The 72,089-nt window shown below is 38.0% G+C and overlaps 1 protein-coding gene across 2 annotated transcripts; it reads left to right on the top strand.

Moving 5' to 3' along the window:
* The first annotated feature begins 2,258 nt into the window (after window positions 1–2,258).
* Window positions 2,259–59,122, top strand: OLFM1 (olfactomedin 1). 2 transcript variants are annotated; one of them, XM_051980304.1, is made up of 6 exons: window positions 2,259–2,684; window positions 21,426–21,575; window positions 30,573–30,728; window positions 32,749–32,968; window positions 45,883–45,989; window positions 57,435–59,122. In XM_051980304.1, exons 1-6 carry the CDS (start codon window positions 2,589–2,591, stop codon window positions 58,107–58,109), a joined length of 1,404 nt encoding a protein of 467 aa, XP_051836264.1. In that variant the 5' UTR covers window positions 2,259–2,588; the 3' UTR covers window positions 58,110–59,122. The 2 variants fall into 2 exon arrangements, with proteins under 2 accessions (XP_051836264.1, XP_051836263.1); XM_051980303.1 differs by lacking the exon at window positions 2,259–2,684 and adding an exon at window positions 17,817–18,858.
* The last annotated feature ends 12,967 nt before the right edge of the window (window positions 59,123–72,089 follow it).

The raw sequence follows: 72,089 nt of genomic DNA on the forward strand, positions 1-72,089 counted from the left end.
CAGTTTCCCATGTCCCTAAAAATGTTATAAGTGGGACCAAGACAGCTCTTGAAGTGGGTGAAGAAAGAGATAGCATTCCTAATGAAGGGCAATTATGCTAATGGATGGAAATAATGCATTACTAGATATTCAAAAAGGAGTTAAGAGACTCAGAACACTCCCTGGTCACTGGAGAGGACATATTTCAGCCCAGGCAAATGAATCCCAACTCAAGGAAGAACTATATTTTATGTGTTTTATAGAATCCTCAAGGACCCCTGCTGAAAAATATTTCAAGGTCATTGTAAGTGAACTTGCAATTTTTTTTGAAACATTATCAAGTTGAGCCTGGGTTCTTAGCCACAGGTATAAATAACTTCCAATGTGCATTATCCTTAATGCAACATCTTCAGAGCTCAGCTGCTACTCCTTAGAAAACAATTGCCCCAGTAGTTCCAGAATTGTCTCTGAGCTCTGATTTTGTTGGAAGAAGAATCCAATTCTTGAGTTGGAAGCATCACATTAAGTCCTCAAAGATGGGTAGGTATAGGAGTAAAGCTGGACCCACAAAGTCAAGTTCAATGAGTCATCCCTAGAGCTCTATATTCTGATATTTAATCCTTCACCAATCCATCAAATAATTATCATTATCATTCATCCATTGTGTATCACTAGATAGAACACTGGTATTGGATTCAGAAAGACTGAAGTTTAAAGCCTGCCCTGGACAATTACTAGCTGTGTAACTCTGGGAAAGACACTTAAATTCTTTCAATCTCAGTTGTACATCTCTAATGGGGATGGGGAGGAGAATGAAAATATTCAGAACATTTACCTTGTAATTATTGTGAAACTCAAATGAAAATATGGGAAAGATAGGTTACACAATGGATAAAGTATTGAATTTGGAGTCAGGAAGACCAAGTTCAAATCCAGTCTCAGATACTTACTTGCTATATGACCTTAGGCAAGTCACTTAATTAACTGTTTACCTCAATTTCCTTTTCTGTACCATTTCAGTTGTTATTGTTCAGTTGTGTCTAACTGTGACTCCATTTGGGATTTTCTTGGTAAGGATCCTGAAGTGGCTTACCATTCCCTTCTTTAGCTCATTTTATAGATGAGGAAACTGAGGCAAACTGGCTTAAATAATTTGTTCTGGGTCACACAGCTAATAAAATAAAAATAAATAAAAGCAAAAAAATAAAAGAGGTCAGATTAGAACTGAAGACATTAAGTCTTCCAATGTGCCACTTAGCTGCCCATGGTGATTATAATGGCATCTACCTTGTGGATTGTTGTGAGGATCAAATGAGATGATATTTATAAAAAATACTTGGCATATAATAGGTACTATGTAAAGATTAGATTTTATATGCAAACCTTTAGTTTTGCAAACTAAGTGCTTTGCAAACCTTAAAGTGCTATATAAATGCCAGACATTTTTACTACCATTCATCAGACATTTAGGAAACTCCTGCTAGTATTTTGTGGTTAAAAGATAATTTGCTGAACTGCGGAACAGGAAACCTGAGTGCTAGTCTCAATAACATAAGTAATTTCTTGTGTGGCTTTGGGCTGATGCTTTCCTCTCCAGCTGTCAGACAACTACCCTTTCTGTGGTTTTAAGATTACAAATTACTTTTTATATGTGATCTCATTTAATCCCCTTAGAATTATTAGCTGATTGGACAAGATGTTCTCTCAGGTCTCCTTGCAGTCCTGACATCCTTTTGATTTGACCTATTCTGTCCCAATCACTTTTAAGAGTATCGATGGTAAGTCGCCTGGGGAAATCTAAGTCTTGTTCCGTAAGTCACACCATCTGCAGAGCTCCAGCCCACACATCCCCAAGCTCCCCTGCCTCCAGGGGACCTCTCCCTTGTCCCTAAACTTCCTGATTTCAGGTAATGGGAGCCTGAAGCTATTTGCCCAGCCAAGAGTTGTCCCTTCTCGCCCTCGGAGTTTCCAGGTTTGGCCCGCAATATACCTGCTCCCCCCCCGCAGCGAAGACAATAATGATGCTGATTTTTCTCTTCCTTCAATGTCTTGCCTTGCTTCGCTGCCTGGATGAGTTGAGTTAAATTTCCCCCGCCTTTCTGATGTCACATCCTGTTTCAGCCTCCATCCCTTCCAGCTGCTACCTCCCGGGTGTATATGTGTATGTGTGTGCGTGTGTGTGGTGTGGTGTGGTGTGTGTGTGTTCGCGCGCGCGTGTGCGCGCGCGCTTTGTGTGTGCCCTCCCTGCGCCACCCCGCCCCCTCCCCCCTTTTCCGAGCAAACTTTTGGCATAGCAGACAGAGCCCATCATTTCGTGCTCCAGTGCATCCCTCTTCGCAAATGCCTCGCGATCAGGGGAGCCATTAGGAGAGGGAAGAAGGGGGAAAAAACCAGCCAGCCCTAGCTCAGGAGACTGGCGAGGGGAGAAACTGGGGATATAATAAATATGCAAAGTGGAGGCTTTGCAAAGCAGATTCCTAGTTCTGCCTTCTCCGGGTACTGAAAGGCACAGTACAGGGACTGAGGGAGGAAGAGAGGGAAAATCATAGGAAAGCCAGCAACGCCGAGAAGAGCTACTTCACGCAGCCGCCAAAGGACCGGGGATCCGTATGCCCGGAGGTTGGAGCTGGGAGCGAGAGATGCGACCGGCAAGCAAGCTTCTGAGTCTCTTCTTCCTCATCCTGATGGGCACTGAACTCACTCAAGTAGGTCTCTCCAACGCCATTTTCCTGATAGAGCCGCCCGGCCCCTCGGGAAGCCGGAGAAAGTCGGGGAGCAGGTGCCTGCTGGCTACCGATCCCCTGCGCCCCAGTCCATGTCCCCTCCCTTCCCCCTTCCCTGGATCCCGAGCCCGCTTTAGAGGTCAGCCAGCGTGCCGCTTCCTCCTCGAGCCCCAAGCAAGGAGCGAACAGCGGGCGGGGGCTGGGACCCAGGCATTTGAAGACTGAGGGCAGGTTGCCCAGGGCTGATGCCCTGCCCAGGTGGCTAACGGGATTCTCCATTATCCGCTGGGGAGAGCAGGGAGGGGATGTTCATAGCACCCACCTCCCCAATTAAAAGTTCTCATGCCAGGCATAAGGCAGGCAAAGCGAGGAAGAGGGCAGGGCTTTCGCCAACCCTAGCCTTAGCATTTCCGGAGACACGGAGAACTAACCCTCATCCCCAACACAGACACACACACCGCGGCTACCATCCCCTTCGCCAACACACTCTTATCCCCTATCATTTGCTATGGATTCCATTCCCCTTGTAGTGTATGAATGACTGTGAGGACAAAGGCTGTGGACAATTGTCTCTGCTTATTAAAACACAAGACTAGAAAGGGCTGCGGATAATGAAGAGAAGGTCTGCTATTGGCACAATGTTCAGGGCTTTGTGTGGATGGGCACACTTGCAATATTAAGTATGTGTGTATGCTGTGTAATTATCAGTGTGTGTCATTCCAAGTCAACCATTATAATTACTTGAAGATATCTAAATGTATATATCTCTAGTAAATATACTGTGTGCATTATCTGTTTTTATGTCTCCAATAGGTGCATGTAATAGATAAGAAAGGGAGTGTGTGTGTGTGTGTGTGTGTGAATATATACCAAGCACGTGTGTGTAAATAAAACAACCAAAGAATCTTTCATAGTTGTACTGATTTAGGGTGACATTTAAACGTCCTTTAATGCCTCCGTCTGTGCCATGCTGGGAGTCGAAGATTTTATGTCTTGGGCTGCCAAATAGCTCTATTTATGAGTTTTGGGTACAAGGTGAAATATTTTAAAGGGTTAATATGAAACGTGCAAACACCAGGGGTCATTTTATTTCTACACCATGGACAACTGACTCTCTCTCTGTCTCTGTTTCTGTCTCTCCATTTCTTCCCTTTTTCATTTCCTCTCTCACCCTTTTTTTAACACATACATAAACCCAGGTTACAAGCAGGGTCAGATTTACAAAGAACTGTCCCGAAAGGAAATGAGAGTAAGCATTAATTAAGTATTTTTGCTCCCTGCAGTCACTGAGCAGAGTTGTGCTGCTTCCTCCTTTAGTTTCAGCTTGTTCTGCTCCCAGGTGATGATTGGCTGTGACTTACCCTGAGGAACTAGTTGAGGAGAAACTAGCAGGATAAAATGTGCTGGACTCACTGGGGCCATACCCTGTCATGACTTTCTTATCATCATTATCCTCTTCCTCAATGACACTTCTAAATTCTTTTCAAAGATGTTCTCTTTCCTAGGAAAAACTTTAGACTCAACCTTAATTAAGGGCAATACCTCTGTGGTAGCAAATGTGCTTTCTCACCCTCTTGAGTCTCACTAAATTCATTGACACTTCTCCAACCCCACCCCACCACATTTTTCTTTTCCTCACCCTGATCCCAAAATGATTTCTATTGGAATCTGAATTTGAGGTTGCTTGGCTAGATGAACCGCTGGATAAGCGACTAAGAGTTCAGGACCATGGTCAGTTCCAGATCCAAAGAGTGGAGTGGTTTCCCTTTGCCCTGCAATTTCAAGTCTGGTACCCAGAACAGGGTTGCCATATACAACTGAATGCTTTACTTTCCTCCCTTTCTAAATTTTACTAAGAAGCTCCCTGGTATCCCAAAACCCTACCCCACAGAAATAAAAAAAATTGTGTTTTAGGAATTGATATTTAGAAGAAGTATTAGATTTATGATTGGCCCAAGGGGCATAAATGGGAGGGAGGGGGAGAGAGAGTGAATCAGGTGAAAGTTATAGAAAGATAGGTTTTTAATGAATGTAATTTCATAGCAATGACATATTTTCAAAGGAAATGGTCCTCATGTCTTTATAGTTTAGTTACAGAATGTTAACTCTGTCAGTCCCACAATCTCTCTATGCAGAAAAAAGTACTGATGGAGCAGTTGACTCTCTATCCTTAAATTCTCAGAAAATATCTCAGAAGCTTACTCCCTAGAGAAAGATAGACTCAGATATGCCTATCTCCAAGTTGGTTCAGGCAGGCTATATGCCCTTGATTGCCACCCCTGAATCTCTCACCTGTTCAAGCTCATTTAGAAGACCTACCTTTAATATTCTCCTAGGGGAAGCTTTTCTTTCTTTTCTCATTCCCAGTATGAGTTTCCCTTATGGACCTCATGCTGCATACAGAGAGAGAGAGAGATGGAGGGAGGGAGTGAGAAAAGAAGGAAGGGAGGGAGGGAGGGAGGGAGGGAGAAAAGAAGGAAAGGAGGGAGGGAGGAATAAAAAGAAAGAAAGATACTTGCTAGGATTTGGGAAGTGAAGACAAAGCACTACTAATGAGTGAAGGTTTGTCCTTTTATTTTCTATTCTGTTGTGCTCATTTTTTCCTTTTCCCTCTTCAAGGTAGATCTAAAATTGAGAGATAGCTTAGCATTATGTAGTAGATAAATAACTGACCTTGCAGTTAAAAAGACCTGTGTTAAAGAGTCCTTTGACACATACTGGCAGCATGGCCCTTTGCAGGACTCTTGTCTTATCAATACCCCTAGGCATATCTCAAAAACTATAAGGTATAGAAGAGTTGCTGATCTGTATCAATGAAGAGAATTTCCCTAACAGAAGTTCCCACATTAATAGAATTTCAAATTCAGACCAAAAGAATTTAATGTGCTTAACAGATAGTGGTCTATTTGTAAAAAAAAAAAAAAGCCATCATATTTAAGATTTTAACAAAGTATAAGATTTGATTATCATAAACTCCCCAAATTGAAAGATACTTCAGAGACCACTTAGTCCAATCGTCCAATCTGCACCTGAACAGGAATGACCTCCACAATATCTCTTCAAAATGATCATCCAGCCTTTGTTTGAAATTATACAATGATGAAGAATTCACTTCTTCCCAACTCAGTCTGTTCCATTTTAAAATACAAATAACTGTTAAGAAGCTTTTTCTTACATTGAACCAAAATGTAGCTTTCTGCAACTTTTACTCATTTGAATGAATTAATGAATAAAGCAAAGTATTGTGGTAAGCACTGAGGAGGCAAATAGAAAGATAATAGCATCCCTATTTTCAATGAACTCACATGCTAATGAGGAGGCTAGACATGTGGAGAGTTTTAGCTGAAAATCAGATGCAAAAGTTCTGTGGTCCTTAAGGTACAGCAGCTAAGCAGATGCCAGTGCCTCTGTTTTAATTTAATTTCCCCTCATAAAATCATTAGTTTCTGATGTTGACCCATTTGCCTATGCCAAGGACTTTGATGATAAGAACTTTCATTTCTAGTTCTTCATTAATTGTGGCTACCGCACCTGTGGAAGAAGTTTCTAGGCTGCATCTCCATAGGGATTTCTTTCCACTTTGATGGCTAATAATGCTGAAACCATTGTTATTTCTAAGATTCTTGGGCTCAGGATTCTAAGCTATCTCCATCAAGATCTGAGGGGAAGTGGTGATCAAGATAATGGTGGTACTTTTATTTGCCTAGTCTATTCTGCCTTCCATCTTTTCTTCAGGATTTTTTGCTGCTTCAGCCAAGGTGGTTTACTTGTCCTGTGAACAATTGCTGTTTGGCAATCTAGTAAGATTGCTGGCTTCTTCTCCACATGAGTTGCCTCCCCATTTCTTCTCGTTCTGCCTCCTGGGGCCAAGCAATACAAATTTAATCTCTTTTCCACAGGATAGTACTTCAGATATTTGAAGTAGTGGCCATTACTCCCACACCTCTCTGAACCCCCTGCACACAGGCACAAGTCTTCTTTTCTTTAGGGCATAAACTGCCTGGCCAATATAAAAACAATCTTTTGTTAACATACCAATTTTGTCTTTAATTGATAAATGCTTGCAGTATTCAAGCAATCTTACTGGCTTTATTATCTATTCTTTGGACAGTGGAAGTTACTCTGAAGAAATCCATTAGTTACTAAGTATTACAAATTACCCACTTTGTGCAATGTCCTGCATATTCCTATAACAGCAAAAATATTGACTTTGGAGTAAAAACAAATTCTGGGTTCAAATATTGTTCTGCTATTCAGAATAAGGAAACGAAGGATAAAATAATACTTCAAAAACCTACTCCCTGAGAAGCCATGAGAAAGTCACTTCCTCTATCAGATTCTCACTGTTCTCAATCATAAAATGGAAATAGTAATTCCACTACTTACCTCACAGAACTATTGTAAGGAGAGTGTTATAAAAATGTGAGCCATTATATTACCTTTTCCCCTTCCCTATGAAGTAGAACTAGATAACAGTATCCAGAAGAACAGGGACACTAATATTATACATTTTTGTGCTTCTTATAGAGGACCATAGTAAATATTCATTTCTCCCCTTGCCAGTTTATCTTTTGCATAAAATAGTCTCCTGAACAAAGCAAAAACATGCAAACAAAAAGTATAATTATGATGACTAAGTTTGTCTTAGATTGAGACAGGAAAAAGTCTTTTTTTTATTTCTTTGCTGAGCTGAGGGATTATCACATGCTGTCAGACTTGATTGATGGATTAGTTTTGTTGTTATACTCTATACCTCTTTTGAAAACTTTTGTTATCCCCCAAAAAACGACTTAGAGAAAGGGAGAAGGAAAGGATAGATTTGGAAGTGAAGGTGATATTTTTTTAAAATTCCAGAATTTGTACTGGAATAAAATGTATTCTCTTTAGCTTTTTGCATAAGAACCTTCATAAGCTGACTCCAATTTACATTTTTGACCTTATGTTAAATTACTACCTCTTTGCCTTCCAATTAAATCTGCTGTTTTTCTAACTCAACATGCTATCCCACATTTATGCCCGTTTACATTTGCTGTCTTTGCAGACTTGAAATGCACTTTATTTTTATTTTTGCCTTTAGGAATTTATCTTCTTTACTTGAGGTTCAATTTAGATGCCACCTCCTCCACAAAGTCTTCCATGATTCTCCCAATTAAAAAATATTCTTTCCTTCCTCAAAATTTTCTAGAGTTTTTGTTTTTTGGATCTCTCCTTTTCTTCTATCATACGCTACCTGTTATGGATATATACTGTACCTCTCTTTCCCAGTCCACCAAGTATAATGTAAACCCTTTGAATTTAGGACCTTCCACTTTTATCTTTTTATCTTAAGTTCTTAGCGTAGTTCCTTGTGCACAATAGAGTCAGTATCAGTAAGTATTGATTGAATTGAATTAAGTTGAATAAAATCAACTAAGCCAGAGAATTTCCTATGAACCATGCAGACCACAATCTAAGAGTGCTGCTGTGTGCAGTGGGTGCTCTGTAAATGTGATATCTGAAGGAGGACGTTCATGATGAAATGAGATATAAGTGAATATTTAGAACCAGGTAACTCATAGATCAATTTGAGGTGGGAAGATCTCCATAGCTTAGCCTTTCATAGTCATTTTGGTGTCTTTGAACTTAAGTAAGCTGTTAATTCTAAAGGTTTAAGAAAGTACTAGTGGCTGGACAGTACTAAGCAGCTGTAGATAGCCCTCATTGCAAAGCTACAATGACAGTGGGGTATTAAATTGTAAATCTGCAGCATGAGGCAGCTGCTTCATCTCATAAAGCAATTTGTGTCTCATTCCACTAACTTCAGCCTTCACCAATAAAAAGAAAGGTAATTTTCTGCCTTGGGTTGTATTTATTGCTAAAGTTATCAGGCCTTGTAATCAGTATTAACATCACCGTGTAAAGTAATACAAAACTAATTACTAGCTAAACTGAATTAGATCTGTGGCAAATGTAAGCTGCCTTGACAGTCAGAGAAGCCAATTTTCAGCCCTGAATGATGTTCACAACTTTGAAACCACTAACCATGAGGTCATAACAACTGGTGGATTTATTTCCCAACATGAATGTGATTTGGATTGTAGTGGGGGGGGAAATGGAGATCTAGAAAGAGAGAAGAGAAGATGAAAAATGAAAATGTTCCTTTTTCTATTTGTTATTTTGCCTTTGAGGAATACAGCCTGTGTTTGAAATGCTGTGGAATGAGCAGAAGAGGTCAGTGATAGCAAAAAGGGAGGCAAACAGCTTCAGCACACTTAGAAACCAGCCAAAATGAGGCAGCTGATATACACTGAATAAATCTAATCTTTTTAGAAATACTTTTGAGAGCTGTTTTCCTGGGATATCTTGCAGAATATCCAAATCCTTTCCTTGTGGTTGACCTTGAAATTTGATAATGACCCAGTAGCCTGTTGTGGTAGAAAGAAAATTGAGGTGGGAATCAGGACACCTGATTTCTTGCCTAACTCTACCACTTATTAGCTGGGTGACTCTGAAACCTTAGTTTCACAAATGGAGAAATAAAGTCACTTCAGCACTGGGAAAGACTTTAAAGATCTATACTAACCCTTCAGTTCAAAAGCAAATTCCTTGACCTTAAATATGAAATTTATATCTACAGGCCCTTCACTAGATTGGCCTCTTCTTAGGAGCTTGGGAATTTGGATAAAGCACAGCTTCCCATGACCCCAGGGTAAGAAGCAATAGTTTCTGTAATTAAATAGCGCTTTTGTCTCTGTGCCTGCAAACTTTCTGAAATACTCATAATTCCAATTATCTCATTTACTACATTTGGCATAACATTCAAAACATAACAGTGAAGATAATGAGTCCACTGTTAAAGAAAATTATTTGGCAATGGAATTGTTCTAATTGCCATTCTTAGTGCTTTGTAGATGAAAGACATATTTATTTAGTCTTGAAGAGCCATTTGAGGTATCAGAAAGAGAACTGAACTGGGAATCAGGAGAACTCAGTTCTATTCCCTTTTGACCTTAGGGAAGACAAGTTCCTCTCTGAGCCTTAATTGAATCTCATGTGCAAAATAGAAAACAATACTTGTTTTAGGTTTGGTCACAGGCTTGTTTTGAGGCTTTGATGAAAATATATTTTAGATAGATAGATATAGATAGCTAGGTATACTGGGCTATGTAAATTATAAAGTGATATTTAAATGTAAAGACTGTCAAGACCTAGCCTAAGTAAGAATTTCTTACAGAATCTATTGTTTGCTTATTATATGAATACATGAAAATGTCATGATGCGTAAGCTCCTGATGCATACTTCTAAGTGACAGTGAGATTTTGTATCAATAGTGTCTCAAAGATAGAACTCCATCAATATGCTTATCTAACAAAAAATATTCACTTGTAACATACTGAAGTGAACATTTGAGCTGTATATTCACAGTGGCCTTTTTGATCTTTGTACAAACTGGAAAGTAGGCTGAGAGATTAGAGAGTTAAGGAGAGATGAGGGAGAATAGAAAAGTCCTTATTGTTTCCAGGCTAAATGGGCTTTCTAGTTAAAAGTTCTGGGGAAAACTTGACCTTAGAGAATATCCTTTGGGTACCTGTTCTACTGGGACTGGATCTAAAAGCATGGGGAACAGGAAAGAATTGGATTCATAGTCCTTTTCCATCAAGTATAATCATAGAAGATTTATGTTGGAAGAGACTTTGTACTAGAAAATAGATTTTCAGAGCTAGAAGGGTCTTTAGAACAGAGAATATCAGAGTTAGAAGAATTTTTTGAACATAGAATTTAAGCATCAAAAGGGAACTTTTGAAAAGTTGTCTGAGTTGGAACATGGAACCTTAGATAAGGAAGGCACTTTAGAATATGGAATATCAATTGGAGGCTGCCTTTGGAGATCATCTAGACCAACCATTCACTTTACAGAAGGAAAAAATGTGATATGAATATGTCATAGAGAAGCAGAAGAAAGAAATAGAACACCTAGAAATATCTTCTGGAAGCAATTCTGGTGCCTGTGTGATATTCTAGCATGTTTAGAGAATCTAACATGACTCAGAGGACTCTCCTGGGCAAATGGTTTAGATTAAAGTATTCTGTTTCCAGGAGTTTAGTATTCCTGGAACTGGCTTCTGAGTATTTGACTACACTTGCCCTCTGAAATATAAGACTTGGGTTTTCTTTCTCAGAGAGTTGTGGCCAAATCTGGCTAAATACTTGGGATGGAGGGGAATGATGAAATTATAGCCTGGTGAAGCATCGATCAACCAATCAACCAAGAAACAATGATTGAGTGCCTACTAAAGCATTCTTAATGTTATAGGTGTTGTAAGAGATGTGAAGTTTGAATAGGATCCAATACCCTCTCTCACTCCCAGTTTAGCCTCATGAGGGAATGAAACACAAACACACAAAATATAAAAATAATGCATGGTGAGTACATAGGGAGTTTCCCTCCAACTCTTAGAATCTGTAGGTGTTCAAGGAGCCTTTCCTTTTCTAGGTCAATTGTTAGTTCTTCTCCCTCCTGAAATAATCACATATTAGTTTGTCTAATTTCTCTTTTGTATCCTGTAGTAGGATGGAAGCTCATGAAAGGGAAAAGCTGCTTTTTGGTTTTGTTTTGTTTTTCCTGTGTATCTCCAGCACTGAGCACAATGCTTTGCCCATAGTAGATGCTTAAAAAATATTTGTTCACTTGAATCCTCAACAGAGCTGATCATAAAAGACTTCATGGAGAAGGTGATATTTGAATTGGCCTCCAAACAGAGTATATTGGAATGAGTTCTAAATAGGTTTGAGGGAAGCAGATTGTTAAATTTTCAGAGTGAACATTTACACTTCAGAAATTAGAAATTGCTATAAATCAGAGCTTGATTTATTATCTTGTTGATTTCTAAACTAAATAAATGCTAAAATAAAGAAAGTATATATGAATATATCTTGTAGGGGAGAGTCCATTTATTAAGCATTTGCCAGCACAACCCTGTATTATTCTGTAAACAAAGCTTAAACTCAAAAAGAGTTCAATAGAAGGTTTTGGGAATGAAGGCCTTGTGACCACAGGCTAATAATAACACTAATAACTTTCACTTAAGTAGCTTTAAGATTTGTAAAGTGCTTTAAATTCATTATCTCATTTGAACCTCAAAACACCCCTGCCTCTAAAGTACAGGTATCAAACACATAGTCCACAGTGATTTTGAGTGGTATTGAAACCAAATTAATATGTAAATGGAAAATATTAAACAAAAAAATTAAAATATAATAGAACATAAATAGTGTTAATATGTGATTTTCTAAGTCACTCTCCTCCCCACAGGGATCCTTATGCAGTTTAGTGACCCTTCTTTTTAAGTTTGACACCCTTGCTTTAAAGAATGGTTAGGACTTCAACAGATGAGTAGGGAAAGGTCCAGACTTAGCTATCTGTGTGAGTCAAGGCAGGAAGGCTATTTGTTGCAGCTCTTCTTAAAGCAGCAGAGTATCTGAGGAGAGAAGGTTGCTGTGGAAGCTTGTCTTTAAAATAGAAACTAATAGAACCTTAAAGCCACAAAGTCCTTTAAAACATTTTTTTTTTTGGAAATGTGTGTGCTCTTTGTACTCACTCAAGAATCCCCAAAGTTCCAAAGAACACTTGTATTGCTATATTACTATATGTTTACAATATTGTACAATTTGTAATTTGGTTCTAATATGAATCAATTATTTAATTAACCATGCCCCCATACACACACTACCTCGTTAGTGTTGATTTCAACATGCCTCTTTCCATTAATACTGTTTTTCCACATCCCTATCTTTCCTCCCTCGTTAGCAAAAGATAACAGGCAATCTGTGTAGCACCCACTAAAAGTCAGCATGAGCTAATTCCTAAAAAAAAGAAAAGATTATGTTATTAATGCAGCTTAAGATAACATTAGTGTTCAAATGATGTACAGTTGGTATTCCTAGATTCTGTGCCCTTCAGATCCCACCTGGAATATGATATTCTCTTGTTAGAAGTATCACATTATAGGAAGGATATGTACATACGGGCATGTGTTCAGAAAGTAGGAGACCCAGGATACAGACTAGGGTTCAAAATCATGCCATGGGAAGATGAATTGAAGGAACTGCAGATGTTTAGCTTAGAAAAGAAAATACTGAGTAGAAGTGTGTCACAATTGCTCTTTTCAAATATGAGGGACTGAAAAAACATCATGGTAGGGATGAGGGAAGATATTTTGTCCATATGGCTCCAGATAAAAGTTATAAAGAGATAGATATCAAGTTAATATAAGGAAGATTCTTTAATAATCAGAGCTGTCAAATAATGGTATGCTTTATATGGACCTAGAGTTAGGAAATCTAGCATTTTCAGTCTTTGTTCTGTAACTTAATGATCACATCATCTTTTACTCTAAAATCACTAGTTAATAATCACCTCTCATTTTAGGGGCTCAAAATGAAAATATGCCCAGAGGGGCAATGTGGCACAGAGGAAAGACCCCATCAAATCACTGGTTGCTCTGATTTCTTTATCTGCAAAATAAAGGAAATCCTGCCCTATTTCTTCCATAGGGTTGTTATGAAAATTAAATGAATGTGTGAAAACTTGTAGAAAATTGTAAATTTCTATAAAATGTGATATGTCACCATTTCTATTACTACTGACTATAATTACTGTTGATGTAGGGAAAAGAAGTTAGAAAAAGGGTCCTTAGATTTCAAAAAGCTGAAGAGACTTGATCTTTCTTGTACAGAATTTCCGTGTATTGTGTACCCTTAAGTAAATAGCAGCTTTGTTTTTCTTATGTTTGGATGTTCATTTTCATATCTCTGCCCATGCCTATCCACAAATAGTAACAGGTTTTTGAGATTTGTCTGGTTCACCAGGAAACTAAGTAACTTGTCTGTGAACACTTGATAGGAATGTGTCAGAAACAGGATTTGAATCCTAAGTCTTCCGGACTCTAAAGTTGATCCTCTATAAAGCCATGATCTCCTTTTCTACCTGACCTCTTTTGGAGAGCTGAGTGCAAAGTTGCCAACAGTTTGATTTTTGTCCTTTTGGTAGACAGAAGAGTAAGAATATTTCATGGTAAATTAGCATATCTCAGTCTTCTCTTAATTGAGTTAATGCCATGTTCGCTAACTCTATTGTCATAGTATGCTTGTTTTTTTTTTTTTTTTCCTAAAGAACTACTGAGCTTTAGAGAGAAAAAAGATTTATAATGACTTGTAAATAGATCTCACGGCATGTTCTTAGATCTAGAAAGAATTGCCCCCTTTTGCACATGAGATTACTAAAGTCTAGAAAGGGGAAGAAATTTGGAAGAGATCTAATGGCATAAAATCTTAAATTCTGAGTTCCCAAAGCCAAAACATTTACAAAACCCACACCATCCCATTACTTTTGTATTAACAGAAAAATAATTACATACCCAGAGGAGAGGGAACTCTCAATATTCTTTGGCTGCTCTGAAATATTGGACCTACTTGGACAATATTTGTAACTGTTAACAAATTAAAGGACTATGGAGCAAATGATTCCTTGCTAAGCATGGTAGGAAGGAAGTCAGTCTTTTCCCAGAAAAAGTCTTCCTCTTCCCATTTCACCCTCACTATCTCTCTTTTCCTGATACTCTCCAGACTCTGGCTCCTCACCCTATCCCCAAGACTATTCATTGGGGGTTTTTTTGTTTAAGTTTTTCCTTCCTACCTTCTTTCCTTTTGTTTTTGTTTCTTTTGTTTCTTTCTTTCCTTTTTGTTAATGATAGAAGTGGCTTTTGGACTTTGGTTGTTAGGCTTAAAGAGTTTTTGTGGGAGTAAGAGTATCTTAGAGCTAAAAAAAAAAAAAAAAAAAAAACAGATGGACCTTGTTGAATGCAAGAAAACTTGAGATTTCTATTTAAATTTCCTTTTAGGTATTCTGGATGGTGGCTGACACCCCAGAACCCATAATCTGGCTCTCTTCATTTTGCTTAGAACCCGCTTTTGCTTTTAAAGGTACTTTGTATCCTTCTAAAACGGATTGAATTTACTGCTGGCTTCTCTGCTGACACTTCTAATTGCATTAAAGGGCATTAGTCTACCTTACCTTGAGGTGTTATGAATGATTATCTATTTGATTCTTTTTCATTGTAATAATGAAACTATTAGCCTAGGCCTGGAGGTAATGAACCTTCTCTAGGCTGGCTTCCTTTTAAAAGCAAATGTCCCAAGGTGGTGCTTTTTGACATTCAATTTGTGTTCTAAACTGAGCTACTGGTGGTTTTCTGGTTGAAATTTCATTCCCTGTGTGTGTGTGTGTGTGTGTGTGTGTGTGTGTGCGCGCGCGCGCGCATACACATATATATGTGTATATAATATTAAACATATATATATATATATACATACATATATATGTTTGCATGTACGGAGAGGAGAAAAGTGAAAGAAGAAAGGGAGAGAAGGAGAAATATATATATATATATATATATATATATATATATACATATGAGAGAGGGAACACTTTTTAAATCAAAATTACAACAGTACTGAAGAACTCGTTGAGAAGCAAGGATGGTGATAAGCAGATCTCAGCCATCTCAGGAAAATACTTTGACATAGCTTGCCCTCTGCTAAGAAAAGAACAGCTAGCTTGGCAATCACCTCCTTCTATCCTACATAGGAATCCTGTCTGAAGTATCTCTTTCTTGCTCTACTTGGTTGGATGATGTTTTGTTGAATGCTTCTCAGAATTTGTGTACTGCACTGAAAAGCATAGCTAAATAAGTTGACTCCTCTTCACTCAAGAGTACCAATTGCAAATCCTTATGGGACATGACCTGTATAACAAAATCATAAACACTTCTATCAAAAATTCCTTAAGAGTCTTTTCCAGCTTTAAACCTATTATGCTATGATAAATTTTATACAACTAAATTAGAAAAATTTATCTATATTTACTATCTATATTTATCTATACTTACATATACCTCAGGTTTATGAGTGAAAACTAGGTGCTCAATTAATATTTATTTTGCATTATTGGATTGATACCAACTGGGAAATACCCAAAATTGATACAAAGAATTAAAGCATCATTGTTCTGCATCAAGAGAGTGTAAAAATGTCCAAACTCTGCAGGGGAAATTTGAAAATAATCAGGGTGGTTACCAGAGGTTTCTGAAGCTACAAGTTAAAAGTGATTATCCAGGCCTATATTCCCTTTTTATTTTTCTTTGAATGAAAGAAGATGAAAGAATATCTCTGAGATTCAGTGAACTATCTGCCCTTAAAATCCCATAAAGTATTTATTTCTTTAGCTGATGAAATGTTTGGTAACAAAAAAGACTGCAATACCAATTTATACTAGAAGATGGCACCATTCCCCAACAAGTGGAGTTCAACTCTCAACCCTGAACATACTGTGCTTGCCAGGATCACATTCATAATTAAACAAGAAATTGCTTAGTTTTGTTTATCTGAGTGGATAGTCTCCAGCCCCCTACCCGCAAGCAGATACTGAGAATTGTGCCAATGTAATTTTAAAAATTTCATTAAAATCCCATTTGTGTCAGAGTTCTGTCATCCAATTGTGCTAGGCTTATTTGGCCGTAAGTTTGGAAAGGGTAATAGAGACACCAAGGAGGATTATTCCTTTGCCTTGAATTCTTAAGAGCAGATGGAGTTACATATTCCTAAGGGTCCATTGATTTCTCCAGAGCCAGACCATGGGATTTCTATATGTAGAGAGCATTAGCTACATTCAGCCACAGAATTAATCTTTAATCTCCTTTTGAGGCTTGGAGTATTTTAATGGTAACCCGAGTATAAAGGAAAGTAAACCAGAGAGTGTTATCAGGGTCTCTTCACTACCAACATGACTGGAAAACCTTGATCTAAGAGTTTAGAGAGATCAGTTTTCAGCTCAGATTAGAGGTCATTTGCAAATTTTACAATGCTATTAACATGGGGATTTCTGATGGTATCAGTGCAGCTGGTTCTGATGGTGGTAAATGTCTGGTCCATAGAAAGCTCAAAACACTGCAGATTGCCGGAGAAGAGAAAGGAATACATGCACACACATCTATATCATCTATCTATCTATCTATCTATCTCAGAGATCAGGGAGAGAAAAGAATAGTTTTTACTGCTCAGGTGGCCCCTAAACCCTTTACAATACACCTTTCAAGGTGACTCCATGAAAAACGTACTCAACACCATGCACATACTTGAATGAATAAGCAGATTTTATTGGGATGATTGGGGACTTTGGGATCCCCAAGTTTCTTTCCCTTTTAGAATAACACATTCCTTTTCTTACCTGGAGTTCCCTTACAATCCAAATAGCCAGACTACAGGGAGAAAGGAACTGGGAGGGCTGGCACTGAATCCCAGAATAGGAAAGGATCTTAGAAATCATAAATTCCAATGCCCTCATTTTCCAGATGTAGAAACTGAGGCCAGAGGGCAAAAGTGACTTTCCTAAATTCAAACGACAAATTAGTGGCAGAGACAGGGCTGAAATCCAGGTCTTGTGGGTCTGGTTGTCACAGACAATGGTTTTGGTTTTTTTGTTTTTTGTTTTTTTTCCATTTAGCTGGACTCAGTTTGAGTCTGTGGTGGCGTTCGTGAGCTGGGATAGGAAAGAAGGAGGTGTTAATCCAAATTAAACTCTTGGATTCGGTTTGCTGGATTGGTAGCAGGGTGTGGTGCTAGGGCACAGATTTTAAAGCAGTTTCTTGGCATTGGCTGACGAAGAACTCTGCAGCAACCCTCCCCGCACCCCGTCCCGTGCAGGATGTGCGGAGAACGAGAGGGGGGCGAGAGGCTAACCCTAGCCAAAGCATCTGGAGAGATCCAATAGCTCTCGGAATATTTCTTGCTCGCTACATCTCTCACCTCCCCTTTCAAACAGCCAAAAATGGAACTGATCCTGTCCTGAGCTCTTTCTGCCCTTGAAAAAAATGTATTAAAAAGAAGTTCGAATACCTGTTGGGGGGGAGAGATTCTCGTGTTTAAGGAGCAGCTGGTGATTGGGCGGTATCAGCTGGGGGTAACCGCAGTCTGCCGCCCACAGTAAAAACAAGAGAGGGGAACAGGAGCCAAGAGTGACAAAGAAAAGAAAGAAAATAGAGAAGGAGGGAAGAACAGAGGGGAAGGAAAGACAAGAGGGAGGAAAAAAGAGAGAGAGAGAAGAAAAAAATTTTGAAGCAAGATCGGGTAGTGACGCTGGCCCAGATAAAACCTAGGTTGTAATTCCAAGCTTGCAGGTCTCCATTTCAACCACCAGAGGGAAGGGGGGAGCAAGAACGAGAGGGAGAAAGGAGAGGAAAAATCCACCCATTTTGACATCAGATTGCGTTTTTCTACACCAATCCCCAGGTCCCCGCCTCTCTTTCCCTTCTATCCTCCCTCCACTCCTTCTCCTCCCCTATTCAGCCCGCCCCTTAGCCAGTTTCAGGCATGCCAATTCCCAGCACCTGGGAGACGTTTGGATGGCTGAGAGCGGGATCTTGAAAAAGGGGGGGAAGAAATATTTCCAAGCCCCCTCCCTTTTTTGAATCCCTCCAACCCCAGTCCTTTCCCCAGTCCTCACTTCAGGCTAGGGCTTCTTCGGTGGGCTCTACAGCCGCACCCCACCCTCCCTTGTCTTCCTCCCTCCCTCCCTCCCTGTTCACCGGCCCCAGTTAGTCACTGCCTCTTCCCGGTCGGTCTCCGCAGCCTGAGCGCCTCTCCCACCTCTCCTCCCCACCCCCACCCCCACGCCCCGCGCTGGTCAAAACGAGGAGACCTCACTCCACTTCTCTCCTTCCTGCGGTGCGGTGCCCGATCGGAGAAGCTCTTGGCCAAAGGGGGCAAAAGAGGGAGGGAAGGTGGGAGAGTGAGCCCGAAGGGCAGGAGCGGAGAGCAAAGGCAGCGCATCCTCTGAGCCGGGCACGATGTCCAAGGGGCGAGTGGCGTCGCTGGAGCGGAGGCAGGTAGAGGAGGCGCCGGAGCGCAGCGCGCTGCTCCAAGCCACTTCTTCAGAATGAAGGCTGGTTGGAGGAGGCGACTCGAGCCGCGATGTCGGTGCCGCTGCTCAAGATTGGGGTTGTGCTGAGCACCATGGCCATGATCACCAACTGGATGTCTCAGACACTGCCTTCGCTGGTGGGGCTCAACACCACCAAGTTGACCGCGGCCAGTGGGGGGACGCTGGATAGGAGCACCGGTGTAAGTGTTCCCTTCGCCCCGACCCTCCAGGGGCCTCCTGGCTAAAGGAGCGAGCTGTCACGTTGCATGAGTTTTCCCTTCGCTGAGACTATTCCTAGACTATGGGAAGGGTGTGAAATTACAGAGGAGAGCTGGGGGCAGGTGTAGAAGCGGAGCAATGGTGAGGAAAGATGTGGGGGGTAATTCAAGCATTTGGGGGTGTGGTGACATTCCGAGGGGCACTGCTCCTTCACTTTCCGACTGACTCGGTTATTTCATTTTTCTTTGGACTCTCTGTGCTTCTGATGCTTCTAATGGGTTGGCGCCTTTTTCGTTCCGCAAAGCCTTAGCCTAGGGTCCTCAGTTGGAGTTGGGGAGTATAGGGTGAAATCCCATCGACTTTGAGTTCTCATTAAAATAGGTTTCTTTTGTGAGTCGAGCTGCAGCTTTGCATTGCATAGAGGTCGGGCCTGGGCCGCCGAAACTGGAAGGACAAGATAAGGGCAGGGGCTAGGGAGGGAAGGGGATTTGGGGAGCTGGGGGGGCGAGATAATAAAGGCCAAAGGATGGACATCCATGGTCTGACTGCTCTTTGTCCTAGCTCTGCATTCGAGTCTAATTGATTCTTTCTCTCTCTCAGCTCCAGCTGGAGGGGGGGGGGTCTTTTTTTCCCCCTGTTGCATAACTACATGTTCAACAGAAGTTGGAAAGCCGTTGTGATGGGGTCTTTCTAGGAGGCGGGGTGAGAAGGGCTGGGGGGACAGGAGGACTCCTCAAAGCTTTCTTAGAGAGAAAGGAGCAGGGAAACAAATATCTCCCCCCATCACACACACACACACACACACACACACACACACACACACACACACACACACACCCTTACGGCCCACCCCTGCTTCTGGGAGCAGATGGCAAAGATGGAAATCCTTGGTTCGTTTATTAAAAGCAGGGTACAGCTGTCCTTCTCTGAGGGACAGTCCCTCAAATTCCCAGGAATCATGGCCAGAATAAAAGACCCAATTCCTGGTCTTTTGACTGTCTAAGCTCTTATGAATAGTAAATCATAACATGAAGGTTTATTTTCCTCAGCTGAAAATATTTGCATGTAGAAAATGTCAGATCTAGAACAGATCTTTAGAGGTCTTTCAGGGCAATTGTGGGCAGGAAAAAGAAGGCTAATGGGGAAGTAAAACTGGAGGTAGATTTTTTTTTGTCTTGAACTACTTAATGGGTCTGCCTTAGGTAGTCCCTTTCTTCATTTCCTCTTTATAAGGAAAGGACCCCCCATTCTTTGAAAGGAGAAGGTGAAGGGTACCCTTCTTCATTGCTTAGTGTTCCCATGTTGAAGAATTAATAGCCTTGGCTTGGAGCTTAGTGCTTTTCCTCCTAAGAAAGATGCTACATTTAAGTATCTTACTTGCTTCAAGAAGAATCACATTGTTTCATTTAACGACTATCTTATCCCCTTAGTTTTATAGCTGCTTTAGTTAAGAATGACTAAAAGTACATGCATTGGTGGTACAGATTTCTGGGAGGAAAACTACAATTTAATCCCCAGATGACCTGAGATGTGGAAATCCATCCTTATGCATGCTTCCATAATAGTAGAATAAAATTCTGGGCAAGCTGTAATCACTTATCCTGAGAACTGCAAAGTGTGAGTTGAGAGCTGCTTGGGGTTCTAGCTTAAACAGGCTGACTCTCCTCCCATACAGGAAAAACTGCCTGAGTCTAAAAGGCTGTCTCTATTTCCTGTGGGCTTCTAGGTTGCTAGCTGGCAGTCACACTGGCATGGTTTGGGATAATAGTATGAAAAATTCTGTACAACTTGTTAAAAACCCACAAAACAATTTGCAGGTTAGAGGGAGAAGAAAAGAGAGGGAGAAAGGAAAGGGGGGGGGGGAGTCAAATACTAAGTGTTTTCTCCAAAGCAGTAATTACCTTGCTTCAGGACCTTGGAAGAGCACTAAGGTTCTCATTGATTACAGCTCAACTAATGGGATGCTGGGTACTCTGCTATTACTGCAATTGCACTCCATCCATTTAAGTGTCAAGAAAAAATGGTGCCAGTGTCCCTAATAGCCAGGTATCCCCTGCTAGCCTTTGCAATGGGAGGGGACACAAGTTTTGATTTCTGAATGCTGTGCCTTCTGAATGTCAACCACACATTACATTTTCTTTGCTCCCCATCTCTGTGCTATGATTCCCTCCTCCTACCACAAATAAGACACACACACACACACACACACACACACACACACACACACACATACTCTTGCCCTCTTGTCATAACAGATCAGGTAAAAAATTCTGCATTTTCTAACACTCAGCTAAACTTGCATTTTGAAAAAGTGAAATTTTGCTTTACTGTGTTTCTTAGGATCCAGTATAGATTTAAAAATTTGCAGTCTTATCTCTTTGTTTCCATTCTATTGGAATAACAGCTGAGGTAATAGTAAAGAAAGGGGAGGGTTCTATTTATTTTCCTTTAAATTGAAGGGATACATTTTTGTTGTAGTTCACTAGATTTTCTCTTCTTTTTTTTTCCTTTCTACCCATGTTCCATGTCCTGACCTGCTGGTGCCCAGGTGTTGCCTACCAACCCAGAGGAAAGCTGGCAAGTGTACAGCTCAGCCCAGGACAGTGAGGGACGTTGTATATGTACGGTGGTGGCCCCCCAGCAGACTATGTGCTCCCGTGATGCCAGGACAAAACAGCTGAGGCAGCTATTAGAAAAGGTAAGCTGGGGGAGGGAGCATGAGAGCTAAGCATGACTGTGTGCATCTTTGTTGGAGTACAGAAAACTGGATCCAAAGCCCCTGGGGCATAATACTCATTCTCATTCTCATAGCTTTCTGTTGATTGATTTAATGAATGAATGAATGAATGAACAAATGACATGATGTTTCCTGATGAGATGAATTTTCATCAGACTTGTGTTGGTCAGTTTTAAGTGGGTAACCTTAAGAGAGATAATGGGTTTATTTTCTTCAAATTTGATCACTATTAAGATGATGGAATAAAATATCCCAGCCCAGCAGGGTGAGGAAGTAGGAATTTGTGTTTTTTCCCTTTCACACTGACATCCATTTGATTAGTTTTTCATATTATACAGTATAAAGGAGATCAAAAGATTCTCATTAAAATACAAACTGTGAGATCAAATGTTGGCACAGGAAAATCATTTCACTGAAGAAATCCTGTTTTCTCTGAATGTGCTGACATTCTGATTTAACCTAATTGGGATCTTTAGGGTATGTAATTTTCCTTGCTGTCGAAAGGCTGGGCCTGGGTGATGGACTAGGCTGGATGTTTACCACTGATTATGTCTTCCTGGTAAAGTGGTGTATTAAGTGATTCCAGAAAAACTCTGGGGCTTAGGAATCACTTAGTCTGTGGTTATTAATATATCACTCTGGAGGACTGAAATTGGATTCTTATCACCAGTATTCTAAGGAACAGCAGCATGACTTTACACAGTGACCCTGAAGTGACCATTTAAAGATCCTCAATCTTTTAACTGTGAGATGATTTGGTCTTACCACCATCACAACCACCACCACCACCCTATTGTCCCAAAGAAAAAGGGATATTTGATATAACAACTGCCAGGATCGTATGCTTCCTGCTTGAGCTCAATGTTATTCTTCATCTTCTCAATGTGATATCAAGACATAAGAGAAGCATTCGACCTGTATAAGCCAATACATTTCAAAGATGGCTCAGGCCCTTTACTTGGAGATTTCCATTAGACCTCTTCCTTTACATATGAAACATCTAAAATGGGTTAGAGATTTTTTCCAAGTCTGAAGGAGGTTACAGCTAGCAGAAAAAGTGGGAAGTTTCTTAATGTGATAAGTTTTAACAGGTATTAGAAAGTTCCCTTTCTTGCCCCCAAATACACTATTCTAACTTGCATATGTAACATAAATTCCTTTAGATTAATGAACATTGGCTTTGAAATGGGTAAATGCACTGGGCAAGATTAAGGAATAATAGCTGCTCATAACTAAATGTTGGTAATTTTAACATAGCTGAGATCTGCTTGGAAAGAATAGGAATTTCAAGAAAGAAATATGGTAGCATCGGAGAAACAAGTAAGATTGAGAGTAAAGAAAAAGAGTAGAAAAGTCTATGAGGCAAATTTCATCTGTAATTCCTGAGGAGCCTATACATAGGAGCACAGAATGTAGAGCTGGCTTCCTTACAATTTACAGAAAAGTGACCTAAAGCCCAGAATAGTTAACAGACTTGACCATGGTAACATAAAGCCAGGAGGGATTCACAACTAGTCCTTCTGACTCCAAATCTAATGTCCTTCCAACTGTAACATAGATGTTCATTTACTTTTGATGGAATCACATAATTTTTTGATCTAGAGACATCTTAGAGATCATCTAGTCTAACTTACTCATTTTAGGCAAATCCTCCCAGTGGATGAATAATGAAATTAGGCAAATAAGAATCAGTAGGACTGAAGTGTGAATTTAATTCCATTCTATTTCATTCAGTTAAATTCCTTCAAGCATTTATTATATGCAAGACACTAGCTAGTTGAGATATAAAAATTAAAATAAAGAAGACTCATCTCCCAAGGAGCTGGAAGTTCTAAGTTAGCATTACTTGATAAATGTGAAATATTGAAAAAGGCTCAGCTAATGACTCTCTCATGACCTTTTTGGTCCTTAGTTTCTTCATCTGCAAAATGGAGGGAAGGAGAACTAGGTGATCTCTGAAATCCCTTCTAGTTCTAATAGACAAGGATTCTATTAATTATAGTAGCTGCCTGCCTTTCAAATGGGCAGAGTAAACTTTTCTCCCAAGTAGTTAGAGAGTAACTGTTTGGGTTGATAGATGTTATACTTGGTGGGACAGTGCCAAAATACTGGACTTGGAGTTAGGAAGGTCTGTGTTCAAACCTCGATTCAAATACTTATTAACTGTATTACACTGGACAAGCAACTTAATTTCTATTTGTCGTGGTTTCCTCATCTGTAAAATGGAGATAATAATAGCATCTACCTCCTATGATAAGATGGACTAATAATTGTAAAGTGTTTAGCAAAATGTCTAGCACATAATAAGCATTATATAACTGTTAGATCAATCCTATTATTTATTGCTCTTTGATAAAAACAAGCTCTTTTTTAAATTTAGAATAAAATAAAATGTATTTTGCATTAAATGGGACTGATTATCAGTGAAGTTTTTTTTTTCAGCTATTCAGAAGGGATGTCTGGACCTTGGGACATCATTTTGAATATGACATGCTGTATTTCATGTATAATTGCCAGTTAATAGAGTTTTGGTTTAGAGAATGTGGAATGAGATAATGCAAATACTTGGTACCTGCCAACTTTTAAATGAAGGAGGGAATCAGAATCTATCTGGTTTTCTCATTGGCAAAAAATGTCATTAAGAAGACCAAGGTCATGACTTGATCCCTAATTAATTTTGACTGTTGCAAAGTCAATTTCTGCATGCTAACCACTAACTACCTTATATCTTTTGTCACAAAGGATGCTAGGAGAAAGAGTGTGGATGACTTAATACAATTTATTCATCTTGCTATGTTGAAAACAAGTCCAATTCAATTCAACCTAACAAATCTTTATTAAGTGCCTCCCGTGTATAAAGTATTGTTTTAGAGAGAAAAAAAGACAACAATGAAATGGTTTCTAGCCTCAAGGAGTTTAAATTGCCTGGGGGAGGACAGGGGATCAGCATGTATATACACAGGTAAAACCAGCACAGATTTTACCTATCAATGTCTGTACTAACAGCTTGGTATGCAGAGACTAACATGGTCTATTAAGAGAACCTGGTGAAAACAAGATATGGTCATGGAGTGGAATGAGGAGGAATGATATGAGGGAAAGAAGCTCCTATATTGAGGTGTTTTGGAGAGTAGAAAGAAGTGACATGATTTTTATTTGCAGAAGAAATTGAACCTTTCAAAAACCTCTTCTGTTTGTGCAAAACAATTCACAAGGCAACATCTTAGCCAGATGCATCATAGTTTCCTCAGACTTTAAGGTGCTTAAAAGGCATTTGGACCTGGATTACTGCCTAGCATCCGTTAGTTTGGTGTCTGCAAACCAGTTTTTGTAAATCAACTGAAAGTTCAATCCTTTCTCTCACTCCTTTCACTTTTATAAGCATTTTTTATTCTGATGAAATAATATTTTTTATTAAAATCATCGATAGCAAACTGATGAGCACATTTCTTGAGTACCTCCTCTGTATGAGGCATTAGAGTGAAGAGGAATCATGGTAGGTTTAGAATCTAACTTGGTCAACAAGCAATGAATCAAGAAGTTTTTAAAAAAAACATCTACAATGTGCCAGATCCTATACTAAATAGCTGGGTAACAAAGGAAGAAAAATAAAATGGTTTTTGCCTTCAAGAGCTTAAATCATATGGAGAGGCAGGAAAGATTCACTATGTATATCTACAAGTACATTTAAAATAAGCAGCAGTTGTATCTAATATTATTTAAAATATAGTACATTATGAACATTTTAAATGTACTATACTATTTAAAAAATACAAGATAGTTTGGGGAAGGAGGGCACTAGCAGCTTGGGATGTCATAAAAGACTTCATTCATATAGAATGTGGGGCTTGACATGAATCTTGAAGAAGGTAAGTGACTTTACCATTTTTTTCCAGGCAAATGGGATAGTCAGTAGAAGGGGTTGGAGGTAAGAGATGGTGTATCCAGTGAGGAATGGGAAGAAAGTTAATTTGGTTGAATTATATATAATGGAAGAAGAAGATTCATATGTAATGATGGGTGGGGGAGGGAGGGATTAGCTTGGTATCAAGTTGTGAAAGGCTTTAAAAAACAGAAAACTTTCTGTTTTATTCAACAGGCAATAGGAAATTACTGGAGTCTGAGCAGGGGAATAGTATAGTCAGATCTGCTCTTTTAAGAAAAATCACTTTGAGAGCAGTGTGGAGAGTAGATTGGAGTCTGGAATAACTGGAAGCAGAGAGACCAATTAGGAGGCTATTGCAGTAGTCTAGGAAACAGGTGATAAGTACTTAAATTAAAATGGTGACTGTGTCAGCAAAGAAATGGGGGCATTTAAGAGAGAAGGACCCTATAATTGAAGGCAAATCTCCTTTCCTCAATATCCCAAAGAGCTCATTTTCATTATATACATAAATATACAATGAGATAGCACTATGGGGTTTTTGTGAGGGCAGATGAGATCTGTATGTCAGCACTGTAGTAGCTGGTAGGGGGACTATTAATTCCCCAGGAGAGTTTAATTCTAGAGAGAAATGAGTAATGATTAAGGAAGAACTTTGCTTCCTCTTTCCATGTTTCTAGAGGAACGAGATTTCATATGATTGAAAGCTGGAACCCTAGAGATCATCTTACCCAGCCTTTTTCAATGGAGAACACAGCTGCCCATTTCTTCTTCCTCCAGCTGCTGGTGCCTTCTCTTCGAAAGTCACTTTAGAGCTCGGGCTCTCTCTGAATATACTTTGTTATATGTATTTCTGCATATATCATCTCTTTCCTTAGAATGTAAACTCCTTTAGGCTAGTCACTTTTTCTTCTTATCTGTAGTGTTTAGCACATAGGACGAGCTTAATAAATACTTGTGCTGATTGATTGTCCAGTGTTACCCAAATATCAACTAACAGAACTGAGATTTGAACTTAGGTCATCAGATTCCAAATTCAGTGTTCATTTTTCAGTAAGATAGTTGGAAACATCTGAAGACTGTAAATTCCCATGAGCTTGAGGCATGCGGATGAGCTTTGGATCTTGGGAAGATGTTGGAGGCTAGGTTTTAATGAGACTGATCAGAAGCTTGCAACTTGTAATACTCTTGCCTCCTAAACCTCCCCAGATCACAAGAACATAAATGTGGAGCTGGAAAAGATGCTAGAGGCTATTTAGTTCATCCTTATTCTACAAAAGAGGAAATTGAGTGCTTGCTAAGGGTCATACAGACATAAATGTCTGAGAAGAACACAGGTCTTCCTAATCTAGCACTCTAACCAGTATTCCATTTCCTCTTCCAAAAAAGAAAATCAGTTCCAACTTTTCCTCTAGTATACTATTTATTTTTAAGGGTCATAACCTGTTTCTTTTGATTTTTGCTCTTTGAGATTTTTACTTTTTCAAAAGGAGTCTTTATTTTTTTCTTGTGAGTATTTACAGTTAGCAAAAAGAAGCAAAATGCTTTATTTGGTCTCCTCTCTTTCTACCTGGTATTTTACTCATCTCTGAATTTTCTTCTTTCTGGAGAGAAAGCTACAAATGAATAGAGGGAATAAGTGGATGTTCTTTCTCAGCTGAGCTTGGTGCTCTCATTTCGGGGAGGGGAAGTATATACCCTTTCTGCCCTTGTCCTCCCTACCTTCTCCTTCCTATCTTTAATTGGCTTCTGGAAATATAAAATGCCAACAGTCAACCATACATTTCTTCAGTGCAGATTATCTAAGCATATGTTTAATCCAAGACCCTGATAATCTCTGTGACTCAGCTTTCTTCCCCTCCAACTAGCATGTAAGTGAAATTTAATAATAAATAATAGAGATGGGGGAAAGGAAAGCCTTTATGCAAAAACCTTACTTGACCTCCAAATGATGTATAGAATGCTACCACTCCCTAATTAACATATTATCGAGATAGACTATTATAGTCGCAAAGTACTGGATCAAAGTCAGGAGGCCTTGGGTTTTCAGCCCACCAGTACCATTAATGAGAGGTTAAGTCCTTTAACTCTGAGTTTCTATTTTCCCAGCTATAAAACAGATTCAATGATGATTACCCTACCCAGCTTTTTGGGTCATTGTGGGAATCAGGTGACACAATGGAGGATGAAAGTGCTTTGAAATTTTTATAGCATTATATAAACAGGAAGGATTGTTTGTAAGCTTTTAGAAGGGAACAATAGTCTTGTTGTTACACATTTATGATTCCTCTACTAAGCCACTGGCATGGTGCTCAGTAATGTGGGAGAAAACAATATGAAAAACCATTCCTATGTCCCGGCCTTCATGGAGTTCACAGTCTAATTGGATTTGATAAAGAAGTAACAATTGGTATTTGTCAAGGGTTTACAGTATGCAAGATGCTTTATTATTTCATTTGCTTTTCTCAACATTCTTTTGGGTAGGACTGTTTTAGAGAGGAGAAAACTAAGGCTGAGGGAGATTAAGTGGCTTGCCCAAAGTTCAAAAAGATAATCCTCATCCAAAGCAGAATTTGAATTTATATATTCCTCACTATCAAGTTCATTGCTTTACCCACTCTGTTTCCAATCAGTTTCATTTGAATGGTATGGATAATGAGTGTGGTGGGAATTCCAAAGGGGCAGAAAAATTCCATTGTGATTTATAAAATATAATGTCCAATATAATGTGTCATTGTAATTTAAAAATTAGTGTGATGGAACAGACAGAGTGATTGGAGCAAATCTCACCTGATTCTAGATATATTATGGGGGCGGGGGGAAGGCAAGTAACTTGATCCCGAGTCAATTTTCTAGGATCCACCCCTTAAGTCATAGATCAGTTACTTTTTATATGTGTGGAGAGCTGCCATGCTAGGACTTTCTCAAGCTGATGAGACATAGATCCTTCATATATATGTATACTTATAAATATAAATATAAGTATATATATATATGTATATATACTTATAAATATACTTCAAATTGGCTAAAAATGAAAAATCTTGAAGGTTTGGAGGACAGGAAAAATTTCTCCAAGATGAGGAAGAGAGGGAAAAATTTCCCCAATGTTTTCATTTATTTTCATTCTAGGATTCCATTCATCTAATAAATACCTATTGTGTACAAACTATTTCATGAAGCTCAGATAAATACCATTCTGGTCCTCAAGGGATTTAATTTAATAGAGAGAAGACAGAAATGAATACAATATACTGTAGTTTGAGATGAGGGCTATATGAGGGACAAAACATTCTACATGCGCTCAAAGCAATAACTGATCCTTCCTAGCTGAGGGAAATCAGAGAAAGCTTATAGGAAAGATAGCATTCAAATTGGGCCTTGAAGGATGTTATTAGAGATTCACTCAATATAATAAAATGCTACAGCTTGAAGGGAATCTTAGAAATCATCTAGTTGAACTGCCTCATTTTACAGATAAATAAAGTGAAGTTCAAAGAATATATTATTTGTCTACAATTAAATGTTAGTCAACTGAATAGTAAGAACTTATCCTGTGTATTCTGATACAAAGTTTTTCCAACTATGCTACATTACCTCTAGGGCAATTTTTCTCAATGGAGATCCTGGAATAATTTATCATCCTTGAATAGGTCAGTTGAAAAGGGGACATGGAACTTATTGCTCGCTCTCGCTCTCTCCCCTTATATGTGTGTATAACTGGAAAACTGAGAGAAAACTGCTTTGGGGAGGAAAAAAAAAAAACAAAAAGAAATCTGCATCACCCCTTTGGTCATTCCAAAGCAATATAAATAAAATTTGGCTAATAATACCCAAGTTTGCAAGACAGATTTCCTTGTCCAGAAAAGGCCATGCATTTGCCATTGACCTAGAAGATATTTGCTTGCTTGCTTTCAGTCAAGAGCATGTTTGTTTTTCATGTGATGAAGCAAAGAAGAGGAGGTAGGGACAAGGAAACTATAAGCATTGGCCATGTGTAAGAGACCTAAGGCAGAAAGAATTTTGGCCCCTTTAAAAGGGTTTCATCTTTAAGCTCGGTGCAGATCATAAACGAGCATTTGGCAAATGGCTTGCCATTATGAAGGCATCTTTCTTAGTAATTAGATGAGATTTTGGCAGAATGACCCAACCGCTGGTTTAGCAATCCCAGACTTAATTCTGACTTCATATAGCCTGGAAGAGAATCTCATACATGTGCCAGTTTCCTGAAAATAAATGTGTTAGCAAGTGGCTGCAGGAAAACTGTTTTTCTTTTAAGCTCTCTGGAATCCTGTTTAATATTAAAGTTCCATCTTGAGGCTAGGCTAGATTTGGATCTGCCTATAAGGTATAATATAGCAATTCCTCATTTGCCTGGGTGATGGATTCTTGGCTTTATATTGCAAGTGTGCCTGTTTGCAGAGTAGTCATGTGCCTATGATTCTGTGTTCCATGATGGATACTGCGCATGATGTGTGTATGGGTTGGGGGAAGGATAAAGGGGTGATGGTGGTGAAGAATCCTAATAAACAAACAGTGAAGACATCATCCTTTTCTGTGTTTCTTCACCTGCACTTAAGCAATCAATGTCTGCAGTGAAATACTCAGTGTACATTAAAAGATAAACAGGATTTGTACAGAAAGAAAACATACCCCATAATACTATTCATCTTTGTTAGATATTTATGTTTGCCAAACCGGATTCTCTTTTACAAAATAAATAAATAAATAAATAAGCAAACACAAATGTATTGCATGCAGCAGACTAATCAAAGAGGAAATGGAGGCTTATGTATTTTAGATTGACTATTAGGTCTATTTGCATTCCTGATTGTCAGATTATTTTCCAAGCATGACAAACCAAAATGTTTACAAAACTAATTTGTGGTGTTTTCAAGTTCCTGGTCATAATAATATCAGATCTGTATGATTAACTAGTAAATAATGCATGTGCTGCTTATACTCTTAGTTTGTTGACTGAGTGGAAAAGGTCATTGTCATATATTATAAAGCCAGTGATGCTTCCTGGCCACCATTACAGCTCTTTTTTTTTGGACCTTTTGCCTTTTTGACAGGTGCAAAACATGTCTCAATCAATAGAGGTATTGGACAGGCGAACCCAGAGAGATTTACAGTATGTGGAGAAGATGGAAAACCAGATGAAAGGGTTGGAGTCCAAATTCAAGCAAGTGGAGGAGAGTCACAAGCAACATCTGGCTAGGCAGTTTAAGGTGTGTGTTTCCAACTCTCTTTCCCAGAGCTCTGCTTGTTCTTTCTGTCTTGCTTTTTCCTCTTTCTTCTAGAAATAGGCAATGTTATGGGGAGGAAGGGATAAGAGAAAGTGACTTAGAAAGGGTTAAGGTAGGGAAGGCTCAGGTTTTGAACTTTTCCTCTTTGGTCCACATGGGGAAATAATGAAAAGGGTAATATTGAACAGAAGTCCTTGATATATATTCATTCTGATGATCACCTGAATAAAATCCAGTCTGAAACTGGCAAGTTCCTTGTGGCTGAGCTGTTCTGCTCATGGGGGTATTGTAGTTCAGTGAAAGAACTTTATCTTTAGTTATCATTCCTCTTTAGGTGACTTACTTTCATAAAGAGCTCCCCATAAAGAAGGGAGCTAAAGGTATTATTTTAATAGATGGTTCCATTCAGAAATGGCCATAATATAATATGGATTTTGATGCCTGACCTAATTTAAGCTTGCCAGGGAATATTGTAGCTTTGTACAAAGCAGAGAGGAATTATTATTCCACAAGGCAATTGGGAAAGCTCCTATGTTCATAGGTAAGTGGTATCTTATCACCAGATAGCTCAGGATTGGGAGTTGTTTTCCAGCCCTTCCTAGCTATACAACTTTCAACATTATTTAAAATGGGAAATACATATATACCTCAAATAAGGTATATATGTACCTTACTTTAAATAAAAGAGTCCACATTTAGAAGGATAGCTTTCTTTTGGCAGCCATTCTTGATTGCATATTGCTTGTATGTCCTCTCTGTTTCTGTCTTTCCCTCCCCCCCCAACATCTATGTGTTGCTATTCTTCTTGCACTTCTTTTTCTTAATGCAATCCCTGCATGAAGCAAGAAATACCTCTCCAGAAAGCTGCATGTTAAATAGATGGAATGATCAGATAATTAAATGATAAACCCATGTAGCAATTAAACAATATTGAGCTTGATCCTGCTAAGAAACGAGTAAGTTCTTTTTGGAGGTGAATGAACTTTTTTGAGGTCTCTCGCATGTTATTGATTTAGACTGGAAGAAAGATGGAACTCTATTGACCTGATTGACCAGTGAGAGTTTATGCACCTGCCAAAAGAGAAGAGTACTTTCTTCTGAAGCATAGGATCAGGCTCATTAAATGCATGTTTATTTATAGCAAATATGATCAGAGAAAACAATCTTCTACTTAACTGCTGTCTCAGTACATGATCTTTTTTTACTTTAAACTCTTGGGGCCACAAGGCTTTTGTGATGGTGGGTCATGGGGAAGAGAGATAACTGCCACTGCCTTTTTAGCATGCATAAATAGCTTTTAGCAATCTGAGCCTAAATGTTGTGAGGACATTCTAAATAACTGTGATAGCAGGCTGTTTCTGCTAACTTCAGCATTTAAATGTGAGTTTCTTCTGTTATTATTATAAGAATATTTGTTATTAATGGCTATCTGTGTTTTTTTAAAAAGGCAGGCTAGTGGGCTAGTTCCTCAACAGTATTTCATTTTCTTGCTTACAGGGCTAACTTAAGAGTTTTTTCAATGCCGCAGTGACTGAAGAAGCAGTTCACTCCCATGTAACCATGAAAGAGAGCCAGAGAGCTTTTTGCACCATGCATTTTATTATTATTTTCAAATAATTAGCACCATATCATTAAGGAATCTTGAATCCAACTGAGATCTTCCTTTTGCATGTGACTGTAGATGCATTTCATGAATAGTTTGAACCCTTGTCAATGCATTTTTTTGAAAAAGAAAAAAAAAGAACTTTGTGTATGTGATCTAAAGCATGTAACCCTAAGATGTTGCATTCAAAACTGACAATAAAGGCCTTTCCCAAATATGTTGGTGTTCTGTAGACTGTTTTAATATGCTCTTTCTAATTCATCATTTGGACCAAAAATAAAATAAAATAAAATGGGGAATATTCACATTTGCACTCACATAGGGAGAAGCCAGGACAAGTCAGGGTGTTACAAATTTTTGCACGCATCGCACTGAACCAAGCTTATTTTGACCTTGCAGGCAATAAAAACGAAAATGGATGAACTTAGGCCTTTGATACCAGTGTTGGAAGAGTACAAAGCCGATGCCAAATTGGTATTGCAGTTTAAAGAGGAGGTCCAGAATCTGACGTCAGTGCTTAACGAGCTGCAAGAGGAGATTGGCGCCTATGACTACGATGAACTTCAGAGCAGAGTGTCAAATCTTGAAGAAAGGCTCCGTGCATGCATGCAAAAATTAGGTAGGCTCAGAACCCTGTGGTGGGACAGGCTCATCCCCACCCTGCATAGCAAATTGCACAGGTAGAGGTAGTAGTGCTGAAATGGATAGCTCCCTTCTGGCTTTAGCCAAGCCATACTATATTTCTACCATTATGCAAACCGAGGTATCTCCCAAGGCCATCTTCCCCAGAGAGAGAAATATGGTAACCACTCATTGAGTTTCGGTTTCCAAATATGCTAAGTCTAGTGTACAGAATCTAATTTAGAATCTAGTTAGTTATGTATCTTTCAGAAAAAAGTAAAAGGGAATCAATTACATGCTGCATGTTATTTGAGCATTCTATATATAAAGAAGATGGGCCTATAAAGTATAAAATTAACATAAAGGAAGTGAGGCACACCACTTACTGACTCTACTTTTGTCAACTTGAAAACCAATTTTGGTCATATTTCTAAAAGAGAATGAATTAAGCATCATTTGGTTATAAAGTATGACAGGGAACATTCAATTTTACTTTAGAAAAATAAGAAGTTTATTTGCAGGAAGTGATAAACCATCTAAGAAAGTTTAGATGTGACTAACAGCAGTATATAGGGAGGAAAAGATTTTCTATCCCTTTCTATTGTTTCCAAGAAGTATCCCCAAAATTAGTGCGCTGAATTTCATTCTTCCTTCCAATTGAACACCCACATGCATTATTGACTTTCCAGTTGAGTGCTTTAATGCCATCTGACAAGTTAACTGCTGAAATCACCTTTAAGTAGCACATATAAAATTCCAATGGATTTCTTAGGGAAATCTTAGTAAATATTAGATATGTCCTACTTAAGAGTTCATCTTGATAAAGTGCTAGTTCATTTTTCATGCCCTATGTGTGTGGAGGGTAGGGGTTCTCTTTGTAATGAAATTTCCATCAGGATTTTAACTGCTTTCTTAATCTTCTAATACAGTCACTTACCCTGTTCTCATCCAAATACCCCATCTAGTGGCTAAATATACCCAGAGGGAACATTTAATTTTAATATATTTCTGGACACTTTTTTCATGGTACTAGTTAACTGGGAGAGAACTTACATTCAATAGTAAAGAAAGTAAAGGTGAAGAAAATATTGTTTCATTAACAGGCACTTGTTTCTGTATCCCTTTAATTCATTTTTAAAAGCCCATATGCTAAAGGCTGAAGATACTTTTGATAGAAAAGCCACAATATTTTCAGTTCGCCAGCATTGAACAGATCATAAGACATGCAGTTTTTCCCTTTAAAATTAGTTCTAGTTTTTAATCATCTACACAGTAGCGTTTCATCTTTGAAAAAAAAATCAGTGCAAGAGTTACAACAAATGTCTTTGGTGTAGTACAGAAAAAAGCCCTGGCCTAAAAGTCAGGAAATTTGGATTCTATTTCCAGCTGTACTATTAAATAACTGGGTAACTTTGGATAAGTGATTCTCTAAACAGTACACTTTCCCTATCAGTAAAATAAAGGGGTTGAACTAAGTGACCTCAAAGATCAAGCCTAAGTTCCTATGATTCTATAGGTTCTTTCATTCCGTTTTTAAAATAAGGAATTGTGGATTATACCTGCGGTATAATCTTTGGACTTCTGCTGGAGAAAGAGATTACTACTTTGAATTCATGTATCCATGTGAAATGCATTTTATTAACTTCCTTCAAGATAGTATTTATAGAAATCACTCTTTAGACCTACAATTCTGCCTCTTTCTTAGCCCTTGAGAATTAAAGATTTAGTTCCTTTTTTCCCCACAAATGGTGATTTTATACTTTTTTGCCATCTTAACTATGGAGAAGGCAAATTTGGGGAACATAGAACCCTCAAATGACCTAGAAACACAATGACCAACACAAATAGAGAATCAAAGTTACAGATGGTGAAAATGTAAGGACTTTTCCAAGTTGGGAAAATGTCCCTCTCAGGATGATGCATGCTTATTCCATCTGTGCGGGGACCTATTTTTAGACATTCGTGTGAATATATTTTGTAGTTTAAGATCTTGGGACTCCCACGTGCTTACCCTTGGATTGCTGAAAAGACTGCTTTTTTTGGTGGGGAGGGAAGAGATGAAATGGCCCCTATAGTGTTTTTTAACCCTTCAGGCTATAGAAATATGTGCATATGCACATTTAACAATCTTAGGGGAAAATCTCTTTTAGAACTTCCTATGAATTAAAAACTGCTTCTGACAATCATATATTGCACAAACCTGTGACTTGGGCTGTTTCAGAAGATCTGATGAAACATGCAAGAAATAGGAGAAAGAGCAAAGAATTTGGAGGGTGAGGACCTAGTTCCAAATCCTAGCTCTGCTATCATGGAAGAGTTGAATGATTTCTCTATACCTCGGTTTACTAATCTTTAAAATGGGATGGATGGGATTAATGACCTTTGAGGTCCCTTCCAGCTCTAAATATAGGATCCTGTTAATTTTTCAATGGCTAAATTGGGAAACAACTTTAAAATAATAGCTTTTGAAATGATGGAAGAAGGGAGTAAATGCTGATGTCTTGTGATGACATAACAATGCTTCCATCTTCATACAACAACAGCACTTAGGAGTACTGTCTTTGAAAGAAGGGAAATCTGAGGCTAAAAAAGATGAAATAATCTAATCTATTTAAGGACACACAATTGGCTAAACTCAGTGCTAGGAACCCAGATATTGTTCAGATATAACATCTGGAATTGAAATTTGATCAATAGCATCTCTGATGGTCATTCATTCTCTGGGGCTGGGAGGATTTCTTTCTTGCTTTTTGTCCTCTTGCATCCTATTTTTATGGTTCATTAGGCTCAGAACTCAAGTGTCAAACAAATTACAAATAATAATAATATGGAATACTCATATTAGTTTTGCAAATAAATTAGGAATCCTGGGAAGTGCACTAAGGGAGCATGACAAAGAAAACGAGTGGTTATAAGTGACCCAGCATTATAGCCTTGCTTAGTGAATAGGTTATTTGCAAAGCTATTTGCTGTCACCTTCTTTCCATTCTTGACTCATTCAAGTGCCTCCAGAATTAGCTGAGGATGTCTGACTGTACATTTCTTAATCTAGGAGCATTGTGCTCCCTTCCCTGATGTAACATAATCAAGAAAGAGATTCACTGCAGTGAGCCAACCTACTCAAACTAGGTCTCTTTTAGATTTCTTTTTTTCTTCAACTTCTCTTTAGGTTGATTTTGCTGACACTTCTTGACCCTACTCTATACACATATATGAAAAAAATCAGTAGTAGCTAGTTGAATTTGTTTTTCTGTTTCTATTTTTTAAAATGATCCTCTATCCAGTGAGTTTTAGACGTCAGCTAATAAGCTAAAGCACAGACTCAAATTGGAAACTGTCATTTGCAATAGCTTTGGAAGAGGTCAGACTTAACACCTTAAATTTCTTTTCTGAAAAGAATCTGTTTCCTTATCTTTACCCTGTTATTACTCTAACTTTTTTAGCATGTTGAACAGAAAGGGAAACTATGCTTGTTCCAAGGACTCCACACCTCTGAACCAGGAGTATTAGCTGAAACATCTCTCCATAGACAGAATCCATAGATAGCTCTCAAAGGCTAAAAAGAGAATCACATTTAGTCACAGAGGCTATAATCAGAATGGAGTTGTTCTCTGAGATCCAGTGTCCTTGAAATGGTGAAAGGTGGATACCTATAAGGGATAGAAAAAAATTCACAGGATGTCAGGTCTTGTTATAAAGATTAGTAATGGATATCTTTATGTCAGCAATCAAATGTCCTAATCAAAAACTTAAGGTCTAAATTCAAGAGATTCTTTAGGTACAAAATACTTGCTAATTTGAGATCTGTTTATGGGTTTTTAAATTGATCATTCCTTCAATTTAATGAAAGTGGCATCTTTCCTAACCATATGATAGCAGCAAAGTATATTTTGCCTTAACATCATCCCCAGTATTCATTCTCAGGAGGAGGGGTCATCTGAAAATAGTTTTGTAAGTCTCTAAGTAGAAAGGTGAAAGAGGGCTGCAAAGGAAGTAAAGTTTACCTCTTGAGGAAGTAGAGTTTACCTCTTGAGAGATGGGTACATAAATTGGTGTATTTGATACTTTATTTGGATCATACATTTAGATCTGGGAAAGATTTCATTGAGTATCAAAATAATCAAAAAACATAACAAGAAAATTCAACAATAATAAATATCTTATATACTTACTAGTTGTGTGATCTTGGGCAGGTTACTTAATCTCTATTTACCTCAGTTTCCCCAACTTTAAAATGGGGCTAATAATAGCATCTACCTCTAAGGATGGTATGAGAATTAAGTGAAATAATGTTTGTAAAGGACTTACTACAGTTCCTGGCATATAGTGGGTGCTTAATAAATGTTTAATTCTTTATTTCTTTCCTTCCTTCTTTCCTAACATTATTTATAGAGAGTTTTAAGATTTGCTAGTTATTATATATATGTTATCTCATTTGGTAAAGACCCAGGGAAACCTTGCCTCAGGTCACACAAGCAGTAAGTCACAGAGCCAGAGTACCTTGATTGCAGGTCTGGAACTCTTACTATACTGCATTGCCCTCCAAGTAAACAAGAAGGAACTTTAGCTCTATCAAGGCTATTCAGTTAACAGTTAAAAGCCTTTGAGGAAGCCTTTGAGAACTAATCCAATTCATTTTGGCATGACATATCCTATGTAGATAAAGAGAAAATCATGGTATATACTGGCATAAAAATCCACCCCTTGAATCCTAAGAGCTAACCATCACCCTTGACTTTATCAGATTCTTTGTAAGCCATATTTCTGTCCATTTGTTCTGATTTTGCTATTGTTTTTATGGGATTTTTGTATAATAAGAGATCAGGATCTATAATCTTGTGGCCAGAGGATAGGATTTGGAATCAGAATGTAGAGACTTGAAACCTGATCTACTGCTTACTAATTGTGAGATCTTGGAAAAGTAACTCAGCCTCTCTGGAAGTTGGTTTTTTCATCTAAAATATGAGGGGAGGGATTGAACCAATTCACCTCTAAGGTCTTTCTGCAGCTCTACATCTTTTGATGATGATCTTAGGTCCTGAACATTTCTTACCTTACTGAAGACATAGAATCATAAAGGATGATGAGATTTAGTGCTAGAAGAAAACTCAAAGATCATGAGGTCTCTGGATTTAAGATAACCTCTTCCTTAACCTTTCTATATGATACTATCCCTCAAATTCAAAAGGAATGCAAAAGACTGATTGGAAAGTCCAAAAGTAGCTATTGTCGATTTTTCCTAAGGAGCTGTGGTCAAGATAGCCCTATGATCTAGGTGAGCTAGGTGAGGGATTATTGTCATCAGACATCCTTTGGGGAAATAAAGTAAATCATAGGTAGCCCTATGATTCAGCCTATTGATTTAGACCTCAAGCATCTTCTTTTAGTCTTTTATATCCAGGCAATTCTATTCCATCATGACTATCTTCAATTCTTTTTCAAAAATATCTGGATTGTGGTTAAAATCAACTCCCAATATTCCTTGAAGGACCACTATACAAAATTACTAACTTCAGTGTATTTCTTTTCCTCCCTGATTTTCACCATTCCTATTGTGAATAGCTCTTGCAGCCATTGCTATTTGAAGATTATAATATTTTTGAATCTTCATTTTAGAATGTTAGAATCTGAGAAAAGACAGAAGCCTTGAGGGTCATTTAGCTTAGCTTCACATCTAGTATAAGAATTTTCCATGTAGACCCCTGACAAATAATCTCTCATCCGCTACTCTGTAATAGACAATTGAATGGTGATACCTTTTTAATGTGTGCATTGTAGCAGGAGAAAAATACACTACTAATAGTTTTGGATTTGAAGTCATGGGGCCTAGATTTGAGTCCTGCCTCTGCAACTTACTCCCTATGTGCTTCTTAGGCAATTCATTTCAGTCTCTTTGAGTGTCAGTTCCCCTCTATGTAAACAAGGAAATAGAATGATATCTCTAAGGTCTCTTACAGATCTAAATATGTTATCATAGTGAAACTATAATTCAAATATCTTTTTGTCTAGACTAGTGAAGACAAAAGAGGGAGACTTTCTGATCCAAATATGCCAAGTTTATCTTTGCATTTCTGTTGTAGGACTTAAAAACAACTTTTGATAATTCTAGAAGATTTTGGCTAAAATACAGTTTGGATTGAAAGCCAAAAATAAATAGCCAGCTCAGCACTGACAACTTTGTTCCTCTAGCTAAAAATGTAGATAGGATAGTGAAATTGAACATGTGAAGTTCACCATTATTTACTTATGAATTAGTAGTTTTCAAGAAAACACAAGTGGTCCAAGTGATCCAAGGAAGTGGTCTAGTATAAGGCTAATGAAACACAATGAGCTTTGGGAAAAAGTGAGGAATAGTGAGTTTTGTCTTTAATTTCTCACCCCTCACTTACATTGACTACCTTCTTTTTCATCTGTCTACCCACACACACACTCCTCAACTTGAAATGTTTTTCTACTACCACAGCCTCTCCTGAATGGGAGAAAAGCCTCTGGAAAACTTATTTATGCTGACATATTTATGATTTTATGTGACCATTTCCAAGAAAAAAGGACAGTAGAGCCCAAATGGTGAAATCCAAAAGTCAATGTGCTTCAATGCAGGGTATTCCAAAGTCCCTGGGTGACTATCTGCTCATTCTATATTCGGATCATCTCTATCTGAAGCCATTCAAAAAACATGCTCAAGAAAAGCCATTTACAAAGATTTCCTGACCTTTGGCAACCAGGATGTTGTTAACTTCACTTCTGTTGCCCTGGGCTGCCTCTTTCTCCTCATCTATTAGAGTGAGTTCAGAATTGGACAGGTAAGGAAAGTAGCAAAGGACACAATATAATGATTGCAAACAGCCCTCTTTCTGCTGAAATTGGGCTTTTTTGTCTAAAATTGAAGTCTTATCTGTCCCTTTTTAAGACTGCCTCTAACCCTTCTTTAACCCTCTCATATTCCTTTCTCCTGCTTCAGTGCTATGATGTAAGTGCTTCTCTCTCTCTCTCTCTCTCTCTCTCTCTCTCTCTCTCTTTCTCTCTTTTTCTTTCTCTCTTTTTCTTTCTTTCTATACATGCACACATGCATGTATACACACATACTTTGACATAATTCCTGGAATATATAAGGAGGTAAAAGAATTTTGAAAATATTGAAATTCTGTATTGCTGTTATGCTGACTTTTGTTTAAACTATAATACCTTTTCCTTTGTAGTGGGAGAAGATTTCCATTACTTAGCAAATATTTATTGAGCAGCTGTTATATTCAAGGTATTATGTTAGGTGGTATAGAAAAATGTGGAAATAAATGCAAAATATAATTTTGCCTTCAAAGAGCCTGACATCTTATGGCAAATGACATCTCCAAGAATATCATATGATAAACACACAGGTCACTGTGTGATCACTGCCATGAGTCCTTGTGTTTAGTTGAAAAGGTAACTTCTGGCTAAAAGGATTAACAAGATATTGTGTAAGAGGTCTTATTTGAGCAATACCTGAAGGATAGGTATGATTTCAACTGATAGAGGTAAAGTAAGAAGGCATATAGAACTGCATGAACAAAGGTACGAAGTCAAGAAAAAGGTTATTCTGGAGCAAATTTGTTTTTTCTTTTTCTTTCACTTTGGGATAGGGTGGAATAGCAAAACACTAATAGTGGCCTGACCCTTGACAATGCTATCAGGTGACCAGACACCAAGTGTGTGTGTGTGTGTGTGTGTGTGTGTGTGTGTGTGTGTGTGTGCAAGTGAGAGAGACAGAGACAGAGACAGACAAATGAGAGACAGAAACAGAAACAGAGAAATAGAGAATAGAAACAAAAAGACTGAAAAATGTGGGGAGAGAATGATTTTTCACTGATAAGCTCTATTTACTCTGGGGATTAAGGAAATTGAGATGGCTAGAAGTTCAAGGACTTGTGTTTAGATGGGAAAAAGTATCAGGGTAAGACTATACTAAAGAAACAGAATGTAGTAAAAAAAAAAATGAGCAGGTTATTTTTTTTCCTGAGGATATCAAATCAGTGAACCCTTTGGAGATTCGTGATTAGATTTGTTTTCTCAGCAACATATAATGAGAACATACATCTAGCCAATTAAAAAAAGTTTCTTTGAAAGAGAAATAGTTAAGGATTTAGCCATTTTTAGGTCAGTGCTGACATCTCCCTGAATAGCCCTTCCTAAGCAAACCTGATCCTTTAAGTGAAATTAAATCAATCTATAAGAACATAATTTGTAGCTCCTTATTCTTATGGTTCATACGAATTCCCTTTTTTCTGTTTTGTTTTTATTCAGCAGATGCTGGCTTGCCCATATGGCCTTGGGATCTTCCCAAGGTTAATAAGAATAAGAGGAAATGACTCATATAGACAGAATGTAGTGTTTGACTCCTGTGATTTCCAAAATATCTGTCCTCCTCCTTCTCTCTCAAAATACTAAATGTAGCTCTATCACCTCAAAAGGCTCAGTGGAGAAAGAAATAATCTGAGATGGTCCTGAAACTAGACCCTCTCCTGAGATTCCCAGTCCTTTATTAGTTATGTCCAAATTCAAAGTATCACTTGCATTTATTTAGATAATCCTCCCTTTTTCACCTCTCCACATATCTATCCCTTTTACAGATAGTCTACATGAAAATGTGGAAAAAATTGTTCAGCTAAATTGATATGTGGCTGTGGACAGACATGAGCCTCAGAATCAAATGAGATCATAATTTCCTTCCTCAGCAGGACCTCTTACATCTTATCCAGAGCTATTGAAGAGATCAGTAATAGAACATCTGATTTGTTAACAGAATAATTTATAACTATTTTCTTAACAATACTTAAAACAATCATCCCTGATACTGATTAAAACTACAATGAAGTAGATTAGGAAAGAGTCAGTTTTTTAAAGGATGTATTTATTTTTCAAAATGAAGATTAGGCATGGGGAGAAATATGTGAATCAATCATGGATCATAGGATCATAAGAAGGAAGTATGTACACACACACACACACACACACACACTTTTCTCTTCCCTCTAGGTTGGAATAGGGAAAGATCAGCAATGATCCAGTCCCCTGAATACACTATCAAGTGACCAAGCACCAAGGACAGTTCCCAAAATAGCACTTATGACTATATCTTTGACAATTTACCACCAGCTGTTGTGGGGGGGGAGAGGTGTGAGAGAGAAAGGGTAGGAGGAGGAGAAGGATGGAGAGAGATGCTATTTTACAGATGAGAAAGTCCAGAGAGTCTGAGTATTTGGTCTAAAATCATCAAGAGAATAAGCAACAAAGCTAACATTTGAAACCAGGTCTTCTGGGCCTAATGCAGTGTTCTTTCCATTACACCACATCATATGGCAATTTTATTTGACTCTTTAGCCATGAGACAACAGCTTAGAGAGATGACTCATTTTAAAAAAAGGTGATTTGTGTTTGGGTTAAAAGGTTGATTCTGATTGTTCTCTGAATCGACTTCTTTCTAGATGCCACCTTATCAATAACTTTATGTTGGGCAAATCTGTCTCTATAACTTGAAATGCAAGAAGTAATTGTAATAGGACTTGGTTTAGGGCCCTGAGCTTCAAACCCTTGCTAAGTTTCATAAGAGACTATTTAATAGAGATATCCCTTTCTCTTTCTCATGAAGGCGGAAGGAAAGCTATACTAGAAATCTTGTTCTAAGCAGTGTGAGAAAAGAAGCGTGTTTTGTACCCTTTTTGTTTGTCAGTGGATGTGGCTTAGCAGGTGGGATGGGGCTTTAAAAGAATTGTATAGACTAAATGGTAGTTGGATGAGATGTAATTTACAATTCTCACACAAATCTTTGATCTTCTATATACATGTATTATATGTACATACACTAATGAGAGCTTCTGTTAATAATGCAATGCTGACTTGGACCACTTGTATTCAGGGTCAGACTAAAGGCTAAAGCCAGAAAAATATCCTATGGTGGGGAGTTCGGCGGGGAGAAGGAAGAATGGATTTCCCCTAGTAGAAAGAATCCAATAGCAGGTCCCTTCCTATATCCTAGTTCTCACTGAATTTGCCCAGTATGGTATTGTGGAAGGGGAGAATGCTACTTGGGCATTCTCAAAGGGCCCAGAGTTTAAATCCTGAGCTATCTGGATCTGGCAAGTTATTTAACCTCTCTGGACTTCAGAGTTTTCTCATCTATAAAATGAAGGGATGACCTAGGTTAAGATTCTTGCTAAGATTTTTTTCTAGGCCTGACTTCTGTATTGTATGATTGATTTACATTTTTCTTCCTCATCTCACCTTTCTTTTTTTTAAGTATAATGCACTTTTTAAAAAAATCCAAAATAATCTTCCCATATACTTCAAAACCATTTTTATCAGCTATTGGAATTTAAGGATTAGTATCAACAGCCAGACAGTTCTGTGTTAACCTATTAATCAAAGTAAGATATTCGTAAAATGTTGGAGGGGGGCAGAATTAAACTAGAACTCCTGTGATGTCTCCTCTAGTTCTAAATCTAGTACCCTAGGACTTCAGAAAGTAGAGGGTACTGTCTAGAAGCAGCCTATTTAACCTATATCCCTTTGTCCTCCAGATGAGTTTGCATTTAAGAGCACATGATTGAAGAGACTTTTATTGCAGAATGGGGTCATGTGCCCTCCCCAACAAATCTGTGACCTAGTAAGAGAAAAAGCAAAGTCTTGTTGAACATTATAAAATATTTATTCATTTATCTAACATACACTTATTGAGCACTTATAGAATACAGAGGCCTGTCCTAAGCACTTTAGTTGCAAAATCCAACTAAATCATTATAATTGATATGTATATGGCACTTAAAAATCTGCAGAATCTTTAACAGTGAAGTGGAATCTGGAATACTGAGCCTGGAATCTGGAAAATCTGAATTCAAATTCAAAATTAGAAAGTTGGGGACAGAATTTAGCCTTCAGTCTGCCTCAGTTTTCCCTAGTTTTGAGATACCATCTGTAAAGCAGTATAGTAAAGCACATATTAAGTATTTAACAAATGCTTATTTCCTTTCATATTTTATTTGATCCTCACAAAAGCCCTGTAAGGTAGGTACTTTAGCTTTAATTATCCTTATTGTACACATAAGGAAGCCCAGGCTTACAGAAATGAAATCACTTGTCTCATATAGTGTTAGGGGCAGGATTTGAATCCAGATATTTTTCAATTCCAAGCCTAGTATTCTTTCTTGAATTCAGTCTGATTCAATTCCTGATTCAAGCCTAGTATGTTTCCCTGGATGAAGTTGAGGGATACAGCACCAGCACAGATATCATATGGCATTTTACATTATATTTAAGTACATCAGAGGACACCCAACGTGCTTTCTAGATGAGGTTGAAAGAGGAGAAGTCATTTCCAATAAGAAAGATTTCCATAGAATCTTCCTGTGGAAAAGCTCACATCTGAACAGAACTCTATAAGGTTTCCTACCTTAAATATGATTGTGTTAAATACAGAGGCCCCAGTTTGCACCTAATATCCTATGTGATCTGGGAAAGTCATTTCATTCTTCTTAGTCTCCATTTCCCCATCTGTTAAATTATGGGATTAGACTAGGTGGTCTCTAAGGTGCTTTCCAGCTCTAAACTCTGTCTTGACATTTCTACATTGTACTATCCCACCAGTTCTGCCATTCTGTATTCTAATGTCCCTTCTGGCTCGGTAATCAAGATGGGCTTTTGTTGTTACTGTTTAATTTTACCAAATGTGGAATTAAATTAATGGTTGGTTTTCAATATGTGCTGGCAGTTCCAGCTGCTATTGTCCATTGCCATTGGTACCATGGTGGCAAGGACAAGGTAAGTATATTCTTTCTCTCTCTCTTACTTCCTTATACTAACTTGGGGCTATGAAAGCAGAACTTGCTAAGGTTTGTAGGTACAAATTTGTATGATTTGTAATTTATTTTGTTTTTTGAAACTAATGAATTTCTCTCCCCAACCCTAAGCTCCAAATTCTCATCACTTGAGTATAGTTATTATGTCCACTTTGAAAGCAAGTTTAATGAGTTCCATGGATGCCTTTGGGAACCAATGACATCTTCATCCCATTATATTCCTAGATGGACTTCATGATCTCAAGAAAGCTATCTTATCTTCTCTATTGGGACTTAACTGGGGCAAAGCAGAGTGAGCTTTTTGAGTGAGCACTCTGAAGTCCCACAGCACAAGCACAGCCTGATATAGACACAGCAGTTCTCCACACTCCAGTCTTGTATTCCAGGCAGTACTGCCTCTTTTTCCCTCCCCCTCCTCCACTCAGTGCTAGGAATAGCATTTCTGGCATGTCCATGAATCCATAGCCTTATATTACTTAATAAGTGATTTTAATCAATAAATATTTAAAGAGTAATGTGCCCTAATTTAATGAAATATTTGGTCTGTATATGTGTGTAAGGAAATTATTGTTCTTTGGGAGGAGGATGTGCTTCTTTACCCATTGTTTTAAACCTGAATGATGTTCACATGGGCATCTCAACCCTCCCTCTTCTATATAAAGCAGTTTGGCAGGGATACAGTAGGGTTCCGGAAGATTGATATGTAGCTACCTCTTTTCTGTATCAAGCTGATTGTCCCAGAACATCATCTGGCTTCATTTACTATTCACTGGTAATGCAGCACTTCTGTTTTGGGGAGGATATGGTTTCTTCGAGCCACTATGATGAGGGATGTTGCCATTAAAAACAAGGGGATGAACAAATTTTCAGCAGCCATTCACAAATTAATGGCAAGAAATGAAAGCAGACCTTCCCTCTCCTGACTGAGAGAAAGAAATGTTCTCTCCATCTCTTTCCACTCTTAACAGTACAAGCCTATTGTGGGAACATCCCAGTTTTATTTAAAATTGATTTTGAGTGAGGTCATTTGCCCCCCCACTTGCTAATCCACCTTGTTGTTCCTCTGCATTATACTATTTTACAGCTTGTGGCAAATTAACAGGGATCAGTGACCCAGTGACCATAAAAACCTCTGGATCAAGGTTTGGATCCTGGATGACAGACCCACTAGCACCAGAAGGTGATAACAGGGTAAGTTTATTACCTTTCCCCACCTCACTTCATTATCCCATCCTGGAGCTATGAAAACAGAACTGGCTAAGGTTTGTAGGTATGGTTTTGTACAATTTGTGATCTTTGAAACTGATAAAACTCTCCCTCAAGCTCCAAATTCCTAGCACTTGAGTCTAGTTATTATGTCTATTTTGAAAGCAAATTCAATTTAATGAGAATCCAATAAACAGCTCCATGGGGGCCTCTGAAAAGAGCAGTCTTGTATGGTCATGGAAAGGACACTTACTTTGACTAAAATGTTTTTGGGACACTTTAATGGGAATATTAGTCTTCCCTCCTGGTGAGAGTCTCTAATGGTCAGCCAAAGAAAGCTGTTTGCCAAGATGACTTGGGTAGGAATCAATTAAGGAGGACTGACATTTAGAACAACTGACTAGCTAAGAAAAAAGACCCAAGACCATGGGACCTAATAAAATTTGTAATTTCCTCCATTTTAAGAAAAAGGTATCCAGATCTAATAGCTTAAGCTAAGTATTGCCTAAAGGTGGAAGAAGGACTGGGTAAGCATTTCTTGTGCATTGTTAATAGGAAAATGCCAGATTAGTTGTAAAAATGGGAACCATCTAGCTAGGGATGATTCCATAAGCAAACTATCAACATGGCTCCTCCTTTCTTCCTAGACACTTTTAGCTCCCCATAAACACCTTGTCCTCCCCCTCATCATTTTTTTCTCTATCCAACTGTCCCAGCTTTTTAGATATATGGATAGGATAGAACATTCATGTTCATTTCTAAGGTGAAGGAAACAGACATATGTTACTGTTACTCTTTTAGAAAGCAAAAGTTTTTCTCAAATTTGAAGATTTTCTCAGTGTGATGGTGGGAGGAAGTGAAAAGGTTATGAGGAAACATGAAGTGTGAATGGGTGAATCATGGAATGGGTATTAGGTAAGAGAATTTGAAGAATATTGAATTAAGTAATCTCTCAAAGTCTTGTCCATTTTAAAGATTCTAAACTTAATTGACCAGCTTGAGATCAAATTGGATAAACTAAGGCTGCTCCAAATAACTTCTCAAAGATAATAGCTAGTTTGGACCCTGGGAGAAATTGAAGAAAGCAGGTTCCTGTCTAGCAAAGAGGTGAACCTGTACATAAAAAGAGACATTCTACAAAATCACTCTGGAATGGACTTATCTTCTTATAGCTTCCTTTTCCTGTCTTAGCAGTTTCACCTTTAAGGCTTTTCTATTCTAGGTCAAAACCTACCCCCTGCTAAGATTTTCATTCTATTTTTAACTTAGGAGGGGGAAAGATCCATTAGACTTCTCTGTTTTAATGATATCTCATTTGTCTTTCATTCGCTATTCCTCTCATGGTTAGATTAAAAACCCCTGTCCTTTTTTATTTAGAAGAGATATTATTCTTTTCTGTACAGTTTTTTTCCCCTAGAGAAAAACTCAGAAAAGGGAGAAGAAATAAGTTCCATGTTTGTCTTGATTGGCTGGCCCCTTGTTTATTTGTTTGGAGCTCCTTTGGGAATTGATGAGATGAAGGACTGTTGACTAAATGTGTAAATAGAATATTTCACCAACTGTCCCATAGAATAAGGATGTCCACATTTTGCAAACATTCTTTTATAGTCTTTCCCTTGGCATATCTCACCCTGCCTTTTACCTGTCTATAGTTGTTTCTTTTATGATTTTTTTAAAACTGCCATTTGTCTGTTATCACTCTCTGGAATTCATGCACCGTCATTATCATTTAAAACAAAAACATCTTAAAGAACAAATTTAATGACTACAGTTCTGTGTGGATTTCATAAACTATTTGGGACGTGAAACATGGTCTTATTTCTAACTATTATGTCCAATGGACTAATCTGATAAGCACAAACAATTTACCAAAAAAATCTGGTGAAATTCCTTAACTAGCCTAGCTTTTCTCTAGGAAGCTCATGAAGAAGTCATTATATCATTACTCTTACATTAAGGAGATGCTTGCATTGATAGATAGACTAGACCCTCTCTGAAAGATTTCTTAATGGATACAAATGGCTCCTAGAACCCCATCTTACCATGCCCATGATATGCTACTACTCTGTTTTATCCACTTCTATTTAGCTCTCCATTCCTGGTTTTCATTATTTAGAATTGTTGGCATAAGAAATTATGTGATAACAATTCTGGCAGTTTCTCCTTTATGGAAGAGGATGGATAAAGGAAGAGTAATTACGATGTTTTCCTGGAAGTATGTCACATTTCTCTTGATTTCATAATTTCCATAAAAAAGAACAGCTTCAGTGATCTTAACTGTACACAAAAAAGGGAACTATCCCATTTTGTCCAAATAAGTGATGTTCCTAAATGTTTATTACACTGTCATGAAACTTGAGTTCAAACATTTTAAAATCTTCTACTGTGGGTCAGGCATCGTAGTAGGTTCTGGGAATACAGAGACAAAAATGAACCATTCCCTGTCTTCCTGAAGTGTACATCCTTCGTGGAAAACCATAACATTTGTTCTCTCCAGAAAGAAGCATTAGTATCCAGTTATTTTGGAGACATGATTAAATTGTCCCTTCCACTTTGTCACCTTTACTTTTTTATTAATTTCATCTAAACATTCTTATTTTGTAAAGTATTACTAATACATTTGGTCTCTTGCATGGTACGTTAGGAAAAGCAGTGACTTTGGAGTCAAAAAACCAAGATTCAAATGTAATGAGGAAGCTGCTAAAAGTCAGAGACCTTTTCTTAGAACCAAAAACATAAAGTCTTACAAAAGAAATCTGTCAAGATGATAGATTCATTTAAGCATTAGATATTGAACATCCACATAATAACTTCATAGCCGTCACAGAGAAGAGAAGTTCTTGGATTTTAGAGGGATTTGGCTGAATGCCTTCACCTGGTTCTTAGAACCAAGTAAAAATCATGAGTAACCATTAATATTTGGTTTGAAATATTAGTGAATTAACCATTCCCTACTGCCTTATTTTTGTTAAATAAAAGATAGTACTGGGTTTGTGGTAATTATTCTTCATTTACCCAGCAGTCACATGAATATCTCATATTTTGTCATTTGACAAAACCAACAGTACCCCTCTATCGATCTGGAACAATCACCTACTGCCTAGAGAGATATGTTTGTTCCTGTTCTGTTTTGCTTTAATCTTTTCTGTTTTCCCCATCCAATTTTGATCATGAAGATGCAGGAGGCCAATAACTAGCTGAAAATCAATCTAGGTTCTGGGGTGTGATGGAATGAAATACAACTTTGGGCATTTGCTGAGACTTTGTCAGAAACAAATAGATGAAAGGGAGTGGGGGACTAACTAAGTGGAACCAGCTGATAATTTGCTAAGGCTTTTGTCCAAGGGGAAAGGGAGCTGAGCAAAATGGTATGCATGCAGAGGTTGAATAGGCCTATCCTCCAGAGGAACTTGTTCATTTCTTACCCCTGATTTGGCCTTGTGGCAGAAAAGCTTGCAACTGGAAGTGTTTGAATCCTAAAAGCATTTCTAAGTATTCAACTATCTTCATAAGACTGCTTTAGTCTTTAATCATTAAGACAAGTTGTTTTCATGCTAGAGTCCTTTGGAGACTAGATCATAGAAGCTTATAGTGAGAAGGGATTTTAGAGAACAGCCAATCCAACTTCCTATCCCAGAACACAGATCCTAACCCACTGGAGCATTTTTGATAGTTTATCTTCTTGAATTCTTTCAGAAACAGGGAGCTCCTGACTTACTAAAGTAAACTTGTTACATTGCAGGACAGTTCTAATTTTGGGGAAATTCTTCCCCCTGTTAAAACTAAATCTGCCTTCTTACTATATCTCTCCATTTTCCTAGTTCTTCAAATTGTCTTTCTTATCTTTTCTGATTTGACTCTCTGCACTGTTGATAGATTCCTGAGAACTCATCAGAGAGTCCCAAAAATTGTTTCAGTTTTTCCCACCACCAGACACTGGAGTTCAGAATTCTGATTACCTATAGAGAGTGATGAAACCAGGATGTTTATTTTTGAAGAGAGAGATGAAATTACTAACACCTTACAGTAAGTAAGGGACATAACATCTCATTTTGAAACTTTTAAAAGTGTCCCTTAGACTTATCTGAATTAACTGAACTTTTATAAGGACCATGTAACAACCACATCTTTCTCTAATCCACATTTCCTCAAACTTTTTAAATAGGAGGCCAGTTCACTGTCCCTCAGACTGTTGTGGGGCCGGACTATAGTAAAAATAAAAACTTTGTTTTGTGGGCCTTTAAATAAAGAAACTTCATAGCCCTAGGTGAGGAGGATAATCGTCTTCAGCTGCCACGCTGGCCCGCGGGCCATAGTTTGAGGACCCCTGTTATTGCCTTACAATCTCAATCTGTGATTAAAGGGATCTTCTTGTGCTATGTTTTTCTTCACTTAACAAGCAGTGTAATGAGGCTATTTAACTGTTAAACTATTCCAACTTAACCTGTGGGGAAGACTGAGAATTTTGCTTTCTATCTCAGTTCAATTGAATGGTACCATGGAAGAAGTCCCAAATTTTGGGACTTGAATTTTGAAGGACCTAAATTAAAATATCAATTTTTCCACTTACTAATATAATCTTTGGTAAAGCACATAACCTCTCCGAGCCTGTTTCCTCACTTCCAAAATAAGTGGATTGGACAAAATGACCTTTAAGGTCATTTCTAGGTCTAGATCTATGATTCTGTTATGAAGACACTTTTCCCAAACAGCAGAGCTTCCTTGATGTTAACGATTAAACCCCAAAGACAATGTATGACAAGTGTTTGCTTAAACAAACAAACAAAAAAAAAACTCAAATCCTACTTATTACTTTGCAAAGTCCCTTAAATAGCATCTTTCTCTGCATCTTGGGTGAACTTTATAAAATGTGGCTTTATTTGGTCATGTCAGAATCAAATGGCAACAGATGCCTATATCTTCTCTTTCTGACCTTATCTTTAAAATACACTTCCAATTGAAAAGCAGATGAAGATAATAGTGACAATTAAAAGGGGAGGGGAGGGGGAACCATATTCTCAGTCAGCCAGACCATATGGAACTTGAGTAAAACTTGAACTATATAAAGACTAGTTTCCTATATGGAGAGAAGGTGCTCTTTGATTTTAATGGAGTCTTTATTGAGTCTTCATTTGAAATAATGAAATGAAAAAGAGGAAATTCTTATTTGAATGGAGAGAATAGGAGTATAGATTTCTTTCTCTTTGGGCTTCCTCTTTCAACATGAATGACAGAATATACGTTTATTCTAAGGAAAACATCATGGTTGTGAATAAAAGTGTGAGTGAAAGACAATTATTAAGCTCTTGCTGTTGTACCAGGTAGTATGCTAAACAATGGACCTCAATGAGTTTATTCTGAAAGGGGAAGACAACAGATTTAGGGAAGTGGGTCTTCACAGAGGGATGTTTTGATCAAGGAAGTCACAAGGATGGTGAATATTGCCAAAGAGCAACTGATTGACATGGAGCTAAATGAAATTATAATTAAATGTGCTTGGATAATAATGCATATAGAAGGATTGAGTCAGAAATAAGAAAGCAGTAGGGAACAGAATTTCTGCTACCATGACACTCAAAGGCTGTGTGAAAAAATCTTTTTTCTCGGGTTGATATATTTGGAGTTTTTGTTTTTGACTAAAACAGAAGGTAGCTCCATTGAGCTACTTGGCTAATGAACATCTTTGGTCTGTAAGGAGAAACAAGAATTATATGCACCACTACTTCCAGACTGCCTGGGAACAATGACAAAAGTGCTGAAAATCCTTGGTTGTCCATGTGAATAACATGGATTTTTATGCTTGTGGTATGTCACAAGTGTGACAGTGAAAATGAGGATAAAACTTATATAGTGTGATGCACCTGAATGTCTGTGGGATAGTAAAAAGAACACCTAATGTAGAGGGGAAAGAACTAGCTGCTAGTGCAAAAATTGTCACCAGCTTGGGTAAGTCTCTTTAAGCACTTGTCAAATGGAAAGGTTGAATTTAAATGACCATCAAGGTCCTTTTTGGTTCATATTCCACGAATCCTGTGTGATCTCTCTGCCTGAATTTTTGGGTGTGCTTTGCAAGGCTGTCACTGTCACAGATTTATCTACTTCTGATCCACTGTCCTCATCAGTCTTATGATCTCACTTGGAAATCTGACAATTAATAATAACCACAATAATAAGAGTTAGTATTTATATAGCACTCTAAAGTTTGCAAGATGTTTTACTAATATTGTATTGTTTTATCCTCATTAAAAACCCTCAGGAAAAAAATCTTTTCTCATTTTACATATGAGGAGATTGAGGTAGACAAAAGTTAAAATGATTTGCTCATAATCACATAGCTAGAAAGTATCTGAAGCCATATTTGAACTTCCTGACTCCATGTCCAATACTTCATCTACTATTTTCATGTATACTAGTAGTTAGCACTTTGAGATTTGTAAAAACTCTTTACATATGAGATCTCACTGGATCCTTATAAGGACCCTGTAAAATAGGTGCTATTATTATCCCATTTTACAGATGAGGAAATTGAGACTAAGGCTAAATAACTTATCCAGTGTCACACAACTAGTTAGTATCTGAAACTGGATTCAGACACAGATCTTTCTGACTCCAAGTCTGGCATCTTATCCACTATGTCATCTAGCTGCCATTCCTTAGGAATAATCATATGGCTCCTGCTCAGATATGAGAAGCCTTTAAGGACACTTAGAACCCCTAAAGTAATTTATAGGTCTCATGTGAATGAAGCATATAAATAACCTTTCCCTATTTACCCTCCTATCCCTTCTAAACCAACTGATCTCAAGACCTTTCTCTACCTGTTTGGATCATCCAAGGAGGGTTCTCCAGGTCTTAATGGCTATCCATAATAAATAGGTTCATTATTTTGTTTGTTCTACTTACTGCAACTCAGCTTGACATTCGAACTATTAATTGTCCTCTTTCAAATATTTTTATACTCATTGGCCTTCTAATGGTTCTCCTGAGTGTAAGGAGGAACCATCCTGCCCAACTTAAGTAGGCATGCCTTTGTGAGGATTAGCACATTTCTGTATTTGGGCCAGCTTTTTGCGTATTGCTTTGAACACAAAGATAATAGCTTTCCTTGGGATTTTTGGACCAGAGAAGGTCAAGCCTGCTCTTCTTTCCAAATCCTGGCTTTTCTTTAAAAAAAGAAACAAAATCCATCAGTATTCTGTGTAATGATGACTAATCCGAGGCTTGAGTCATTTTACTCATATTTGGTACAGATGTGTTCTGATGAATATGACTATGAATATACTATCCATATGCTTGATATTCTTGAACAAAATGCCTTGTTTGCATTCCTTCTCCCCCCCCCCCAAAAAAAATTAGACTGCCTTCTGTGCCTTTTGAGAGTGTGAGTAAAAGGGGGGGAATTGGTTGAAGGTATCTAACAAGTCCAGATATAGAACCTCCATCATCCAAGATGCCATAGAAACCCATGAAGATATTACATGGTTTGCTATATTGTATTTAAAGGAGTTTTAGATCATTACAGAGTAAGTCTGAACAAGTGACATTCATTTCTTAATTGGATTTAAGTCCCATTTTACCTGTTAACTGAATGACCTTGGATAAATCACTTGATCTAGGAAAAATTATTTTATTCCATTCCATTGAGAAAATGTGAGAATTAATGACATCAATCTATATGGAAGAGATTGGTATCCTTGATTGTGAGGCTCCAGGAGCATAATTATTCAGTGAATTTCAATCACCCAGCGGTGACTGAAAAGCATGTAAAACTGAAACCATTCTCTGAAACACCTGAGCCTAGCACAAGAACACCAGCCTCCTGAATACTCTAATCACATCTTGTGTCATCTCAGCTGTATCTGTGCATTTGTCCTTTCTGGCCATGGTAAAAACCATACTATTCATGCCAGCCTAGATGTACTATGGAGCTGAGACTTGGCTTTCAGTCTTCAAGTTCCCACTAATGAACTAGTTGACCTTGGATAAGCCCCTTGCCTCTACAACCTTTAGTTACTAAATATATAAAAAAGAGGAGGTTTTACAGACCCTTCTGGCTCCCCTTCCTGGAGCTCTGTGGTATCCTTATATCCTGAAGCATAAGTGTGCTTTACAAGAATATCGCTGTCACAGATCTACTACTATATAAGAAGGGGGGAAGGGAATAAGCATCCATTAAACACCTACTATGTGCTAGGATACTGTTCTATGTGCTTTATAAATATTAACTTATTTTATCCTCACAATGCCCTGTAAGTGAGGTTCTACTATGATCTCCATTTTACAGTTAAGAAAACTAAAGGAGGCACAGGTAAAATGACTCATCCAGAGTCATACAGTTTAGTAAGTGTCTGAGACTGGATTTGAACTCAAGACTTCCTAATTTCAACTCTAATGTTTTATCCACAGTGCTACCTAGCTTCCTATAGGGAAACTGAAAATGGGTTCATTGGTATCTTGGTCTTTTGGCCTGTTGTGCAGTCTTCCCTGCAGTTTAAGTAAATAATTTAAATAAAACAAATCAGTGTTTTACTGGACACTTTCCATGTGCTCATTCTTCTATAAGGTCTAGGCAGAAAACAGAAATAGTTTCTTTGGTAAAGTTGTAAAGTCTTTATGAAAATTTAAAAAAAAAACCCAACATACCTTAAAACTGAAAACTGAATAGCCACCTATTTTGGCAGACTCCTGCTGGAATGAATGACTTTTCTGGTTTGGTGGTGTTTTATACAGAGAAGGTGCCAGAAGAACCCAAGGTGTACTATGTAACATGACAATGAACAACCCAAAGGAATCTATAATGTAATACCATAGTGTGCTTGTGATGTTGATTGCATGTACTACAGGAGATCAGAGCTCAATAAAGGCTGAAGGAATAAGCTCTTTGAAGGCAGGATCTTTTTTCATAGATATCAGTATCCTCAAGGTCAGCAAAGCAGCTGCCATGCATAGATCCTTAATAAATGATTGCTCATTGATTGATCAAAAGTTCCATGGAGAAAATAGGCTTTGAGCTGAGCTTTGAAGGATGAACAGAATTTGTATATATAGAGGAGATACAGTGTGCCCGGAGTGAAGACAGAGACCAGGAGAAGCATATCTTTATAAATGAAACTGCCTTAGAGCCAGATTTGGGATATTTTAGTAACTAATCACTTTGGATGGAATCCAAGAAAATCTACTGTATACTAAATCACACTACACAGCAGATATTGTAGGGAGGGTTCTGACACACTCTATTTTCCTTGTATCATTACCAGAGCTTGCTTGGTAATAGGTGGGCCAAATGGGTCCTAATGGAACCCAGAAACTAGACAGCTTCATCCAGGTATGGCTAGTGATCTAGGCGGATACCAGAAGTGGGTCCTAGCAGTAAATCAGAGGAGTCTAATGGCAAGGATTAGAGGCAAACATTGGGTCCAGGATGGTACTTAAGTCTATAGGCATGGGTTAAATAGTATAAGCAAGAGAAATGCCAGGACTTGGAACCAAGCCGTTTTCACATCTTGTCACATTTTGCAAGGTCACAGGGGACAAAAATGAAATTTGCACTTTGCAGATTTTACTGGTTACAATCTTCAGAGTATTACCCATTATTGCAAATGCTTAAGGGGCCTCAGATTGGTCTCTTGCTCTCCCTATCTTGCTGTTAAAATGATGATCAAAGCAGTTGACTCAAACTCGGGAAAAATGTTTATTAAAAAAATTTTTTTAATAAATCTATTTATAAGCACCTGAATAAATGTCCTTAGTACAAGGTTAGGAGTTGTTGAAGAGTTTTTTCTGTTTGTTTTTTAATAGTTAACATATATACAGTGTTGAACTTGAAAGCTGCTGCATTCCTAATCTCTCCTGCAGCTAACATAGTTCCTAATGGATAAAGCAGCTGTCTTATTGCTAGACAGATGCATACAGAATGCCATTAGCCTGGCAGATTTTTCTCCTCTAACTGCATTGCTTTGTAATTTGCTCCCATATTGGTTGAAAATGACTTAAGCATTTTGTGAAAAGTCTAGACATTTTCCCAGTCAACTTGTATTAAAGCCATAATCTGAACTCTCTTCCACAACAATCCAAATGATAAGCAAGAATTTTACCATCCCAGTCAGTTCCCATCAGTTTGAAAGGTTTTGAAGAAGCTTTAGTTTTCTACTGATGTGAACTTTCCCATGGCTTGGGTGTGACAATGAATGATTGCATTCATATAATACTAAATGCCAAATTAATGAAGTTCCACACAGCAGACAGTATAATTTAATAAAAGTGCTGCGATAGGGCTGGCAATAAGCGGAGGACACCACACAAAAAGCCCTGTTGGAACGGGCAGAATTGTCCTTCCCAATGACATTGATAACAGGTTACCACATAACTATGCAGCTGCCAGGAGGTGATTAGCCTGAGCTTGAGCTGTGTTTTTAATTTTCTTCATTGTCAAATGGGTTTTAAGTTTCAAGTCCCAAATGTATTGGATCATTGCTTACTAGCAGTATATATGAATATGAACATATATTACAAATGCATGTATAGATGTATACATACATATATATGAAATCTCACAAGTCTGCTTTTTTGAACTACTTTGAATTTCTTTTTTAACTCTTTGCCTATGTGAATTACACAGATTGTCTATATAAAAATGCACCAAAATCTTACTATTGGCCAGTGAACTATTAGCTAGACTTTCTGGTTTTTCCAAGCCAAAAGGTTCACTTTGAGTTAACTTAGAAAGATTGCGTTACACTCAATTATCCATTTTGATCAAGACAAAGTGTTAGAGTCTGGGGATGTCAGAATGAAATAGTCCATGCTCTTGAGGAACTAATATTCTACTGGGGTTAAGAGTGGGGAGATAGAACCTATATGGAGAAAAATAAATATAAGATTCATACTGAATTATAGATGGTAATTTCAAGAAGAAAAGCACACTAACTGGGATCAAGGGATTGAGAAAAGCCTTGTGTAGAAGGTGTTACTAGAGTTGTTGTTTGAAGGAAACTAAGGACCCTGGGCAGTGGGTTTGAGAAGGGAGTACATCCCAGACATGAAGAACCATCTTTAAAAAGGCAGAGAGACAAAAGATGGAATGTGAGAGACAGGGAATGGCGAGCAGACCAATTTGATTAGAACAGAGAGGATATGAAAGGGAATGACATGAAATAAATCCGGAAAGCTATTTGGGTACCACATCATGGAGGGCTTTGAGTTGTCATTTCTATTTCATCTGAGAAGACTGACATGAGATTGAAGGAAGTACAAGCAAGTCACTTAGTCCTAATTATATTCTCCCTGTCCTATCTCCTGGTACTATTTGGTTGTCTAATTTATAAATCAATTTCTCTGGCTCCTGCCTGGGGAGGAAATCTGTTCTCAGTGTTTGTGTTCGTGTGTCCTCTTTGTCTCTTGTCATGCTAATGGTGTCTATTATTCACCCAGGTTTGGTACATGGATGGCTATCACAACAATCGGTTTGTCCGAGAGTACAAATCCATGATTGATTTTATGAATACAGACAATTTCACCTCCCATCGCCTCCCTCACCCTTGGTCAGGGACAGGGCAGGTGGTCTACAATGGGTCTATTTATTTCAATAAATTCCAAAGTCACATCATCATCAGGTTTGACCTGAAAACAGAATTAATCCTCAAGACCCGAAGCCTGGATTATGCCGGCTACAACAACATGTACCATTATGCCTGGGGAGGACATTCAGACATTGACCTCATGGTGGATGAGAACGGACTGTGGGCCGTCTACGCCACCAACCAGAACGCGGGGAACATAGTGATCAGCAAGTTGGACCCCAACACCCTGCAGATCCTGCAGACCTGGAACACCAGCTACCCCAAGCGCAGCGCTGGCGAGGCCTTCATCATCTGTGGCACCCTCTACGTCACCAATGGCTACTCGGGGGGCACCAAGGTCCACTACGCCTACCAGACCAACGCCTCCACCTATGAGTACATTGACATCCCCTTCCAGAACAAATACTCCCACATTTCCATGTTGGATTACAACCCCAAAGACCGGGCCCTCTATGCCTGGAACAACGGGCATCAGACCCTTTACAACGTCACCCTCTTCCATGTCATCCGGTCTGATGAGTTATAGGGCCCTCAGATCATTAGTTTCAGGGCAAAGTCCTAACCCGCAAGAAAACTCCTATCAAACAACTGCCAAAATAATTATAACTAATAAGTAATAATAATTTTAAAGAATCATCAGCAATGTGGATTAATATGACGTTAGAGCGGCGAACATTACCTCTGTGTTTCTAGAATACGGGCCCGCCATAGACTTCAGAAGAAAACCACACATTTGCAGCTGGAACTGCGCTCAAAATGTTTCCCCGTCTCCCTCGTGCCCTTCTAGCCAACTCTTATACTGTTGGAAGGCAATGACTGTTGGATAATTCTCTTTAGAGAACAGTCCCTCTGTCTGGATTGCATGGACTTTTTCTTAGATCATGGTCAACTTTGATGGATGTGATTTTTGTGTCTAAGTGAGAGAGAACCCCAGGGGCCAAACTAGGTGTCTGGTGAGACTAACATGGGTTAGTTTTCCTTGCATTCCATTGCAGCTACTGTCTCTCGACTGTGTTTTTGTCTCTTAGATTAACTGTGCTGAGACCCAAGGTAGCTACTGGATCTTTGTCTTAGTACTTATTAAACCCAATGGTTGGAGTATGTATTCTGAACAGTTGTTGTACCCATATTGTTTGAAATTATGTATTCAGCAAATATATTGTATAATGTATGTCTGTTACTTACCAGAGGTGGCAACTTTGTCTGTTCAGTTTATGCAATGAATGTTGTAAATGCAATGCTGTAGTTTGGGTTAATAAATGATGGTTTTGTTTCTAAAAAGAAAAAAAAATCAGTGTTTACCCTTATACACAATTAACTGAGTTCATGTTGCTAATAATTGAAAGAAATGATTCTCTCCTTGTTACAGTATCTAAAAAGCATAGCCATTGATAAGAGAGGCTTTCAGGAACCTGGAGTTTCTAGGAAGAAGTTTTGAGAATGCAACATTGTGAAGGAAGCTACATTTTTTTTTCTAAAAGAGGAAAGCTTTGTACTACCCATAGTTAACTAAGAAACAATAAAATATTAGGAGATGTTCTGGTTTTCCTCGTTTTAATTACTGAGGGGAGGGATTCAAAAGTAAGCCATCTTCCAGAATCTATATGAAGCTGGTTGCCACCGTTTTCCTGTCAAAAAGGTTATGTGGGGCTTTGGGGAAAAGTTGACCCCAGTCCCAAGGAAGGAGGCTAGACTAGCTATCCATCTACAGTAGACTGCAACATTGAATCCTGGGACTTCTATCCTCTCTTCTCAGGAAAGAGTACAAAGGCTCTGACCATTGTCTGAGCTTTAAGTCAGGAGCCTTAGGTTCAAATTTTGTTTATGTCATTTGGTTGCTATGTTACCATGGGCAAATTAGTTAGCCTCTCTGAGCCTAGGCTTGTTCATCTCACAAATGAGAGCAATAATACTGGCACTGTACTACCCATCTCCCAGACATTGTTAGAAAAGTGTTTTGTTAACCTGGAGGCAATATAAATCTGTGAGCTTTGATCATCACTATCATTGCTCTTCCCTGCCCCTTCTTAGGGAAATTTTTTTTGAATAATCCTCCATTCATTCAATCAATCAACAAGCATTTTTTAATTTTTTCCCGGCAACTGAGAAAAGATCATTTTGGGAACTTCTCCCTTGTCACTATTTAAGATACTTGAGGACCATTTAGAGCTTTTCAATGAGCCAAATGCATTCATGCTGGCTATATTACATGGACTACAGTAGGAATCCAGACTTGATGACATCACTCTCAGATTCTGTGATCCTAGGAAAGTCAATTGACCCTCTCTGCCTCTTCCTCCCCACCTTTAACTCCTCATATCTGGGCTTACTGAAGCTGGGCTGTAAGTGGCTTTCTCCTTTTTTGATTCTGCCATGACTTTTAAAACATTTCTAAATCCTTTTCTTTTTAAATATAATTACTGATCTGCCAGAAGGTAGTTTTATCTATACTTCCCCTAATCAATCACTTCGAAAAGAATGGCTCAGCAGCTACAAGCATCAGAAGACTTGGCAGAAGCTCCATACTGCTCAATGCCACCTGAATCCACCTGAAGGCTGTGCCAATGGATCATGTTATGTCAGCCTGAGCAATTTATATTCCTTTCTCATCATCTGCAATCAGAGAATCTAGGGACCCTCCAAAATCACATAATCCAACCAAAAACACAAATCTTATTTAGAACATCTGGGAAAAGTGTTCCTCCTCCAGCATCCATTGATGTTACTCTAAAGATAGAGAACTCACTCTTTGTGGACAGGTCTCATTTGGACAGGAAGTTTTTCTTTATATTTAGCTGAAATCCACTTTGCTTTAACTTTCACTAATTCCTAGTTTCTCTTCTCCTTTTCATCACCATGATCACCACTTCAGCTTGTTGCCTTTGCTCACCAGTATGTGTTGTAACTGGATTCCCTGCCTCCAGTTTGCCATCTCTCTGACCCATCCTTAATATCTATGGCATCAAATTCAAATAGAAATGGAGACCACAGCCATACATAAGAATCCCTGCAATCTACAAATGGTTTTAAAATGTAATATTATGTTTTGTTTTATTTTGTTAATTATTTCTCAATTACATTTTAATATGGTTTAAACCACACTTAGGAGAGTTGTGAAACACATGTGGCCCTTGTTTGATTCATTTACTTTAAACAATTGCCTGATTTCACTATTCCTAATTCTATCCTTAAGCACCAAAAAGAACCGTGCTAACCCATATCCAGGGATTTCTGTAGTTAGATTCACCATATGGTTATCTTTGTTTGACAGAGTTTTTTTAAAGTAACAAAAAGTCTGTAGCAAAAGAATTACAGTCCAAATTCAAATAAACATTTATTAAGTATGTATGAAGACTTGTGCTAGATGTTTCTGATAAAAACATAAATACACATAGACCTTTCTCTCAAAGAACTTGCAATTTAACTTGAACATATAGACAGACATTCATAACACAAGACAAATGTTACAGCTAAGTAATATGAAAGAAAAATTGAGGAAGATGAGATCACTTATAAAGAGAAGAAGAAGTCATAAGAGGTTTTGTAGATGAGTCTATCCAGGCATAAGAGAAAATGTGAGCAAAGACAATGAGACAGAAAGGGAAGGTCAAAATAAAGGAATGGAGTGTGTGGCATGGAATAAGGCTTAAAAGGTAGATTGGAATTAAACAATAGGGTCCAATTTTTCAGGAAGTTTATTTATTATTTCGTAGACAGTAGGATGTCATTAAAGGGTTTTGACTAGAATGATGAGATGAGGCAGTTGTGTAAAGTAGAAAGGTCAAACAGATAGGCCACAGACCACATGTGGCCCCACAACAGGCCTGAATGTGGCCCAAACCAGATTAAAATGCAACTGGAAAGTAATTAATGAAATAAATTAAAAATAAAATAAAACATAGATAATAATACATTTTAAAATTAAGTCGATGCACAGCTTGTGGGGATCCTTATATCTGGTAGGGACCCCCATTTCTGTTTAAATTTGACACTAAAGGATAAGTTAGATAATTGATAAATTGGAGGCTGGGAAGCCAGTTAACATGTACTGGTAAGCAGTGGCAAGAATTTAAGCTGAAGTGATGGTCATGGGGATGGGAGCAGAGAAACTAAAGAGATCCATGCCAACTCCAGTTGATCCCACTTCAGTAAGATGAATTCTGAGGACACTTATTTAGCTCTGGCAGCATGAATTACTGCTGCTAAATATCCAAACCAATCAGAACTAGGAATCACTGGAAGCAGATGGATTGCCTCATCTGATTCTATGGCAGAGACTCTCATAATGTGTTTGAGAGCTTCTACAAAGAAAGGAGGCATTAGCTGCTCATCCTGTGGAAAATATGAAGAAAGGGTTAGCAACTAAAGAGGAACCTGTGAATTTCTGAAATGTGGTTTGGACATAATGGCTGAGCAAGCCTTTTCCCTAGGGAAAAGAAAGGTTATTCACAGAGAGAAGCAGTTAGCCTTATTGCTGAGAACTACTTGGGATCGTTGAGAATAAGGACACTTTCATTTGTAACCCCCACACACACACATCCAGTGTAGTAGAAATTTAGTAAAGTTTGCTAATTAATTAATTGATTTGTGGCTATTCAATTCTCCTGAATAAGATTGGTAAAAATTACTCTTTGGGGAAAGAGACAGAAAAATTGAAAAAAATTAAAATTTAAAAATAAATAATTAACCTTCAAAAACACTCTTCCCTTGGAAATCCAGAAACTCTTACACCACCATTTCTCCATATCCTGGACAATTTCCTTAATCTTGCTGCCTAGCTAGACTGGTTTTTTCTCTTTTATTTGCGTATCAATTTTTCTCTCTTTTTTTGGACCTCCTTTCCAAATTTCCTTTCTCCACTGCTTATTTCCATATCACTCTCTTGCTTTCACTTTTGTGTTTTTCTTGGTAGCACAAAATGGATGCCCATCCAAGCTCATTAGACAAAAGCTTCAAAGATGCCTTGCACTTTCTCTCAGTTCCTAGCCTGACCTACATTAATGCTTCCAGCAGTGAACTCAGAGAGTCTAAAGCAGATGATATTAAGAGGAAGAGGGGGAGGAGGGGGAACCAAAAGGAAAAAGTCTCCTAACCCCTTAATTAGTGCCTCATTAGTGAAAAGCTCTACATTAGAGAATAACAATGCTGCTGCACTGTGCTGAAGCTCCAATTAAAACTTTGGTGCTCCGTGCACATTTCTATATGTTTCTGTTTACAAATTATTCCAAAAGGAGACCAGCACATAAGTTTCCTTCACCGGAAAGAACTGCTGTGGACCCTGGTTATTAAAATCAAATCCTGAGTTTTAAGAAGTCATAAGGCATGTCTCTAAGGCCTCTCATTTGCAGCCCAGCATGATAGGGATCAGTCTAAGGAGACACCAGGAGGCAAGCATTGTATGTGAATAATTATATGCTGATTCTGAAACATTTTTTTCCTTTACACAGTCAAAACCAATAAATAAATAACTGTTAAACCAAAAAGTCTAAATAATGGTCTGATGAATACAGGATGGAAATTTGTGTAAGGATTTTTTAGGGGCAAAATCCACTATGTTGTTGAACACACAGAGACACACGCGCATATTACAGAAATTACATGAAGAAATTTGCCTACTCCTATGGCTCCAAGAATTTAAGGGCCAACAGACTGGCTGATAATAGAAAAGCTGAGTCAATTAATTGTGTTGTTTAAAAATTTGCCCCCAAATCAAAGTTCAACTAAAGCCAGAATTTTAAGTCTAGAACACACAATGAAAGCCTCCATTTGGATTTCAGAAATGTTTTTCCTCTCATTAGGATATGATCTCAGTGCATGCAAATATCTCCTAGTATAAAGGGTGCAGAAGACAACTTAGGACACTTATCAAATTAGAAAGGCTCCAGAAGAAAGATAAATGCAAAGATGATCAAAGGACAGAGAAGTGTCTTCACAGTGCCTGATGTATAAGTGCTGAGTAAATGTTTGTTGATTGATTTCCATGTGAAGAGAAACCCAAATAAGGAGGACTCTAGTTTTAAAAAGCTAGCAAGATTTATGAAATGATCCAATATGTGATAAGATAAAAAGAAATTTATTCACAAAATCTTTGAGAATTTGAACAATGAGGAAACTCATAAAATAAAAGATACTAAGTAACTTTTTATGCCTCCTCTTCTGCAAAATCAACATAGAACAAAAAAGATTTTGCCATAACAAGAACAAACCTTTTATCTAATGCATCATTTCTTTTTTGCTCTGGTGTATAAGGAATCCCAGTGAGGAAAATGCCTTCTCCCTAAGCAAATCAAGAAATGTCCTGCAATGTAGTCTTAGGGAGTTGCTTGGGATACTGAGTTTTTAAATTCTGATCCATGATTGGATGACCCAATCAGTAGTATTGAGTTGCAACTACTCCTGAAGCTCTTTTTTCTTTTTTCCTCCCTCTTTTCTCTCCTCTCTGTCTGTTTCTGTCTCTATCTTTCTCTATGTTTCTATCTTTCTATCTCTGTCTTTCTGTTTCTTTTTCTGTCTCTTTCTCTCTGTGTCTCTATGTCTCTCTGTTTCTCTGTGTCTCTCTGTTTCTGTGTGTGTGTGTGTGTGTGTGTGTGTGTGTGTGTGTGTGTGTGTGTGTTTATCTTTCATTTTGCTGTGGAGAGTGCTAGACCTGCTATCACAAGTTTAATTTCAGTTTCAGACACCATCAGTGTAGCCCCGACCAAATCATTAATCTGCTTGCTTCAGTTTCCTCATCTGTAAAATGGGATCGATAATAGTACTTATGTTCCAGGGTTCTTGGGAAAATAAAATGAGATAATATTTATAAAGTGCTTCACAAACTTTAAAGTGTTATGTAAATGTTAACCATTATTATTATTGCTTCTTATTTTTTACTAGATATCTATAATTAAGAAAAAAAAAAAAGAAACACATTTCTAGCCATCTTCTGCCTTCAACTCACAAATGAGGCCAAAGGAATGAAAGGTATTATGTAAAGTGACCTCTGCCTTTCCTATTCTGTGAATTGTAGAGCTCTGGATTGAAGTGTGTCCTTTATATTTCTGTGTCCAGACTAGTGAATCATCTGCCTTTTCTTTCCCAGATGAGCAAAGAGAACAGGGCCATTAGAATAGTATGTCAGAGCTGCTGGTGTCAAGAGCTGTTCTTCCAACAATAAGATACTGATGAGTCAGTGTTGCTGGGTCATACCTTGCTGGGTGGGAAATGTATCTCATTCTCAAATGGCTCAGAATCTTCTCATCATTGGGAAACCAAATCATAGCAAATAGATTATGAAACTAATACTGATTTAGCATAGAGTAATAACTCCCTTCTCTCTAGTACATTCAGATTTACAAAGCATTTCCCTCTAAAATAACTTTCATGTTAGCTGTGAAGATATTGTTATACCCATTTCATAGATTTTAAAACTGAGCCTTAAAGAGGTTAAAAATTTTACCTATCTCACAGCTAGTATATGTTGAAGCTACTACTAATATCTAGCATTTATGTAGTCTTTTAAAGTTTGCAAAGCTTTTTACATATGTTACCACATTTGAGCTCAGGTCACCTGTCTACATATTCTTATCAGGATAATACCCTTGCCTAAGATTGTCTTTTAAACCTCTGGGAACAGGACAAGAAAAGGAGTCTGATGTGAGAAATTAATTCTGTAGCTTGAGGTAGGAAAAAAGGAACTAATGATTCTTTTTTATCCTTGTATTTTGTTGTTGTTTAATCATTTTTTAAATTGTGTCTAACTCTCTTTGACCCCATTTGGGGGTTTTCTTGGCAGAGAAACTGGAATGATTTGCCATTTCCTTCTCCAGCTCATTTTACAGATGAGGAAACTGAGGCAAATAGGGTTAAGTGACTCGTCCAAGGTCACATTGTAAGTGTCTGAGGCCACATTTGAACGCAGATTCTCCTGACTCCGGAGCCAGCACTCTATCCATTATGTCACCTAGCTGCTTCAATCCCTAACATAGATTTTGCATATAACTCTTTCTTCCTACTCTGTGCTTACCCCTAAACCCAGTAAAAAAATACCCCCCCAACTTTACAACAAATACCTTTAATCCCAATCCCACTAAACTGTAACCTTCATCAAAACATTCCCCAACTCTGAAGAAAAGTACCTCCCCTTAATAAAATTCCTCAGTTCTAGCCATTAGTACTGTTCCTGACAACAGACTTCCCCAACCCAAACCACAAATGCCTTTTCTACCTTGATAACCTAATTGCTTAACTTTTGCATTTTAATTCATATATACCTTTTACATCCTCATCTGTGCATACATTTTGTCCTCTGTACCCACTAGAAAGTAATATCCTTGAGCAGAAGAACTACTTTGTTTTTTGTCTTTATATTCTTAACACCTACAATATGTGGCACAGAGTAGGTACTTAATAAATGTTTGTTTAATTTAATTGGTCAAGAACTCCCAATCCTGATGGTAAACAGCTCCCAGTCCTGCCCAAGGGCCCTTTGCAATCATGATCATAACCTTGACTACAGACATGCTAATTTTTATCAAGACCTTCTTCATTTCTGACTCTAAGACCCTTTCCAATCCTGACTGAGACCCTTTTAATTGTGGCCTTAGGTTTGGCCACAAACCTAACATTTCCATTGGTAGCCACAATCTTGTATCTATGTATCACTTTGATAAAAGAAGAGGCAGGCTGGTAAAATGGATGAACCCCTGGATTTGGAGTCAGAGGAAGTGAGTTCCTATCTTAGGTCTTCTAAATACTACCCTTGTAATTATGTCAGATCCCTATAGCCAACATCCATGCAAGGGTTGACCTATGGCATCAGATGGATGCATATGGTCTTAACCTGGAATCCATGGTGCTCTGAAGCTTGATCCAATGAGCTAGATTTCCTCATATCCTGCTGCAGCTCACATTCCTTCCAAATATGTAAGATGCGGGGCAGAGAGCACAGCATCCCCACCGCCATTTTGCTTACTCTTTGGTCTTTTAGTTCACATTTCCATGATTTGTGGGAAATGTTTAAATAAGGATTAATGTTGCTTCTCTTGCTTTCAGATGGTTTTCCTTTGGATTCATGTTAGATACAAAAAAAAAAGATTAATATATATTAAAAAGTCCTGTCCATGGAGAGCTGGGGTTTGACTCCATGTGGAACTCCCATCATTATGTTCAGCTGCCTGCTCACAAACTGCTTTAAGGTGCTTTGGCATCAGCTGATTGCCCTGCTATTGTGCTCAGAGAGCCCTTGGATCATACTAAGTATTTCTTTGGTCTGAAACATCCCTTGAGGTCCAGTAGACTTTACAAAATCTCATTCTGAGCTCTTGTCTACAAAGATCTCTCAGGTTGCCTCATTTGTTGTTCTGGCTGGTGGCATGAGCCAATGCCATGATCCAGATCCTTAGATTTTCCTGAGATCTCAGTTCCTAAAAGGGCAGTTGTTACCTCTTGGAGCCTTAAAAATACTGCTTATTATTTAGGCTGAATTGGGTTGCTTTATGATACTAATTTGGGGAAGGCATATAATATGATATTCTTCTTTAGGAGCAAATTCACCTGTTTGTCTTCTTGAGTGTCTTAAATTAAATCTTCCCTTTTGAAAAGAGAGTCAGTTTATGTTGAATTGCTCTTGCCAAGAAAACCCTATGGCCTATGGGGTCAAAAAAGAGTGAGACAGAAGAATTGAATGACTAAATAACAACAAATCCCAAAGATACATGGATAAGAAAAATCTTTCACTATGGATCTGAAAGCTATGGAATTAAAAACTATATGCATGTTGCAGAGAAGTTATTAAATAGATTTTATCCTGAAGTGCTAAGCATATTCTAAGAATTTTGCTGCAAATACCTTCAGGCTTTGTGAGGTAACAATATTTTTTAATGCGGGACCTAACTTAGGGTAGTGATTTAAAATACTATTATGCTGACCCAGAGAAGAAAGTGAGCATTTAAGTTTTTGAAATCTTATTTTTGCTGATTATGTATATTTATACATCACCCTCATTTCTAAACATATCCCTCACCTTCAACCAAAGAAAATCCATTGTAACAAAAGACTAAAAAAAGAAAGAAAAGCATTAAACAACTTTTAAACAGTCTATGTAGTATCTCACAGCTTTCCTTACAAAGAGAAAAGGGAAGTTGTGTTTTCCAATTTTTCTCTGTGGTCAGATTGAAGAAGGGACCCCAAAACTCTAGCCACTAATCTAGACCACTCAAATAACATCAATATTTAGTCATAATAATCACATGGTGTTAATTTTTTTTCTTTACAACTCCAATGTTATAGTCATTGCTTATGTTATTCTTATTTTACCCAATATCATCTTATATGTGTTCCCATACCTTTTCTGAATTTTTCATAGTCATCATTTCTTACAGTTACTCCATTACCTTCACACTCCACAATTTGTTTGGTGATTTCTCAACTGATAAGCATCTGTTTTACTTCCAGTTCTTTGCTATAGCACTTTAAAATGCTAGTATTATTTATTTATATATAGTAGCTTTCTTTCTGTCTTTAACTTCCTTCCAATGTGTTCCTAGAAATGAAATCTCTTAGGTCACTTTCACCCAGAGATAGATATCTTTGTCCCTTTTTGAAGGCATGATTCCAAATTGAAAAAAATTCATTTCGTAACATTCTTTTTTACATCTTATTATTTTACATCATAATAATGATTCTATACTTCAATTGTTCTATGATCTCATTGATATAAATATTTCTTCCACTTCTTGCAGAAGACAAGCAATCTACCCATTCTTTCTCCTATACCACTGTTATCCATATCTTTTCCTAAATATTCCATACAGAATCTATCCACTGTAGTAGAGGTTTTGCTCTGCATTTTTCATATTTTGTTAATACCAGTGCAAAACTCTATTGTTCATTTATTTTCATTCATTTTTGACTGGATCTCCCCTTTATCTGGATATATATATATATATATATATATATATATATATATATATATATATATATATATATGAAGTCTTTTATGACACTTCCTGTACATGTCATTGCTGGTAAACTGCTTCAGTCTGTTTATATCCACTCTACAGACATTTCATTGTTCTTTATGACATCTAAATTTTTATTCTTCTGAAGTTGTGATGCTCCTTGATTTGTGGCAAAATAGCACTACAGAAAGAGCACTTGTGTTGAGCTTTGGCAACAGGAAGCAACTTGGGATCACTGAGAACACTGCTCAATTTCCCCAAAACAATCCAGGTTGTCTCCACCTCCTATTCAATTCATTGTCTGCCATGCTTGTCCAAGAGAAGTGTAATGATGGATTAATTCAATATCCTGTCAATACAACTGCCTGTCACAGGCTAGACAATATTTATTTTTCATCGACTTGTTTGTTCCTGTGTAGATTACTAGGTTGATATCTTAATGACTATAGGTCTCACAAGAAGGTTCTATAGTGTTCTAGAGTCATCCTTGAAGTTCCATGTCCCTTTTCCCTTTCATGTCCATTCAGCTACCAAGAATTTTGAAATTACCTCCATCCCCTTTTCTTCACTCATATGATCACCTCCTCCTCTCTAAATTAGATTCTAATCTCCTTTTGTCTGGACAGTTTTAAAACCTTCCAACTAGACTTGTTAATTCTAGTTTCTCTCTCTTTTACTTTTTCTCCATCTTCCATATAACTACCAAAGTAATTTTCCTAAAGCATGGATCTGACTATGTAATTTTTCCCCTTATCACCACAGCTCCAGACAAATAGTTCCCTATTGCTTCTAGGATAAAATATACATTCTTCATCTTCAAAGCTCTTCATGATTGAACTTTAATCCCATATCTATTTCATATTATTTTGTATTCAAGCCAAATTGGCCTGTTTGCTATTCAATGAATTCCTTACTTTATCTCTATCTTCTTAGCTTTAACACACTGTTCCTTATTTTTGAAATGTACTTCCTCCATGCCTTTACCTTTTAGTCTTCCTAGCTATCTTCAAGGCTCATTTCATATGCAACCCCCTCCATGAAGTCTTTCCTGATTCCATTGTTAGCACTTACTGCCTCCTCAATTTATCTTGTAAAAAAAAAGAAGAAGAAAGAAAGAAAAAACATGGTATAAAGGAAGTATAACCATGATTTGGTTATTCTTTCTTAACAGAGACAGGAGTTTGATGGGTAATATGTAAGACAGTAAGAAAAGAACTACATTGGAAATCAGAAAGGGTTCATATCTCAGTTCTTCCGTTGCTTACTTTATCCCCTATCACTGGAAAGACCCTCTTTGGGTACCGATTTTTTCCTCTCCAAAATAAATGAGTTGGACTATCTAGTTTCCCTTCTAGGTTCCTTTCAACTACAAACTTTATGATTCTTTGAAGTTTGCTGTAAGGTATCTCAGCAACTTCTCTAAAGGTTTCCCTAAAGACAGGCAGCCTAAAGCTTCACCTCTCCTGGGCCTTATTCTTCCTTCCTGTGCCAAGCCCCAAAGGGGAGGTCCACAGCAACAGCTGTTAGTCACTGATGCTGTGAAAAGAAATAGCAATTTCCTTATTGATCGCTTTCCTCCTGCTAACGGCTTGAAAATAAGAATGATGTTGTGGCTGTATGTGGCTCAGTGCTCCAATTTTGTTCATTGAATTCACAGGTTATTCCTCCTCTCCTTTTGTTTCTATCTCTTTTTCTCCAGAGTCCCCTTACTTCAAGGACATTAGTGTTCAGTACCAAGATAGACTAAAAACAATTTTCTTTTGTTCTCTGCCCAAATCTGTGTTTGTAGACCTTATGACTACCCCCCAGACAAAAGAGACACTGCAAAAAGGGGGCTGTCTATGTGCCAATTTCTGAAATTTACCATTTACCAATTACCTTTTTACTTGGGCACTGTCTCCTTTAATTAAACGTTAAAGGCTTTCTTATCAGCATGGGAGCCCATTTCCCTCACTTAGAGCCATCTCCTTTTCCCCCTAAATTGGCTGTGGCATGCCATAATAAAAGAGAAAAACTACGGCTTCATCGGGTCATTCAGAGGAACTGACATTAACTCGGGAAGGTCCTCTCTGAAAGGAGGCATTCAATTAAACTTTATTGCAGCTCAGCAACTTGAGGCCATGCGTGTGAATCTCAATAGCTGGGCTGAGGTTTTAAAATTGCAGTGGAACTCATCATTTTTGCAGGGTTCTGACTCTGGAGAAGGGGTTCTGTCTGTGCTTATGCTGGGAAGCCTGGTTTCCAAAAATACATTTGCTGGAGGATTCCAGATGAGGTTTTAAAAATATAAATTCAAGATGTCAGCATAGAATAATGAAAAGAGCACTATATGTATAGTCAGGGGAGCTGGATTCAAAGTCTGGTTCTTCTGTTTTAAAATGGGTTTGTCTTTGGGCAAATAATTCACCTTTTATGAGCATTAGTTTCCTTATCTGTAAAACAAATTAAACCAAAATTGGGTCAAACCAACAATTTCTTTCAGTTTCACAACCTGTGAGACCTATGTGGTACCAAAATCAGGGAGTCAGGGCAAGGGCAGGAAAACTAAGTGTCTTGCTAATAGTCCTGAAGAATGTCTTTAGATCATCTCAGCCTATAGGAAACAAATAAAAGCAGGAAAAGTCTAGGCTTCTGGGTTGGTGTTTAGAATAACCCATTCTTTGACAATAGAATCAAAGCAATTCCTTGGGATTCTACTACTTAGGTCACATTGATTGGTAAGGGGATGAGAAGGAACAGATGGATCACTGTCCAAAGACCCAATTACCAGCTGCCTGATGCCTGGGATCATCTGGAAGATAAATTGCCCCTTTACCTGGATTCCATAGGGTGTAGAGAAGTACATTATGTGTGCCATGTCTGTAAAGTCTCTGAACCTTGAAGTTCTTCCTGCTTCAGATAAAACATACAGAGAAATCCCTGAAGGTCTCCCTCTCAGTGGAAACTCCTTTAACTATGAAAGTTTTCCCTCTTTCAGAGTAACTTCCTTTTCTATCACTGGAGGTCCCTAAAATCCTCTTCCTTTTCTGAGTAGATCTTTTTGTGGTATCCCTGAAAGTCCCTCTCTCCAGGTAGAATAAGATCCAGAAGAGACTCCCTCCCCAGAGATGTGAAACCAAGGTCTATAATCTCTCTGGGTACAAAGTTGCCAAGTACACTATGCCTACTCATCTGAGAGTACCTACTACAGTACAATGCAAAAAACATTTATAATGTGCCTACTACATGCCAGGCACTATAATAGTAAGCACTGAAGATACAAAACCAAAATAGACTCTGCCTTTAAGTTACTTATATATTATTGGAGAAAACCTACATGGATATAAATGAGAAAATATAAAATACACTCACAAGAAAAACAAAGTGAGGAGAATGAGGAGGAGAGGCAATGAGGAGAATCAGGAGAAGCAGGAAAGGCCTGCTTCTGTTTGAGGTAGTGCTTGAACCAATCTGTGAAGAGAGTTAGGAGTTCCACTATGCAGAATAACCCAATTTGGTCAGAGTGAGTAGGAAGCAATGGGAAATCAATCCAGAAACATTGATTGGAATCAGATTGTAAAGAACCT

Source organism: Antechinus flavipes, chromosome 2 (genome assembly GCF_016432865.1).
Source record: "Antechinus flavipes isolate AdamAnt ecotype Samford, QLD, Australia chromosome 2, AdamAnt_v2, whole genome shotgun sequence".
Lineage (NCBI taxonomy): Eukaryota > Metazoa > Chordata > Mammalia > Dasyuromorphia > Dasyuridae > Antechinus > Antechinus flavipes.

Bases quoted from the DNA above. Each gene is read 5' to 3' on its own strand.
- OLFM1 (XM_051980303.1), top strand. From the start codon at position 18,709: ATGTCGGTGCCGCTGCTCAAGATTGGGGTTGTGCTGAGCACCATGGCC. The intron at 18,859-21,425 runs GTAAGTGTTCCC...GCTGGTGCCCAG, and splicing joins CGCTGGATAGGAGCACCGGT to GTGTTGCCTACCAACCCAGA. The intron at 30,729-32,748 runs GTGTGTGTTTCC...TTGACCTTGCAG, and splicing joins ATCTGGCTAGGCAGTTTAAG to GCAATAAAAACGAAAATGGA.